The sequence below is a fragment of the Trematomus bernacchii genome, unplaced genomic scaffold, assembly GCF_902827165.1.
Source record: "Trematomus bernacchii unplaced genomic scaffold, fTreBer1.1, whole genome shotgun sequence".
NCBI classification, from domain to species: Eukaryota; Metazoa; Chordata; class Actinopteri; order Perciformes; family Nototheniidae; genus Trematomus; species Trematomus bernacchii.
In genome coordinates, this window is record NW_022987513.1 from 3,260,405 (window position 1) to 3,332,493 (window position 72,089).

The 72,089-nt window shown below is 39.4% G+C and overlaps 2 protein-coding genes across 13 annotated transcripts; both read right to left on the minus strand.

The window, feature by feature from the left end:
- Nucleotides 1-5,275: 5,275 nt before the first annotated feature.
- acaca (acetyl-CoA carboxylase alpha) lies at nucleotides 5,276-49,587 on the minus strand. 12 transcript variants are annotated; one of them, XM_034153115.1, is made up of 57 exons: nucleotides 49,412-49,587; nucleotides 47,615-47,873; nucleotides 47,221-47,322; nucleotides 45,509-45,641; nucleotides 45,156-45,294; nucleotides 44,425-44,534; nucleotides 44,250-44,331; nucleotides 44,055-44,153; nucleotides 43,781-43,887; nucleotides 43,453-43,563; nucleotides 43,106-43,315; nucleotides 42,598-42,768; nucleotides 41,029-41,190; nucleotides 40,360-40,523; nucleotides 40,083-40,233; nucleotides 39,040-39,143; nucleotides 38,731-38,958; nucleotides 38,424-38,574; nucleotides 37,803-37,937; nucleotides 37,213-37,359; nucleotides 36,932-37,120; nucleotides 35,861-35,961; nucleotides 35,655-35,743; nucleotides 34,636-34,760; nucleotides 34,438-34,551; nucleotides 33,071-33,184; nucleotides 32,901-32,990; nucleotides 32,683-32,801; nucleotides 30,516-30,539; nucleotides 29,619-29,768; nucleotides 29,014-29,157; nucleotides 28,302-28,404; nucleotides 28,110-28,217; nucleotides 27,758-27,814; nucleotides 27,442-27,486; nucleotides 25,660-25,701; nucleotides 24,753-24,968; nucleotides 24,499-24,654; nucleotides 23,193-23,417; nucleotides 22,181-22,285; nucleotides 21,852-22,007; nucleotides 21,591-21,737; nucleotides 20,725-20,994; nucleotides 20,012-20,109; nucleotides 19,703-19,823; nucleotides 19,432-19,542; nucleotides 15,746-15,889; nucleotides 15,520-15,640; nucleotides 13,973-14,069; nucleotides 13,788-13,884; nucleotides 12,132-12,267; nucleotides 11,885-12,062; nucleotides 11,689-11,801; nucleotides 10,354-10,508; nucleotides 9,448-9,618; nucleotides 6,927-7,063; nucleotides 5,276-6,845 (listed from the first exon to the last, which is right to left on the minus strand). In XM_034153115.1, exons 2-57 carry the CDS (start codon nucleotides 47,842-47,844, stop codon nucleotides 6,719-6,721), a joined length of 7,431 nt encoding a protein of 2,476 aa, XP_034009006.1. In that variant the 5' UTR covers nucleotides 47,845-47,873; nucleotides 49,412-49,587; the 3' UTR covers nucleotides 5,276-6,718. The 12 variants fall into 12 exon arrangements, with proteins under 12 accessions (XP_034009006.1, XP_034009024.1, XP_034009041.1 ...); XM_034153133.1 differs by lacking the exon at nucleotides 47,221-47,322; XM_034153150.1 differs by lacking the exon at nucleotides 29,619-29,768.
- Nucleotides 49,588-56,873: 7,286 nt separating this feature from the next.
- LOC117499419 (T-box transcription factor TBX2b-like) lies at nucleotides 56,874-62,271 on the minus strand. Its single transcript, XM_034151791.1, has 7 exons — nucleotides 61,907-62,271; nucleotides 61,231-61,498; nucleotides 60,987-61,133; nucleotides 60,690-60,766; nucleotides 60,448-60,611; nucleotides 58,951-59,402; nucleotides 56,874-57,233 (listed from the first exon to the last, which is right to left on the minus strand). The coding sequence occupies exons 1-7, from the start codon at nucleotides 62,269-62,271 to the stop codon at nucleotides 56,874-56,876; spliced, it is 1,833 nt and encodes a 610-aa protein (XP_034007682.1).
- Nucleotides 62,272-72,089: the final 9,818 nt, after the last annotated feature.

The following is a 72,089-nucleotide window of genomic DNA, read 5'->3' on the forward strand; positions in this document are numbered from 1 at the left end:
ATTTTGACATATATAAAACAAATTTAGATTAGATTACATTTTAAGTGACTGCATTTCAAAGTAGTCTGACAACAATAATAACGAGTTGTGATGTGGGAGGCGTGTGGCGCAGTGGTTTAGTGCGTTGGTGTTCGGATCAGGGGAGCACAGGTTCAAACCCCACTGAAGATGGCATGTCGTTGTTTCCCTGGGCAAGACACTTCACCCCAAATTGCTCCAGTGGGGATTGCCCACAGTATTGAGTATGCAAGTCGCTTTGGATAAAAGCGTCTAACAAGTGATATGTAATGTATTGTAATGTAATGATGTGTGTGTGTAGCAGACTGCATGCTTTTCAGTATCATCTTTTCCAATTGCCAATCTGTGACTTTATCCTGACATGTGACTTGGATAAGATGTAAAACTACAGTGTCCCACTACCTTAAAGTGCATGCAATGTTTGTATGTGAAGTAAACACACATGTATTTGCTGTATTTCAAACTCAACTAGCAACATCAAGTGCTATTGCAACATTATTTTATCTTTCATAAGAAGATAGTATGATGAGGTCAACAGAACATACAATTATGATTCACAGAAATATAATTATGTGTATGCCAAGTAAATTATAGGTAGACATTTCTGCTAGCCTTAATGACTGTGGACTAACATTTGTACACTTTTTATACATTTACAATACAGTACAGATGAGTCGAACAGTTGTCGCAGCAGTAACACAAATGGTGCTTGTATTTTAGTTTCAGCCCTAAAATACCACAATTAACTTTCATGAAGTGAAACCACACTGTGAAAGGGTTACATTTTTACAAGACAATATTACGGACATCACCCAACAACACAATGCAGAAGTGACCAATCAGAAGAAAGCTACGCCAAAAGCACATTCTGCTTTATCATATTTTTTACTCTAGATGAGACAAGAATGTACTAAATAAACATCATTCTTTAGTAAAAAATAGTTAAAACTAGCAAATTGAAACCTTAAACTCATTAGGAAAATGTTAACTAAGAAATTAAACCAAGTGAGATGTAAAAACTATTTTTCATAGACTTCTACAGTATAGAATCTGACAGTGTTTTACAACCAGCGGAGTCACTGCTGGCTAGTAGAACATCAAGTTTAAGCTATTGCAGTTTATGTTAGACTGAACAACTGAAACATGAAATGGTGATAGGTTAGTAAGCAATAATATTAGTTTTAGTTCATATTAATCCACTCAATATTATTGCTTTCAACTAACCTAATTCAGTAAGGCAAGGCAAGGCAAGTTTATTTATATAGCACCTTTCAACACAAGGCAATTCAAAGTGCTTTACAAAAAATGAAAGACATTAAGAAAATGGCATTTAAAATCAGTCATTAAAAAAAAAGTAAGGTGAAATGTGGTACATTTAAGTAAAGTCAACATTTCAGTTTTTTTCAGTGTAGATGGTATAATGTTTACCATGATCAACATCTGAGTTTAGCATGCTAGCATTTGTTCAAAAGCAGCAGTATGTACAGCTAAGGCTTCAAACCCCAACGCTACACCTCTAGCTTGGCTGACAATTGTTTTTTGACTGAAATATGGGCTCTCAGTTGTCGGTGACTTCCTGCCGGCCCGGCCTTGCCCGCTCCTCCAGAATGCCATGCGGACCTGTCACTGCTCCTCTAATCTCCATACCAGCCAATGACCTCGAGTCATAATTGTGATATATGGCCAAAGACGTAGCACCTTGGTTGCTGACCTTTCCCACAATCCTATACCCGGCAACCTTCATCACCTCTACCCCTCCCCTTCCTCAAACAGCCTTATATTCTTGTAGGGGGGGGGGGGGACTCCATCCTCCACCCTCCACCCTCCCTCTCCCCCATCATCCCTGCATCTCGTCGTTGGCTCGATGAACGCGGCTCGCCACACTCCACTGGCTCTATGAATGTTAATGTAGGGAAGGGGGGGGGGGAGGAGGGGAGGGGAGTGTGGCTGCATGGTACAGGGAGCAGCTTCACCTGGTCTGCAATGCACAGCTATAAGGAGCTTTTTGTTCATATTAGGGGAGCTATTTTGCTTTTATGTTGCAGTAATATCATGGTATGAGCAGCAGAATTAGGACACAAAGCAAACCAAACAAACCGAGTTATTGTGTACAGCATATTCAATTCCTCCAGAAAATGAAAACAGACATTGGATACAGGATTTTTGCTGGTTTATTATTAGATACAATTTATTTTGTAGAGAAGTTGGTGATGAGATTTTGAAGGCGTCCGTCTTGCAGCACGTTTGTCTGAATTTGAATTAGCCCTCCTCTCTGTGGCCCCGTGTTCAGTTAGTCAGCCAGTGTTTACCAAGCTCTGACAGAATGAGAATGTATGCATTATGTGGCGATGATCGCAGGGTGGTGTAATCTTTGACCCCCGTGGCACGTTCCAAACGCAGATTGAAGATTAAGCTCCTCATGCTGCTGGCTGACAGGCTGCCTCTCTGGAGAAATGCACTGCCTGACTGGAACACTGGCCTCTCTGCAGTGTGGGAGATACACTGCGTCATTCATTTTAATTTTTCATCTATGCATGAAAATTGCTTTCCTGAAATGCGTCTTCATCATTTAAGTCTGTCATTATAAACTCTACACAGCTTTGGAATGCATAGGGACATCTCATTCAGAATCACTACCATTATGAAACTGTATGCAAACAAAGCCAGTCGTGTGACATTACTGTTTTACTTCCTGTTGGAGTTTCAGCTTTCACTCGGCTAGACTGCGACTGTTTGCCCAAAATGTATGGCAGCGTGTTCTGGGTACTACAGTTAATGGAAATGGACTTATTTGATTACTTATCCCTTTTTTTTGCTCCGCCACAGAACATGCACATGCATAGTCATTGGATTAGTGGATTTACATATGCATTTTGATGAAAATCATGCGTGTATATTTACCTATTCTAACCCCTACTTCATTCATGAAATCTGAATTCTTGATTTATTGGCTTTGATTAAATACAGAATGGACATACATTTACTTTACAAAAGCAAAGGCATTATAGGACTTAAGCACAATGACATATCTTTTTAAAATATGTGTATATTTACTAGGTGTACTAAAATACAACTGAAGTTAAATACAAATTGAGAGGAGGCAAAACAGGTGAATGTAATGGATGTCACCCTGTAAGTATCATCTTTTACATTAAGATATTTGTACACTTAAAATGTCAGAATATGTTTTCTTTTCCCCACTAGTCTGAAATTCCAAAATCTCAAAATGATCATTGCATATAAAGAATGTTTTTAACTGTAGTGTCTTGCATTAAATGATGCTCGCTGTTAATGCTCTAAAATACTTCATTTTCCATATTGATGATTCTTTAAAGGTACTTTTAGAAAAGTAAAGCAAACTTAACTTTATAAGAGCATTCTCAAACTCAAAGGAAATGTGTTTACAGTAGGCAAGCTTCTCAATATATTTCATTGTGATGCACTTTTCATATATATATAAATGTACAAGTAAAATTATATTATTATGGTAATATACTTTGTAAAATGATATAAACACACTAAATAATTGTTAAATTAAAAGGTGATTTTAATGTGTGAATACATATATTCACACAACCTAATGAAACATTTACACGCTTTATATTGTATCAGTATGATATACTGTATGTATGGAAATGTTATTTTTTAAGAAACTTGGGACAGTATACTGAACAATTGATCAGTTTTGCTTCATTTGAAGATGAAAAATGCTGGGACAACTTGGTTAACAACGTATCGTCCCATGTCAGATTTTTTGTTTTTCTCAAATCTTTGATTATTTCGCAAAGGGAACATATTTGAGGCATCTATGCCCATGTAAAACACCAGGCATTTTGTATATGAGGTCTCTCTGAGGTGACAGATGCAGACTTTTGACCCAGAGGTCACCAGTTTCAGGAATGATCTACCAACAGCTACTCACATGTGTCTCAGAGTGGCTGGTCTGAAATACCCTATCCAGCATGGTTAAAATGTAAAAAGGCAGGCAGGCAGGCGGAGATGAGATGAGCTCTTCAGAGTCCTCAGCCTGGAGAGAAATAGAACAGCTGGGGCCCGGCGCTCCCTCTGTGTCGCTCCACTCTTTGTCACGGGCAAAAGACTCTTGTTTTCAGGCAGTAATCAGACAGCCCTGGGGCTCTGTAAAGACCCTGTTCTCTTTTCATCTCAACTGTTGCATACACCCTGCTAATTGGAATCCTGCAACTGGGTCACAGGCATTGTCTCAAGTGCTGTCAAGTCATTGAGACGCGTGAATGTGGAATTATGGCTGCCTCAGATGCATGATTGAGTCTCCCCCCTGCGCTATCTTAATGCCTCCATTTCAATCTCATCGCAGACACTGATTTTCTCATTTTTTCAACATTAATATTTCTTGCTGCCTGGTCCGTTTTCTGTCACAGTTTAGACTGAACCCAGCCAGCTTGGAAATGGGAAAGTAAAAGAAAAAAAAATCTATAAATATCGCCTTGGCACCTCACATGAAAGCTTATTTAACATAAGCCTTTTTTAGACTGAGTAACTACATATTTTTTATTATAACTTTTTGGATCCTCAATCTTAAAAGAGAAAGGATAACAAAAAAAAACGTTTTCTGCATTTTCACCAAACAGTCAAGAGTTTTAGGAGGAACTCTATTCCGCAGTTTGTCGGTGATTAAAAGAAGAATTAGCCAGCCTAGCATGGCGCCACAAATGAGCAAAACCCTGTGGGAGACCGGAGAGACCAAGCAAGGCACATTTCCAATTATACAACCAAATGACTCATTTTCTTATTGGGCCTCCTATAATTGTGGTGGGTATTGGGTGCATGCAACTCAATTTGTCTCACATATTTGTTGGTGGGACGGGGAAAGAGTTGACAGAGCCAAGGGATGATGTGAAAGAATGAAACAAAAAAAATAAAAAGAGGGGCTGAGATAGATCCCTCAATATTTGTTTGATCTGCTTCATCCTCCTTAATACTGTTGAAGTTTAAAAGCCAGGAAGAAAATGCCACTTTAATCATCTGTGGATTGAGGAATGGGAAGACTATCATTTTCGAGTAATCAGAAAATGTCTCTCCAGAGTAATAGACTTTGTTCTGACTGCTGGAATTAATGAGGCTTCCAGTGATGTGATTATCTGTCCCGGGGATCATCAATATATAAAAAAAATAATTGACAAATTAAATTACTGCAATTTCTTGGAAACTTGAGTTTGGTTACTTAGATTTAAAGCAACAACATTTTTTTTAAATAAATAAACTTTTGACTTCAAACTGAGTTGGGTAGGCTTTATTAAATTTGCAGACAGTTAGAGCTCATCACTGTAAATTGTTCTCCATGTTTGTACAGGAAGCAACCAGTTACTTATAAAGCAACTACATGTCAATACAGGCAAATCAAAGGCACAGCACTGACCACAAAGCCATTTCACATTGCTGACGTTGCATTTTTTCTGCAGAGAATATGAGATCCATAGACATTTATTTCAGCATTATGGTGCAGTTTGTACTCTCGTACAGTTGCCACAATGTGCTTGTCCGTAAGTAACAAATCAAGCAGATACTGTAAGTAACAATCAAACATGTTTCTCAAAAATGTATATTAAAAATAAGTAACATTTCATACACATACACTTTAAATAGAACAGTAAGTTTGGATTACAGTGAATGAAACACTGTTCGATGTGTAACATGTAAATCCAGTGAACAGTACTCTTTCACACGCTGACATTAATGAGTTGAATTAGTGCAAATTCAAAAATATTAATTTGTTCAAAGAAAACAAAAAAAGAAACCCTTTCCACTGACAGTAATTGGTTTTAAGTAGTCATAAAAAGGGGTACAGGCTATTTCTAAACAAACACTATTAGTATCGTTGTCAATACTCATTAAAACCATCATCACCTCTGTCTATATTACCGTTGGTACCGATGTGTTTGTATGCGAGATGCGTCCTACACTCTGATTCTGGGTGAGGTAACAGTAAACAGTAAAGTGCGTCCGCAGCAGCATGTGTGTGAACCGTGTGAGTGAGAACAGAAGGGGCAGCTGTGGGTTTTGTTGCGAGGAGCGCGGCCCGTGGCGGGCTCTCCACAGGGTAACTGTGAAGCAGTGGGGGTCTAAAAGGGACCCCGTGCCCGCTCCCCGCTGGGCTCTCCTGTCCGGATCTGTTGTAGTGTTCCCCCCGCCTTTGTTCAGTAACTAAGTGTTCCCTGCTTAGGAAAGTAAAACCCCCTTCTTTCTCACTAATGCCCCCTCCCAAGCAATGTGTTGTCTGTTGGTCATCAAAACACTTGTGGTTTTTAACAAGCATATGTCACAAACCATTGTAATATGACAACAACATAAAAATGTATAGTCGTGTTGAGGCCCCTGGTAGACTTGGGCATATTATTAGAGACTAGTTTTTGTTGTTGTTTTAAAAAAAAAATTAAATTGCACTTGAATTAAAAAACACACATATATCGAGCGTACGTGCGATACGTTAGTGTGAGATATTTGGACAACATTTTCAGTATTTATGTTAGTTGTCCGAGCTATTGCTTATTGAGAATCATAGCCAACGGTTCATCTGGGGTCCCGGCAGCTGCCAGGGGCCCCTCGCGTTGGCTCCTCCAGACTCGGGGTCCCCGCCCAGGAGCGGGGTCTGGCTGTGGAGGCGGCCCGAGAAGAGCATCAGCCAGGCGGAGGAAGGAGAGGCCGGGCCCCCCCCCCCCCCTCAAGAGGAGGCCGACGTCTCCATGGTGGACAGGATGCGGACCACCTCGGCTCTCTGCGTGGGCGAAATGTGCTGAGTCATGTACACGATGGAATCCATGGCAACCTCCGGATTGGCTTGAACGAGGCTGGAAATAAAAGTAAAAAGGAGATCAAGGGAGGGAAATCATTTGTTGACATTTTGAATCTAAATTGTTGCGGGCTATCACCTGCGGATCTGCTTGAGGATGTGGTCTCGGCGGATGCACTTGATGTTCTCGTCGACCACAGACCTGGCCCCCTCCTCTTCAGCCAGCTGCCTCTCCAGCCAGGACACCACCTCTTCGTTATTATCCCACAGATAGGCCTGTGTGAGGCAGGGGACAGGAGTCATTGTGAGGTTTCACAAAGAATTCAAATTAATATATGATCTTATTTAGAGTTGGGCGTTCCCATTTGTCACAGCTAGCCACTACTTTTCAGCCATTTTTAAAGTATGAGTTAAAAAAAATGGTTCTAACTCTACATGCACAAATGACATCCTAATATAGCTTGTACCAATTATTTATCCCTTTCAAATAATGGTGAATCTGGAGGAGATCCCATCGTAGTGGGACTTCCTCCAATTGTGTTAACTGGAACACATTTATTTCAACTTGTACATCCATTTTATTTTCCAATATCCAAAGATATAATTATACACAAAGTTGAAAGTGTTTTAAGTTTTGATAACCCTATATACATTAACAAAATGAGTCTACTACCAGTATTTGAATTACTCGAAACTTGGCATAGTAATATTTCTGTATCTTTTGGTTGACACTGTATGTGCACGTAACAAGATAAGTCTATTTCTTAAGGATTGTCTCTTTAAGTCTTCTTAAACTGAACAGCTTCCCTCCTCTTACTGTGCTGCATAGAACAGTTATTCCTTTATCTGTGCAATCCCTTCAATTAAATATATAATTTACAAGGAGTGAAGTCTTTGTTATATGGGTAATATTTCTTCAATTTATTAAATGTATTTCTAGATGAAGAAGACTTTTCTTTTAACTAATTTCAACATGAAGCTTAAAAATAGTCCCATCAAATGTAAACATGTGTCTAGAGTCTAGACTCTACAATATCATGCATCAACCCATACTGTAATATCAACTATAACACAGGAGATGGACAGGCTCAAAGGGGGCCGGATGTCTTGTTGACTGGACCTGATAGAGAGAAATTAATATTCATGAGTGTCGCCATCTCTGATCCCAAACAAAGCCTGCAGGCTGGAGGGCTTAGCAAAGATTTGGGGGCTGAGGGCTTTAATGGGCTCTTGCCTTTTTTATGAACAGTCCTGCTTGAGGTCCACAAGAACATTTAATGCCCTTATTAATCATTTTTAATCTGTTTGCTTTTAATTAAGAAACAGCGTGTTGCTCTGCTATCTGCACGTGCCAGGGCTGTGATTAATTGTGGCTTAAGACAGGCCGTCCTGATTGGGATAATATATGAGAGAACAAGAGGGCCACTTCTGAGGAGATCTCAGACGCAGGGTCGGCTCCTCTGAGCCCCCAAACTGGCCATGATGGAGCGGCATTTATGGATCTCTGAGGGGTGTATATTTTCATTAACTACCGGTTATCAGTCCATCTGTATTTCATCGCAATGATTCGATAGGAATGGTTACTACTTCTTTATCTAGTGCACCTCCAGGAGAAGAAATGTGCTAGAAACAACCATTCTAATCATTCCCAGGGGGGTTAACTTGAGAATAGGCACTTTCCCTGACTTTATTTCAGAATGAGCCATTTAAAAAGGCAGAGAAAAGACTCTCTATCATTCTTCCACATATGTGCTGCTTATGCTTTATCAGTCTTCTGTCTTTTTTGGTGTGCTTTAGGGCATTGAAAAAAACAAAAAAACCTTTCCTGACTTCCATGGTTATTAGGGCTTTGTATGTCGGAAAAGAGGAAACGGATACTGTGGTATTCTATGCATTCTTTTTGTTCCTACATTCAATCATTGCAAAATCTATTTTAATTAGAAAAATGTAAGCTGCAAAGAACCAAAATGTGACCAGTCAAATAAAGCTTGACTGGCAAAATGTTGTTCGTCAAACTCATACCAAGTACCCTTTCTGACGTGCTGTTAATCACAATAGTTTGTTAAAATGTTAGAAAATGTGTGCCAGCTGAATCAATTCTACCATCATCGATGTAACATTCATTTATGTATGTGGCTTTAAATAACTTCATGTCAATATTAAAAAACAACTACAGCTAAAATCAACACAATCATGACTCCATCACACACATACACAAACACTTCATGCCTCTAAATGTTTCTGTTTCATATGGTTGTTGAGGTTCTGTCTCAATCATTTGTAGTCTCTCCATACCCGGGATGATATGGTATTTTTAATTCTAATGCACAACTGTTATCACATTCTTTTTTAAATCAATGTATAGGATTGTACAAGCTACTAGAGACCTGCATTTCGCCAAGGGGACAAACAAAAGAATATTCTATATCTATTGCCTATTTCCTGCCCAGACACTACAAATGTAAATTAGCCCATAGCTAACTCTGGTATAGCTAACAAGCCCTGCAACTGTCAAACCAACAAATATACAAACAGATACAAATCTAAGTCCATTTCACATACAAGCAAATCTATAAGACATTAACTATGGTATTCTACATTTCCTCCCAAACTCTCTGGATATATAAAACAAAGGTCATGAGTACACGGTGGGGTTTTACCTTGACGGCCCCCTCGGCCTCCACGAACCAGCGGCGCAGCATGGCCTGGATCTGTCCGTCTGTCAGCTCGCTGTTGGCCGCTGAGATCTTACTCTTCACCGTGTCCTCCAGCAGCAAACGCCGCAGGCGCCAGTAGAAGAACTGACGGGATGTTTGCCAATCAAGGATATCCTGAGACAAAAAAACACATACTAATGTCATTGCAGCTTCTGTTATGAGGAGCTATTATCACCTTTGTTTTACAATTTATTAAATGTCAGTGTCTGTTGTGAATTGTCTGCAGTGATGTCACAAAGACATAGAACTCATTAAGGAGACAGACTACCTGGCAGAAAGGACTGTTGTACGTTTGATTTGGTTTAAAAAAAAAAAACGCCTTTTATTTTTGACATAGTCCCAGGCTGTAGAAGTGTGGATTGATGTAACAAAAATATGAAACCATGTGCTTTAACACACATCTTAAAAAGGCTTATTCACATTTATAAAATTAGATTTGGGAATCTTTATTTTGTTGTGGATTTACAAGTGAGACACTGTTAATTAGGGTTGGTTCAAATGCAGTTGTCCTTCAAGCGCATACTGTGTGTACCAAACAGACCGCTCACATGACCAGAAGGGTCTTCACAGATGGATGGCAGTCAAACGGAGTGTGTGTATGTTGTGTGTGAAAAATGGGAGTGTGAGGGCACAGGATGAGATTGCGCCTGCCCGAGGCTGCTCTGCGGTTTCTAAGGTGATTGACCGGGGTCATCGCAAGATAATTATGAGGACGAGTCTCACAGACCAAACATTATTCACACAGGCAGGTGCAGCAGCAGCTACACTTAGACTCCCCTGTGGGCTTTTCTGGTTAGTCACATACTGCAGTTCACACTTTAACGGTACATGCATGTAAGAAGTGCTCACCGTTATTACACCCTTCTCTTGCATGCGACCCGGGGTGTCATGGAGGTCTGCAAACTGCACGGCCACCTGGTGGTAGATGGGCAGGAGGAACTCCTCTCGCTCCTTCAGCTTGGTCTCCAGCTCTTTACATTCAGAGGGATTCAGCTCTGGGGTTCCTGTTGGAAAATGGTACCATAAAACTATTTTGTTAAACCAAATGCCTGTAGGTTTCGATTACAAGCTGTGCATATAGACAAGGAATCACAGGTCATCCTAAAAGCAGTATTACAGTATTATAAAACACTTTTGAAGGTTGTAACTAATCTTCCATAACTTGAATCTTAAGTGTTATTGGTTTACTTGGACCCCAATTCCTGGTATAACAAATACTTGTGATGCAGGTGTGGTCATGTACCATAGCAACCATTACTGCATTCACCTGTTTTTCTGAATATAAAAATACTAAGAATTCGGAATTCTTGGATAGCTGTCTTATTATTTCTCACAAACTAGGCAGTTTGAATAAAATGTGCACAAAATAACACTGTAAACTTAAAAAAATGTTTTACACAATAATGGTTTGAAATAACTTTGACTTGGGTGTGTAAGATCACTGTTCATCAGAAGCAATTTGTAGGTTCTACTATCCTAAAGTATGTTCAGGGCTTTTGGCCAAAGTTGCTTATCACATAGCGAGTGTCACATAGTTACAGTTCCAGACTCTTTTTTTCTCACGAAAAGCGAAGCATCATCTGCAAAAACATCTGTTTAAATCACACAAATATCCCGTTGCATGCTTGTTCTGAACCTATTAACCGTAAACCGCCAAACCACTGGGGATTTCCCACCGCGGTAAGAAAATAAATCCATACAGTCACATCCCTAGTCCCATTACCATCAAATGAGCTTTCTTCATGAGCATGAAGCGGTGAATTAACTCCTTTTGTTTCGGAGCTACCCCCCAAAACCCCTGGCTGTTGTCACCAAAGACTGATTTCTGTCAATTCCAATCTGTGAGCTCTGAAACCACTCCCCAGTAGCCCCTCCATTCCTCCGATCGGCCCTCAGCGTACGGCCCACATGGAATTGGAGCACCGTTTCTCTGAGCCTGGAGGAAAATCAATACGCTGTGCTGGAGAGACAGAGAGCTGGGGATTGATCTGAGCAGGCTGTGATTGACACGTCTCCCGGGGGAGTGCGGTGAAGATGATACTATCAACACCAAATAAAGAACGACTGTGAACGCACACATGCTCCGACCTGATGGATTGCTCCTGGCCAAAAGATGAGGACAAGGCCGAGGGGGGACGCCAGCAAAGGGCTATAATTAGAATGCAAGAAAACCGGAGGACTCACCAAGTCTTTCAGCCAAGCTCATGTAGATCGGATCCACTCGTCTCATCGTCTTCACCAGGTCCTTCTTCCGGAATTTGATCTCCACCGTTCCTTCAGGCTCCAAAACTCCACCTCTGGAGACAAGAGTGATTTAAGTGAGCTTCGACGGGTTTGATAAGATGAGACTTCTTTTGTGCGCCTTTTCTTTCCAACTCACCGGCTGTCCTTGTCAGCGTACATCTCCATGTGACGAGGGTTGATGGTGGGATCTATAACCACCCAGGATCCCCCCCTCAGCTCAGCCTGGGGGGGGATATAAACCAGGACCGGCTGCCTGTACTCCCGCAGCCCGTCCACGATGTAGGCCCCGAACTTCAACACCTGGTCGTACATATCTAAGAGGGGAGAATTTCATGAGAATGGGTTTGATCCTGCATTGATGATAACCACGGAAGTAGAAGTACCTTTCATTCCTCCAGAAAAGCCCCTCCAGTTGGCAAACACCATCAGAGGGAGCCCCTCTCTGTTCAGGTCCTTAATGGCCTGCGCTGTCTTGAAAGCAGAATCTGGGAACCACACCTGTCCGGCCTGCTGGATGATCTAAATATACAAATCAGAAAATCTTCATCAGCACAAGGGTTTCTGTAAATATCAGAACACTGGAGTTTGGGGTGAGGAAAGTGAGATTAAATATAATCTATTGTGGGTTGTTCTGAGTGGAATTCACCAAAGATAACAATTAATTATATTTTTTATAAAAGGGGCCGCCATTAGACACCCCTTGGTTTAGGCCCAATCCCAAACCACTCCCTCAACCCTACCCCTCCGTGACGGAGTGAACTCCGTCTGTAGCCACACTCGCAGCTGAATGAAGTTCCCTAAGGGTATAAATACAGCACACCGCATTGGGACGGCCTCCCCTCTCTCCGGCAGAAACAGGAAATGCCGCAACTGTATGTAACAACGGTTTCAAATCAGCATCTCTTAGACCAAACATTTAAATTAAGAACTCAAATAAAACTCCAAACATCTTTAATTGTGTTACTTTTTTTGTAAAGCTCTTTTAGTTTTAAACCTGATTTTTATAAGCTTCTTAGTTTTTGCAACAATCTGTAAATATACACAACTTTATAATAAAATGCACACATTTACCTTTTTCTAGACTAAACACAGGTATGACCCTAAGTTAAAAAAATATGAGGTTATCATGAGGTTGTTAACATCGCAGTTTATCAGTGGATGTTTGCTGGAACTACTTGTAAACAGCGTGTTTCCCGACGGACACACACAGCGTGACTCCGGTCAGGTAGAGACCGGTCTCCAGTCAGCACCGCTGCAGACTCGCTGTTTGAGGGCTTGATAACCCACTCCCCCTCCACACCTCTCCACACTCGTTGGTTTGGAACAGCACTTAATGTGGCGGACCCTCCGCGCGAACGAGCAAACGGAGGGGTAGTGTGTAGGGGTAGGGTGTAGGGGGCGGTTTGGGATTGGGCCTTAGTCTCCCAAACAAACGCCCAAGTGTGTGTCGTGTATGAGCATGGATGAGCGTTTAAGGTGTGTATTGGAGGGAAGCTGTGAACAGGGAAAGGCTCTAAAGAGAGATAAAGAAGTGAAGCACCAAAGCGAGTTTATGTGTTTTAAGGTCAGAAAAGTTAATTACTTTATCATTAAAGTATATCATTATTATTATAATTATTATGTTTAAGAGCATGTAGGAACTGACAAAAAAAGAAAACGCATTTTGGTGAACATGACAGGCAATTTACATTCACTCAATAAGACAGTCAGACAATCCATGCCAAAAATGATAAATGAATAAATACAAAAGTGGAAGCAATAAACAATATTATTTAATTTAACATAATAATTTAGAAGAATATTCTAATTTTGAAAATACATGTAAATTGTATTTCATTTCATTCATTTCATTAAACTTAACAATAAGGAATACATTTCCAAGTGATAGCATGATCTTGCAGATATGATCATACGCATCAAATGGGTAAAATCAAACAGTTTTGTTATTTAAGAAAAATATGTGAAATGTATGGCAGACATTATTTTAAAGTTATATAACCAGACTCCTTCTTGAATACATGCATTGAGCGACCCCTTACCTTCGCATCGGAGTCCAAATTGGCTGGATCGGCTGGGATTGACAGCTCGACTGACCTGGTTTCCACGGCAACCACCCCAGTAGGTATCCCACCCAGCCTGTAGAGAGAAGACATTCAGACATGTACAAATGACCTTGACTACGTTAACAGTGATTATTGCCAGTGTGTTTTGCCGGGACACTCACCTGGCTCTGCCGACCACCACGCTCTGAGCCCATGGCTGCATGATCTCCATGAAGGAGCCCTGGTCAAAGAAGCCACTCTGCCAGGAACCCTTTGGAGCTGTGAAAAAGGAATGAGAGTCGTGTGAGTGCAACATGAATGAAAGGGGAGTTTCTTATTGCAAATTGGAAATGCAACTGAATCAATTTCCTGGACATATTCCCTCTCTTTCTATGGTGTTTTTTTCAAAAACTGCAGCTTTATTCCTCCTGCGGTCCCAAGTTGTGTATTTCTCCTCCCTCAGAATGTGTACTCTTGGCAGCAAACCATGATGGATGACTGCAGAAGGAGGGCTTATTCAGCTGTTTTTCTGCCCGCGCACCCAGAGAAACATGCCCAGTCTGTGAGGTTACCATTCAATTAAGCCTCGCCACTCATGACTACCAGAGATGTTGACTGGCTACCCTCGCAGCCCCCCCACCCCCAATCTCTTTCCTGTCCCAAGCCGTAATTACACTGATGTGGAACCTGCTAAGTCCTGACCTGCAGTGTAAAACACGCCGAATCCATTTCGGCGCTATCTTGATCTAGCTGTTAGACGTATGATCTTATACCTCATTGTTTCTCTATTAGTTTCTTAACAGGCTCTCTAGTGATGAATTATGTTCACCTTTAACCCTGGGAGTATAAGGATTAAATGATGAAATATATATGTTATAAATAACACAAAATAAATAGGAGTGTGGCTCTTTACAACTGCTGATAAAGCACTTTGAATAGAAATTATTAGTGGAGGAAATGAGCAAATGTTGAAGTATATAAATGACCACACAACCATAATAATGTATGAGGCGATAGAACTTTCAGTGCAGTGTTTGATGAGGCCGCTGAGAGAACGGCTGCAACCAAGGCTGAATTACTTGGACAAATTATAATAACAAATGTTTTTGCCCGATTTATTTTTTTTGCATCGTTATTCTCTCTTTAATCAAAAGATCTAAAGGAGCCTCCGTTGGTTTCCTTTGTTTACTTACGTAACATAGTGACATCACTACGTGACACTCCAACACATTGTGATAAGCTATGGGGTGGGACATCTCTAATTAAGAAAAATAAAGATCTTTTTGAACATTAAAGCATGTACTCCCAGAAGAAGCACACAATACAACTATGAACCTCACAATGAGCATAATAGGGCCCTTTAAGTCCATTGCATATGAGTTTAGGCCAGGGTATCTCAGCAGTAGCACACTATGTAATCCAGAATGGTATTTGGACACATATTTAGCATTTAACAAAATACAGCTTCTGCTTCCATTGGGACAGTGCACTAGTCTATATAACAATTTTAATAGGATTCGGATAAGTTGTTCAGCCTAGCTGTAACTTGCGATTGTTTTTATGTCAATAAATCTGTTATTAAGACAGAATATTTAGTCTATAAATAGTCAAAATAGTGAAAAACGCTGGTCAAAGTTCAATATAGCCCAATTTATTTTCTGAACATGTGTATTTTTTTGTTCAAAACTAGCAACAGAAAAGGAACACGTTTCCATTAAAAGAGACTCACTCTGGCTGGGACGTCCTGCCAACATCCAGCGAGGGTCGTACGGAGCCTTTGTAGGGATAAACTCCACCAGCCGATCTATGGGATCCTTCGCATCAAGGATTGGCCCTGGACTCGAATTAGTCTGAAAAAAGGAAATTGCTTAATTTTAGAGCAGCAAACAACATCCCACTCTTAACATTTTGACACGTTTATTCTCACACTGATAGAAGATGCATCTAAACATTACCATGGGCATGTAGGAAAGCCACTCCAGCAGCGTGTACACTCCCTCAAAGTCATCACACACGGCACAGTGGGTAACACCGTTGTTGTGCATGATTTGGATGCCACCAAGTTGATTGTTTGATGTGTACACTTCTCTGCCCAGCACCTGGAGTGGGGAAAAGATAAGTGTGCATTTAACAATAGGAAAAATATAGTTTTCTGTTGTGATCCAAGATGCCGTTTGTTTTTTTGTTTGGTCAAATGTCGCAAAATGGTGAAAAATGATACTTTGATATTACTAAAGAAACATTTTGCTGTAATTTAAAGGATGCCAAAAACACTGCAAGTTTGAATTCATGCCCTGACAGGTTTGTCTGCAGTACAACAAGAAGACAACTTTTAATATGCTCGCTTCATGAATACCTTTTGGACATTCTAACATTGTAGCTGCTGTATCAACACTCAAAACGTCATCATGGAATACGTTAGGGATTTATACAATTGACAGTCCATTTGTACAGGTATATTTATACACAGAAAATGTCACCTGGTCTCTGTGATGACAATTTTGGAGCAAAGAACAGGAACTCAAGAAATACACTGGAGAGCTTTGAACTGATGTCAGACACTGAAGATTTATTGGAAGTTACGGCCGGAGAATTGACAAAGACATTTGCTGAGAGGCCGTAGAGACACAGCCTCCGCCCAAACCTACTCTGAAGTCATATTACCCTGTCCCGGACACTTAACCACTCCTAAGAGCCTAATCTACATTAAAAGACGCTGCAAATCCTGTCCCTCGCAGGGTCACACTGACTTAAAAGTAAAGATTGTTTTATAGTCATATCTAAGACGCGCGCAAAGAAAGAGCGTGCCTTATCTTACCCGTAGAAACAGCTCTCCCAAGGCTGTTTGCCTGCCTAGGACAGAGGAATGAGAAGTACAATTAAGGGCCCTATGAATAATTCCCTATCAGTCTCTGTTCCAATTAAAGGTTGAGCCACAGCTGCCCAGAGATGGCTGTTTTCCCTCCATTTCTTATTCAACAACACCAGGACGTCAGTGAGACAGGAGGATAGTTTCATCAACACTTTTGAGAAACAGCGTCTCACAAATATATTCTCATACTGTATTATATATTTTTGCCTTGAATGCAGAAAGAAAATGCTGTTCATGGAGGTGTTGTCTCCAGGCTTCTGGTGTGGGGGAGGGGGGGGATTTGGATCAATGAGATCGCACACAGGCATGCCAGGTAACAGCAGGGGGCCTGCATACAGAGTCTATACAAGTGATCAGCAAATAGAAATCTCTCAACCACAGCGATCTGAGGTGGGAGGGTGCACACGACTCTCTTCCTGGGGGATTATCTGATTGTCACATGCACTTTCTCGTAAAAAGAAAATTGAATTAATTCAACAATGTTAAACCCCTTTTTATCATTTACATTATGTTTCAATTAGCTAATGATTTATCCAAAGCAACTTGTAATATGTGCAATCAATGAGGAAGATACAAAGTTCAAATATCAATAATTCTGCAAGTGTATTAGTTTTGAATAAGACACACTATTTAAGTTGAAATAAGCCAAACATGCTTCTAATAAATATTTGATCTGTTTTTGTTGGCCAAGGTGGGTTTTTAGTATGCAAGGGAATTTGTGTAGGTTTTTTGCTGTCCTGATATTAATGGGGAGCTTGTTTCACCATATATTCTGCACATTTCTATATCTCCATCCAGCAGTTGTGAAAGAGGCTGTTGTATAAGAGTGAGCTGGAAGCCACCAAACCCATTTTACCTTCAGAAATGCCCCTGTGCCAACCGGAAGCCATAAAATCCTCCCACAGCCCACCCTATTTTCATAAGCAGCCTAGAACAGGTGGCAGGGCCCTGACATGGTTCCATAAAAATCAGAGAGGAGCTCAATCCCTACCCTCCGCTCTCACCTTTTCAGCCATCATTTACTTTCTTTATTACCATTAATGGTTATGTATCCGGCTACAAATCTAGGGCGCCCTCCTAAAGCTGTCAGGAGAGCCCACGGCCCCGAGAAACATTGCAGTCACCTTGACATACACAAAACCCCGGAGCCTCCGGCCATCGCCCGGGCTTCATTAAGATTCCGCAGCAGAGAGGAGGAGGAGGAGGAGGAGGAACAGAGGGAGGAAGAAAATGAAGGGGAGAACTGGATGTAACAGCTCACTGGGGTATTTATGCTAGTAGTTACTATCCACTGCCCATGAAAATATGAGAGATTTCCAGCAGCTAATGGAATGATGATCTCTGGGTTGCAGCCTCCTGCTCTCCATTACGTTTCAGTTAATAGCTAGGAAGCCACATGATAAACAGGCAGAAGAAAAAACTGCCCTATTTATGCCTGTATAGCTGGTGGAATTAGTGCCGTTTTAAAGTAAACACCGTTAATTGTACACAAAGGATATATTGGAATACATCACCTAGACCATGTTGACACTCGTCAGTAAAAATGAACATGAGTCTACTCCCACAAATAGAGCTAAACACTGGGGCTATCTAAATAACAATTGAGCTCCCAGCAAATAGGTGTGCCATCATGGGACCATTTGCATGATTTGTCATGTTGCGATCTGTCATCTAATTTGAAATGGAGTTATCTTAATGCACTGACAAGGACAGAGAATGGAAAGCAAGACAAAAGGAAGTAGTGAAGCGTAACACACACATGCATGCATACACACACAGCAATCAACTGCTTGCAAGAAAACAATCTGCCTCAGCAAAACTTTTTCTTTTTGATTAAAAACAAATGATATGGTTGTCCTGCACTGCAGCCTCCGGCATGTCACTCTATTTCTATGCAAATACAACTTCATGGTTCACTTTCAATTATTCCGCCGTGAGTGGCAGGCAGGCCCGTGGCTGGGATCGGAGAGGGGAACCTGGTAGAACAGAGCGAGGCAGGAGGAGGCCTGATCGCCCGGTTGGAACAGCACCAAAATCATAGCACACACTATTCTAATTTACTTTCTTTGAAATATAGGCATTCATCTACCCTGTGTCATTTAATATTTCAAAATCTGCAGTTTATGTTAATTTATCACTGAAAAATAACAATGATACAGCACAGAAGGGATGTGGCGATTTAGTTTTTTATAGCAGGTTGCAATGAAAAATCCCCACAATTTGGGTGATTTTTTTTAATACAAGATTTATTATGTATGAAAGAAAAGACTCACAACGTTATCTGCAGGGGGATATTAGGATTTATGATTGCTTATTTTTCACTTTGAAACGATGTGCACCTACAAAGAATGAGCACTATCTGTGCAATAAAAAAACACCTTTCCTAAATAAATGTAGGGTAAAGTATGTTTTGGTGCAATTTTTTCTTAAGTAGGTGAAAAATGAAATCATTTTAATGTGCGATTTCCCCATTACAAAATGCACTTTTTCAATGCTGTCTAGCGCCATTTAAAAAAAGGTAACCACATTTTGATGATTATCAGTCAAATACTGTGAATAATTATGAAGACCAGGATAATTGCCATTAGATATTAGGTGAAAAATGTAATAGCCAATGAAAGACTATTTATAGTGGCGTCCTCATTAAAATGCAGATTGAGTGTATTTAGAGATAACACATTTAGTGCTTTTTCAGTGTATGTGATTACATTTTTATCAACAATTTTTGTGTTGTGCTAAAATGTGCTTGTATATGGTGGATGATGTTACCTTGTTGAGGGCTCCGGCTCCAGTCAGGATAATGTGAGAGTTGTCCACTTGAATGGTTCTCTGTCCGAGCCTCACCAGATAGGCCCCGATCCCGATGGCTCTGCATGTGACCTGCAGGTCAACACAATCACGTTAAGGCTTGCAAGCTAATCAGCTCTTTGTACACAGGTAGTCTTTGTTCCTCCAAAGATCACACAAGGGGAGAGCTCAATGCTAAGGCGATGTGTATGCATGGGTTTGTTGTACACAAGTGCGTCCACTTCACTCTTACCAGGTTCATGGTGATGATCTCATCGTAAGCCAGGGAGGATTCTCCGGCAATCATTCCAGACCCTTTCAGATTCTCCACACCGAGCCCTTCATCTTTTCCAATGATGTCAGTGATCTTGTACCTGCATGGGAACACATATATTCAGCCAAAGCCAGACGTGACCCTCCCATAGCTTTCCCCTTCATTGTCACCTCTGTTGTAATCTCATTGGCTTTGAAAGCATGGAGTCATGCATTCTTGACTGATAAAATACAACATCCCACGGATTAATTTCCTCAAAGTGTAAATGTGTAATACAATAAGATGTACCTGGATTCTCCCTCATCCTCCACATGTTCGCAATGCACAGAGTTCAGGGCTGATACTTTCTTGTAATCCTGCGGTGTTAGGTAGAGGTACTTGAAACCCTGCAGGGGAAAGAGATAATTTGTTATGTTTTAATCACAAGAAGAGAAAACTAAAAGTATATTTTTTGATGAAAAGAAAGAAAAAAAAGGTGGTCAAAAGTATTAGATAATCAGATACTTTAATTAACACACTAATACGTACAGTATATACAAATAAATAAAATAGGTGGAGGTACTTGAAACCCTGCAGGAGAAATAGGTCTAATGTTGAAATTCTATTTTTTGAAAGAAAAAAACGAAGGATTATATAATCTGATAGAATGACAATAAAATACATTTATACTACAGTATATTTAAAATATATAAAGAAATAAAATAGGAAAAAAAAAATCACAAAAGCATATTTTTGCAACACACAAATAGGTATAAAAAAGGGTTAGATTCTAAAATACCATAATAAAGAAATACAATCAAACGTACAGAACATTACAAAAGAAAACGGCAGGCAGCGGACTGAAGTAATGAAATCCATGATGGGAAAATTAACTTCACTAGTAAAAATGAAGAGAATTCATATTTTTTTGTGATAATTGTGTTATATTGAGTTGGTGTATTTTTAGAATCATGTAAGAGAAGCACACAAATAAAACTCTTTGTGACTCTTTGCTGGCTGACCTTATAAGGGTCAGCTGGGTCCTGCCAGGCCACGTGGAACATGTGTCTGATCTCCTCTGCCAGCCCGATGCGGGCGCCACTGTTGGCTGCGATGTAGATCCGAGGGATGCCGCTCTCTCGTGCCATCTCGGAGGCCCTCAGGAACAACACGTCCTCCTGGGGCCCGAACGAACCTATCTTGTTCGTGATGTCGTTGCTTATGACGATGATCTCGCGTCCCGCTGGATATTCTGGCGTCCGCAGGGTCATCCGCCATGCCACCATACCAATCTGTACAGACAGGACAGAGGCATGTTTAAACAATAAGGAAATATAAATCTATACATCATATGCCATAAATACATCACAGCAACTCCTAAATATCTGTACACCATGGACCATAAATATGTCTCAGTAAATATCAGATTATGCATTATGTACTATACATTTATCAAAGTAAATACTACAAATCTATACATATAGTAATTTACCATAATTATATCCCAATTATTGCCTGATATCTATACATAAAATACCATGAATAAAACACAACAATGTCTAACTATATATAGTGTGCCATAAATATATAATAGGGGATATGAGATATCTTTACATATGTAAACCACTGTATATAATGTATTTGTATTCAATTAATTGATACATATCAGATCTCAGCATTTTATCCTTGGCATACATAGAATATCTACACATAAAGTTCTTAAAAAGTACTCAAGAACACAGCCAAAGAAACACAGAGACACCTAGAGAGTGAAAAGGAAATTGCACATTTAAAAAAAGAAGTGGATAGACAAAAAAAGATATCATGTCAAATATATCATGTATAAAGTAAATGTCTGTATTCAGTATCAAACTAACAAAGAACTGACCTCGTTGCCCCCCGGCAGCCGGTTCATCTGCACCAGCAGACCTTGGTCATCTAGAACCAGCTCTGTGAAGGTGAGCAGCTCAGAAGGCAGAGGGCATTTGGGTAAGTGGGCAAACGTTTGGTAAGAGTGCCACAGCTTTTTCAGAGCCTGGGGAAAAAACAGAGTAAAGTTATTTCATATGCAGTTTTGGGCCAGTCTGCATTATGAGCGGAACGTAAGCCCAATGGCTGAGATTATCGGTTTTAGATGCTGTCACTGTACCTGTCGGAACATTTCTGGAAAGTCGTAGACATAGGTTGTGCCCAGAGACTGCGCCTGGAAGCGTTTAGACTGCAGCAGGTCCTTGGTCACATAGGGGGTGTTGATGAGCATGCCATGCAGTGGACCCTGCTTGTCTCCATAGGCTTGGAACATGATCTGAACAAAGAGAGACAGAGAGTCACTTTATAGAGATACTGACCTTTTTCTGACACCTCTGCCAAGATATCATGAATTTGAAAATGATAATGAGCATCTGTCATACCCACTGCTACAGCAATTAACCAATACAAAGTGCATGATGTAACAATTTAGGGCTAGGTCCCCAATACCATTTTTTTGGCTCCGGAGCTTCGGTTGCAATCGACAGCGAAAGGTCGAAGCTTTGGCCGGGGGGGTGATGACTCAGCCAGACATTTCTCCGTTGCAACACGAGTCTTTTGATTTAATTAAAAACATTCATTTTTAAGGATTAGATTATTCTATAGTATTGTTCTTGGTATGAATGAAAGAAACATTTCCTAAAAAGGTTTGGTGTGTTTTTACACACATTTTGGGGTTTGGAAAAACAACTAAAATACATTATCAACAAAGGAATATTCAAATAGTGTAATATTTAGGTCCAACCCTACAATTTGCTATTTATATACTATAAAAAAACAGAATGAGAGATGTTAAAGGACAACAGGAAGTGGTAACAGCATAGAGATTACATCAGGCTATAACATTTATCATTGCCGTCAGACAGACACGACCAATCACTTGTGACCTTTCCTGTGATAAAAATGACATAATGTTATAAGTGCTGGTATGTTTGATGGTAGCACTTCCAATCACAGATGTCACATGTTGAATAAGGCCCACAAAAGCCTTAAAAAAAGCCCAGCAGGGCCCGGCAACAACCACATTATCTTGAAACTATTCTAAACTCAAGTTCAACCTATTTTATGAATCACAGGAGGAAAAGCAGGAGCGTTCTCTTTTTTTCACAACAGTTTTTAGAACCAAACTCAAGAACTCACATGTTCCCTTTACTGGATTTGTTGATTGACAGATGGATGAATGGCTGGATGAAGTGTAACTCACCTGATCAGCTGCGAGGTTAGGGGTTATTACTAATAGGATTGTCCACCAGGCTAAGGGCACAACACCATACTGGATCTTTCTCACTAAATAAACGACTCAATAAATCTTAAAGCCAGATTTTTTTATATTCTACTTTTATATTCTAAGACAAACTATATCTTTTCATTTTCAAGAGTTAATGTTGAACTTCCAGGATGGAGCTGAAGCCCTTGGCCTGGACAATAAGCGGATGAGATGGAAGATGTGCGAGTGCCCCACCTGTCGGTCTTTGGGCCCCACCTGTCCCGTTCGAGAATCAGTGACCTCCTTGTACAAGCTGATGTCCAGGTAGTAGCCTGACTCATTGGTGAGGAAGAGGCGGATTGGGATTTGCTTTCCTGTTGGAGTCAGGCGGATGTTGATCTTCAGCTCGGCCTGCAGGACGCGCAGCTTCCACAGGCGGCTGCCGTAACGCATCACCATGGAGCGCACAGACTCCTCGATCTGAGGTTAGAGAAGGCCTCTAATTAACCAGGGTTCATACACTTTTTCACCAATGATTTTCAATGACTTCTCCATGACCTTTACCTAATTTTCCATGACCAAAAAAATTACTCTTTCTCAGCAGTACCACTGAAAATGGTTTATTTTAACATGGAACAGGAAAATAAGGTCTGCATATGAAACATGTCGTGCCTATCTAAAACAAATCAAATAGGCTTACTAGCTCCTAGGAGCTAGTAAGCCTATTTGATTTGTGGCCACGCTAAAGCAACTAAAATCTCTCACCAGCAAAATACCTCAACAGTTTTGCCATTTTACGTTTCATTACTATACGATAAAGTATTTATTATCATTATAGTATTACTATTTCGGCGATTAGCTAAAATAGAAATTATATTTGATGCAACTTTAGTTACATTACCATGACTTTTCCAAAACTTTGGGAAAAATATTGTTTTCCATAACTTTTCCAGGGCCTGGAATTAGCATTTTGAATTTCCATGACTTTTCCAGGTTTTTAATGACGTAAGAACCCTGATTAACACACACTCACAACACAAGACTTTTGAAAAAGGATTTTCCATGCCCAATTACATCAAATACATGAGCACACAACAGTATCGTTTAAAACAGTTACAGTGCTAGGGATGGGTATTGTTAAGATTTTAAGGGTACTACTACTTTTATCAATTATCTTTGTTATTTTTAAGGAGACAACTAAACCAATTGGAAAAATAATTAACATTGCTTTATTCTATTATAGCAAATCACTTTTGGTAACATATCATTATTTGATTTTGTTTTGCTACGTATTCTTTTTCTGTGTCTTTGTATGCACCACATATACCAAAGCAAATTCCATGAATGTGTAAACCTACTTGGTAATAGAACCGAATCTGATTCTGATTATAGACGAATGTAATGATGGAAATGTGAAACAAATGAAATAAATACTTTTTTTGTGTAAAGGTAAAATAATTGTTACCTTTAACCATTAACACATGATTGTATAATTTAGTTATTACGGACGTGTAAGTAAGTCTCTTAGGATTAAATTAGTGTGTGTTTGAGTTTCTCAAACCTTTGATGGGTCCATGATGACCGTGGGGACAAAGTTGAGGAAGATATGGTTGCAGTCGGTTCGCACAGTCGTGTTGTTGAACGCCACCTCCAGCTCATCCATGGCTTCCAGCAGCAGACGCTCGGCCTCATTGTGAAGGTATTCAAAAGAGGCCTCCTAGTGAAGGAACGGAAAGAAAAGACAATGTTAATTGGGGCAGTATTGAAAAAGAAAATAGTGTCAGAGAAACAAAGGTTGTTCCTCCGTTGTCTCACCTTGGTGACCAGATCGGAGTGGCGGATGATGGCTCGCACAAAGAAACGGTAGTCCGTCACCTCTGCGCCCGCCTCCACCCGGGCGGCACCCAGGTACAGGTGCATCTTGTGGTTGGCACACGGGATGGCAGTGAGGGCAAAATTGCGCATGCGGTTGAGCTCCAACTGGAAAGCTAGCGCCGGCTCCAAATGACGATAGATCCTGTCCTCCTCAAACTATTGGAAAACAAGTAGTAAAAAACGTTTTTAAATGAAAACTTTCCTTAGGAACTTTTTTCTTTTACAAGTTAGGCTTTCCTGCCCTCATCTCCATTAACAGCATCAGTTCAAATTGGCAATTTCAGGAGCACGCGTTGATGTAAGAGTAAAAAGATGCCTGTGAGCAACACACTGTATTAAGTAAATGAAATTATGGGCAATCTCAATCTCAGAAAGCTGCTAATGGGTGTCATTTCTCTTAAATGGGAGACATAATTAAAGAGTTCATTACTTTAATGAGTTTTGGCGGTGTCATTGTAGTGAAACTATCAGGGGTAACGGAGAGGAAGAGCCATCACTGAGTGTGATAGAGTGGAATTCAGCAGCTGCCCCGGGGGGTGAAAAGTTGTTTCCTATAACCACCACATTGTTTTGAATGGTATTCCAGCCTAAGGAAAGTCAATAAATATGTTTTATTTTGTAATGTGTGGGTTTTAACTTCAATATCCTAACAATGTGACGCAAGTATATATCCCTTAATCCTTTCCACAGTCATTTCTATCAGAGCGAACACGAATTTGGTCCACTCGGAAATAAAACTCAACAAAATTGATGGTTGTGTGTGTGTGTGTGTGTGTGTGTGTGTGTGTGTGTGTGTGTGTGTGTGTGTGTGTGTGTGTGTGTGTGTGTGTGACATGTAGAAACCCACCTTGTCTCTGGCACGGAATGTGAAAAACTTGGGGAATTCTCTCTGTAAGGAAGATATCAGGGCAGAGATAGAGAGAACAAAAATAAATCAACAATGTTTAATTATTAAAAAAACAACGGCTACAAGCACAGCGGTGTTAGCAATTTCAAATCAGTTAGAAAGGTACCAACTAGAAAGCTAATCACAGCAGGGGGCAATCAATTAAATTGGGATTTCAATTTAATCTAAGTTTTAGAAAAAGTTTATTCAGGAGCCAATTTCTGTTAGATAACATAATTGCTACAAGCCATTGCAAAAGAGCAAAACACAGCATGAAATGGAAAGAAATTAGCTCAAAGGAGAACACTGAATACGCTCTGCATGTCATGTGTATTTATGTTACGGTGTATCGGGACTGTTTACATAGTTATTTGAATTGCTTCGGGAATGCTTTAACATTTGTTTACTTTTCTTGCTTATTTTTCTTTTCCTTTAAAATGTTTTTTAGTTTTGTCATTTGTCTCTCAGTTTTCTTACATCGTTTTGTGTAGTTGTAATGTCATGTCATTACACTGTTGTGACATGTAATTTTCTGTCTGTGCCAAATAAAAATGATAATTATACATGTTTTACAAAAATGGCTACACCTATAAGTATAGAGCATTATGCAATGATGACCAGGACCTTGTTTAACATGCATTGCATCTTTACTACTGTCATTTACCTATCAGGAAATCACTGTGTATTCACTCAGACAGCAAGCTCACATAATAATGGTGTTATACATGTATTTATAGCACCACTGCCTATGCTAATGAATAAAACATTTATTTTTCCTAGAGACATTTGATCTCCTGAATAATGCTGGGGAGCCCTGTTTGACGTTATCAGATGAAGTGTCCCACTTGCCAAAACAATGCCAGACCGATTGGGGATGCTCTCATTGGCCAATACAGCCTTCAAAATATCAAGCTGCACGGATAGCACACACACTGGAAACTATCGACGCTGTGATTAGATGTCTTATATAGGAGGTGGGAAAAAATACATTTTAGGATGCGGAATACTGAAAAAGCCCTTTGTGTTACAAGGGCCACATAATGACGGTTACATGAGTTAGCATGATTAGCTCTCATCAAAGACTGTGGTGCCATCAAAAGAAAAATCAAAGACTATTGTCAAAAATGACAGCAGAGGCAAAAGGATGGGGGGATTTCTCTCAAATCTAATCCTGCTCTCAATCCCTCTCATTATCTTCCAAATGCTAGTGGGTGGGCTGCTGATAATGGGCCAAACATAGCCCTTATGTACTACAGCACAATAGATGGAGCACGTCTCAAAAACTGCCGTGATTGGGGGTTCAATTCCAACCTTGCTATCCGTGTAACAATGCGTTGTCACATAGCTTACAATTGACATGTTATGGGGGCAAATGACGTCATGGATTTGGAGTTTAAATGACAAAAAAAAGTGGCTAACCCAAACATGTATTGATTCCGCACAATAGTGGGACAGGTTTTCCTTCATTTACGTTGGTGCAACATAGTAAAAAGAAGCTTCCTCCTCAGAAGATCAGGGAGGTGCAGAACCCAGTGGGTTGTAACGGAAAACATTCACTGGTAGATACAATACGGTGTAGGAATTTTATATTTGTAGTATTTTAAAAACAGAAATGCTGCAACCGATTGCCTGAATATTAAATGTGCGCCTTCTTTTAACTGATCTTTATGGGATGAGATCAATACTTTTGGTGAAAAACTAAAAGCAACTCGTCCTCATTCCCATTTGTCTTCCTCTACTTACATGAAACCTTTGGTCCACCTCACAGTTGACTTGCTTCCTGAAATCCTGTCATCATAAACCCAGCAAAAGCAAGGCATGCAGAAAGAGATACGGAGACAAACGGGAGAGTTAAGCTAAATTGTCAAAATGCAAATTAATACCACACGGTGTCATTCCATGTAATCAAAGTATTAGAAATTGCAAAAACGAAAGATGCAGAGAAAATTCATTTGTAATTATTTGGAGACATGCTTTTTAGAACTGTTGAATTGGTGACATGCAGGGAAGCCGGGTGTTGAGACAGGAAGTTGATTTAGTTAATATTGATTAGGCTCACCTTCTGGGCCACGAGGAAAGTCAGGCGGCGGATGCCATGTTCAAACAGCTTAGATTTCTAGGAATGAGACAAAAAAAAGTCAAGATAAGATCGTCCTGAGCCGTCGGAAAAAAACGAATCATCGAAACAAAAGCCTTGTTGTTACATTACATGTCATTTGTTAGACGCTTTTATCCAAAGTGACTGACATGCATTCAATACTGTGGGCAATCCCCACAGGAACAATTTGGGGTGAAGTGTCTTGTCCAAGGACACAGCGGAATGTTGACTGCAGCGGGATTCGAACCATTGCCCCTGTGATCCGAAGATCAACACACTAACCACTAAGCCACAACCGCCCTGTTGTCCCCACCTTTGAATGAGTAAACTCTCGGAATACAGCTGCAAGGCCGTCATCGTCGATGTCGCTGTCCGTTTTTATAGCCACATTCAGGATGTGGATCGGCTCGTCCAGGATACTCTAGGACAACAAAGCAATTCCACATTTAATTCTAATCAGCTGCACGATCACACTGGTAAATGACAGACTTGGGAAAATCCTCACCTTGTTGTCCTCTTCACCGTACAGGACAGGGTTTCCTCCCTCTGGGAAGGTTGGACTTGTCGGAGGAGAGTCGGAGAAGCAGCTCAACACGTCGTTTATGTTCCTGTAGAGGAGGAAAAAGACACAATTAATCCCAATTGTGATATAAACGTCAACCGGTTGATGACATACGTCAAAAAGGGGAGTATATTTTACAAAGAAAGACCATAAATGTAAAGTCTGGCTACAAAATATTTGTATATATTTTCGTTCTATGAACCATTGGGTCTTCTTGTACTGGCTTTTCAATTGTACCTAAAAGTATTTATTTTATTCTTTTTTTTTTTTACAGTCCATCATTTTGGAACAGCCAGTTCATACTTTTAGGGGTACCATAAGACATTTTCACTTGTTATTAAATTGTATTTATTCTTGTCTTATTGAGTCCTTTGTTTATTGACTTCTGTCAGGACATAGAGTTTTATTAATCACAAAGGTATGTAACGCTCTGTCTATGGAAAAAGAGGGGGTTACTGTTGTTTTGATTTGGTTTTTGATGTGTGAAGCGAATGAAAGGTGCTGTATTTATTCCCATGTATATTCCATGTTTAATATCTGTGTTTCTACTTGTTCTGTTACTGCCATGACACATGAATTTCCCTATGGGGATAAATAAAGGTCCATCTTATCTTATCGTGAATAAAGTTGAATTGATTGATTGAAATGTACTGACCTGGTGAACTCCTGGAAGGAGCGGAAAGCGACCATGGCTCCCATGCGCTGACAGGGCGGTGTGAACGAAGTGTCGAGCAGAACGTCGCTGACGCTGCCGATGTGCACCATGCCGTAGTGGTTCAGGTTGGATGAGAAAGACATCCTAGGGTATTGACAGAGAGAAAACACAATGTGAATCTGCCATAGCGCTAGAATGACTCGGTGAAAAAGTCCCCATCCACCTTTAAGAACCTCGCAACAATTTTTGTTCCCTTATTTTTTGGGCAATTCCATATGCTGTGAATTATAAGTATTAAAGCACAAAACCATTATGCGTTAGGGGATTATTTAGTGTAAAAACTGAATGAGGTTCAGATTAGAAAAAGCAAGTCAAAATGACATGTGAACACATTGAAAGCTATACAGGATTTTTGACAGACCATGTGTTAGTCAAATTAAAACCAGAAAAACATTCCTTTCAAAGGAACAAGGAAACATTAAACCAACAGGAATTAAATATCCATGGTCCAACGTGTTGTTGGGTGTTAGTCCTTTTGATTGTAAGAAGCTGTCCCAGTAGTTACACCCGTTGAAAGCACTAAAGAGGGTTTTTGTGTGTCAAACCTGTCCACAGATTCCGAATCCGCAGCATTTCTCTTCTCTGCGTTTTCATCCTCAGATATACTATCGTGTGCTTTAAGATCCTGCGGTTTACTGTCCTGTAATCTAGAGTCTGCCACTTTGGAAATGTTCAGGATCGGAGTAGACATTTTCCTGGCAGGACAGTCACAGGTTTCAGGTTCAGAAACTGCACTTTCGGCTAACATGTAATTGTCTCAAAAGCACTTTACATCCCAAGTTATATTGCAAATGTTACACACACACACACACACACACACACACACACACACACACACACACACACACACACACACACACACACACACACACACACACACACACACACACACACACACACACACACACACACACACACACACACACACACACACACACACACACACACACACACACACACACACACACACACACACACACACACACACACACACACACACACACACACACACACACACACACACACACACACACACACACACACACACACACACACACACACACACACACACCACACACCCACACACACACACACACACACACACACACACACACACACACACACCACACACACACACACACACACACACACACACACACACACACACACACACACACACACACACACACACACACACACACACACACACACACACACACACACACACAATGCTGTTGTTGTAAAATTAGGAAATATTTTCATATACATTCCAGTTGAGAAACCTGCTTTATTTTGGGAAATATGACCCACTAAACAGTGTCATAACCAAACAATTTGTTGACCTTATCACCAGATGAATATTTACAACAGGAATGACTGCTTTGACCATGCTGCTAGCTAGTCACAATTAGTCTATGCAATGAAAAGAATGTTTACAATACCTGTTTAGTGTGGGGATGTTCCCTCTGCAATCAAACAACATTGATTACTAAGTGGTTAGTGGCAGGCATCAGGAGAGGGAGACAGTCAAGGTGTAGCCGTGTGTGTGTGTGTGTGTGCGCCCTTTACCGTGATGAATTTATATTTTGCTGCGATCGATATCTAAATGAATGCAATTATAAAGAATGGAGGATCAAGTAAATTGAAAATGGCTTTCTAGCTCGTAAACACACATTTCACTCCCGGACTGCTCCCTTTTTACGACATGCATTATATATCCTGAACAGAGAAATCATTTCACACTCTCATGCCATCTTTAGGTCACAGTGATGAGACAAAGATGAGAGTTAATTCACACACACATATTTTGATTGCATGCTTGTGATTGTATATGTCATGGTGTTAAAAAATGTCTAATTGCATAAACAAGCCAAACACACAGAAAAAAGCAGTACAACTGCGAAGGGATGACAGGAAACACACCTGAACATACACATACATTCAAACACAAGGACACAGGTGGGATGCAGAAGTGCGACAGAAACGCTGCAGTATTTTGTCTGTACTTCACCTATTTTAAATGTACAAGGCAAATCCAGAGTTTCTCTCAAATTCTCAGGTTTCTACATGGAATAAGAGCGCCCAGAGTTTTTTTCCCCAGAACATACAAGGAAGGGGAACTGACATGGTTAGACGAACCAAAAAAAAAGTGTTTCAGTCTTGCATAATACCCTCTTTTGCACATGAGGAACATTAACACGAAGAACAACGATGAACACATAGCTGGGAAAGTGAAAGAGGAAATATGGCACCATGGACTATTTTTATCACCAGCGCCTTAGATATTTATTTTTATAATAATAATTATAGGCAAGTGTTTTGTGTAAGTACATCACACTTCCACCTATGCTAAAAAAAAATCTGGATGAATTTGAAAAACACAGAGAGCTGTGACACAAAACGAAATACCTACTATATATAGGAGGGGGGGAACTGAGTGATACTGAAGAATGCAATGAGTAGGAACAATAACAGGTGCTGCTGCTAGGATATATACTTAATAAACATTAAGCAATGACAAATATTTTTACCCAGGGTTCCTACATGTACAGCTTAATTTATGTGTTTCTGCCATCCAGATTAGCATGATGTGATTATAAAAAACATGTTTACATTTATATTGAGATTTTATAATGTATTTAAGGTAGGGTAGGTAAGAATGGAGAAACCAGCTCGAGTGCGCTAGAATTTGAAAGTACACAACCGAAAAAAAATGTGCCCCTTCCTTTAGACTTCCTTACAGAGCCCCTCCTCCTCCAACACACACGAACGCGCACATGACCAATGAGGGCACGAGATAAGTTTGTGCACGAGATGGAAGGCTGACAGGCAGGAAGGCCATCCAATTATCTGCCCCAGATAATTGGATGTGCTTTTTACAGCGCCACGGCTTCCACAGATGAAATATTTGTATATATTTATTGTCAAAGCATTTAATGTATTCATTGCTATCGGGATGTTAAGAGCATTCCATGGAATATAACAAAAAGTGTTTCTGGAGTGAATTACCTACCCTACCTTTAAATACAAAAAACGTGTCTTACATTTTTAGGAGTTTTAAAACATTGATTTATGGCGTTTTAATAGCATTTTTGGATTATTTATTTTAATGGCTTTTAAATATATGTTTAGGCATGCGTAAGAAACCTGTTTATTAGTATTTAATATTTGTGCACAGTCATCATGCTACTAGTTTTTTTAAATGTTCATTTATAATACATTTTTGTTCCTTTTATTATTATTACTATTATGCATGGTCATTACAGTACTTATTTTCTATTATTTATTTATTTTTATAATTATTACGTTTCATTACACTACTCCTTTTATTTTAATAAGCATTTGTATTAATCTAATCATTAGTACCGATAAATATGCGCGAATACAACGCAACTCAGCTATTTAATCTAATTTTTTTAAATGACAGTAAGGAAATGTTATTCTACATGCCGGGGCTGTCAAATTACCAGAATCACTGCCACTAATTTAAAATTCTATAACAATCCCTGTTGTTCATTTGGATCCCTGTCCATAGTGCCGTTTGATAGGAGAGCAAAGGGGAGAGAGGTGATGCACTTTGGGCTTGCGGGCAGTTTGTGAGCGTGGTACCTGTTGGGGTGCGAGGTGGGGAGCATGAACTGGAACTCCACTATACATGTGTTGTCCCTCAGCTGTCGATGCTGAACGCTGTTGAGCTCATAGGCGATGTATGCTCTGCGAACGTACACCTGGTATTCGAGATAAAGACAGAGGATATATTAGTTTGACATGTGCTGTATTTTTAGAGTTGATCAAATAAAGTCAAAGTTGAATTAAGATCCTCTTACCTCCAGCGCAGCCATCCTGACTACCTGATTACTGTGGTAGAAGAAGTTGGGCAGAACATCAAAGATGGATGTTTCTGAAAGGATCAATTTCTAGAAAGAAAGAAAAAAACATATTTAATAACACTTTCACTTTTCAAAGCATTACACGTAGCAAATCATTAATGACCTACCTGGAGGTTCTCGATGCAGAATTGGTGTCCATACATATCGATGGCAGAGAGGAAGATGGACTCCACCTGGTTGTGACGTAGCTCGTAAGAAGGGAGGTGGGAAGCTATCAACACCTGGGCAAAGGAGATCATTATGGTCAACTCATTTATTATCAAATGATTCGTTAAAGCTGACTTTTCTCTTCTACTTGTCTTTGAACAAGCTTAAATGGTTTAGAACTGTTCTGTAATTCATATTTTTCTATTGTTTCTTTCTTCACCAATAAAACGAAACAAAAAAAGAGTAGATAGTGACATCTTGTGGCGGGCCCTTGTACTTTGGTACTTGTCTTTTTCCTTTCCCACAACATAATCTCGGCTGAATGTCACAGTTCCCATGAGTTGATTGCAGGTTATTCAGAACACCTGTTGGCTCTTAATTAGGAAATTGAGAGCAGCTTGGTGCAATTCCCCTCTCGGCCAATCAGAGTGCAAGACGACATGATTCAGGGCCTAAGGAAGGTGGAGAACTGAACACCAAGGACATTATGATTGGTCCTTTACTTAGTGTATCAGTAAGTATGTCAGACAGATTATCTAGTCGTCAGGCCTTTTTGAGACTCTGCTGTCTTAACTGATCCGTAATGGGGTGTAATTTTCAACTACAACCAATTTCCTTATTATCAGGAAGACATTTGATTGTTTTTAAAGAGGCACTGAGTTGTGATTAAGAAGGCTTTCTTTATAAGTATTGAGAAAAAGAAGAAGACATGCTTTATTAATACCTCAGGGGAAATGTTACATTTTATTTAACAATACATCACACACATTGGCATAAAATGCCCTCGTGCACATAAAGGACCTAGACATTAATGGAGAGACTGCATGTCTTACCTAGACATATTAATGGAAAGGTGTCAGGGCAAGGAGTAAGACGCCCTCAGCAGTAGGGGGGTTTTGGTGTCTTGCTCAGGAACAGTTTTGAACTGACACTTCCCGAGCTAACAAGGCAACAATCAAAACTCTCTACTTGCTCTAATTGGGGCTTGAACAGACGACGTGCAGTTCCCCACAGACTGAGCTACTGACGCCCCAGAAAATGAGGAAGAGATCATTTTTCGTTGTGAAGGTACTTGTAAAAATGTGTGTTTCCAGCTAAATACATATTTTTTTATGTGGTTGGGAACTGGTTCTACCGAAATCGGTACTGACACAATGTGGTCAAAATCTTACGGGAGATCATAGTAAACTGCTAAAATGTGATTTAATAGGAATGAGACGTGTTAATCTTATGGTAGTCCACTTTGAAATGACAGACCTACATAAGATAAATCCATAATTAATCAAAGATGAAGCTAAAACAACCTCTGACAGAATTCACATCTCACCTGTCGAGCCCGCAGCGCCACCTTGGCGTTGGTCGTCTTGCTGAGCTGGGTGAGTTCAGTCAGGATTGCCATCAGCTCGTCTGTCAGAGTGGGATCACGGCCGCACAGCTGATCCTAAACACAGGAGTGGACAACATCACATTACAAGCTAGACTTATTAATGCTCTTTCTTCTGACTCAGCGAGGAAGCACACTTACGATGAGCATAGTAACCAGCAGGTTCTTCTTGGTGACCTGAGCGTGGGAGAAGATGTAGTTGAGCACGTTGATCATGTCACTTTTGTTTTCCTCGCGCAGTGCGAACACACATTTGTCATAGTGTCCTGTTAAGAAGCAGACATAGAAGAGCTTTGGTTAATGCTGCACTGGGAACTCAAAAAATGACATATACCGAGTTGCTTTATTTGTTAAAGAGCTCCACCAAGTGGAAGAATGTGGAAGTGCAATGTTTCTGAAAAAAGTTAGTTTCTGGAGCTATTTCTTTTTATTTTAAATGTTTGAAAGGTGATCTGCACAGTGGTACATGTGTAGGCCTAACAAGTTAATGCATTAAAGGGGACCTATCATGCAAAATGCACTTTTGTACGTCTTTTATACATGAATGTGTCCCCGGTGTTTCAGGGAACTCACCAAGTGTCAGAAAACACAACCCTCTCTATTTTCCTCCATACCCAAATCTCTAAAAAAGGGGCTGCAACGGATCTGATAAAAACTGATCCAGATTTGAACACTTTCCTGACGTCAGGACATATGCCAGGCCTGTAGATGGTGCTGTTCTCACAGAATCAACCCTTGCAAAAACAGAGCTATAAATTGTCAAATTGAGCAAAATGAGGCATGGCTAAAATGCATGATCTGTTTGGTATTTTGAAAAAAAAAAAGTATAAATATGCCTTATATAGGTATGGTCCTACACTATATTATTCAAATATAGCATGATAGGTCCACTTTATGTAAAGTATCCTAGGCTATCTTAAGCTAGAAGCAGCCTTGTAACTGCATATGAAAAGTACAACTTTGTGTCTCTACAGACTGAAGTATCAAACTCGACCTTTTTTTTATTTTACAGGAAATATAATAATACTGCCGATTGAATATGTGCTCTTCTGTTTATGCCACATGTCTTTGAATTGGTCGAGTAATATGCTAAAGCGTTCTTGTGTAAGGAGATCGTATTAGTATGGATGCATGTTAAATGTGTTGCTGTTGTCCCTCACCATTCTGAAACTGGATCTCCACTTTCAGGTACTGTCTGAGCAGGTCCATCACCACCGCCTTCATGTGACCTCTGATGCCACTGCGATACCTGTTGGAGACAAACACAGTGTGCTATGACAAAAAGAAGAATGCAGTGTTGTACTTAATGGGACAATGAGATTAAGTGACTTTAAAAAATATATATATATACATGTGTGGTACTCACTTCTGCACCAGCTGGACGATGCTCTGTGTGTTCATAAAGAAGACTTCTCTCTCTGACTTCTTGTTAAGGGTAGCAGCGTGGCTGTCCAGGATGTTTGCGATCTGGAAAGATAAACAACATCAGAATTGAATTACAACAGCAGTGAAGACGCAAACATGTTTTGTTCCATTGGCACTGTTGAACGTTAGCTGGTTCTCTTTATATCCAGACTGGGATCCTAACTGGCAGTGAAATATTTGATTGAAATTCAGAGATTAATCTATTTAGAGGCCCTTCATTACAACACCGCTTTTCTTTCGATTTATAAATACATATATATGGAAGTGTATGTATTATTTTAGCACATGTAATGCTATGGGTGGTTTCAATTATTCAGCAAATTATTGGAAGCTAAGCATCTTTTCTTATAACGGTTAATTAGTTGGTTTACTTCAGTTAATTATTAGGAATACATATTAAAAACTCCCAGATAACCTAGATGCTTCTGTATGTGTAATACCAATAATTCCTTATGCACACACAGAGTACTTGCATCCTGCTAACCATCTTACTAGCCATTCAGGTTTCTTAAAATTGGTAAGAACAAGAACATTTAGGAAAAATGAAGGGGAGGTGAAGAAAGTATTTTAATAGCCGACTGGAAAATTAGACGTTACAATTAAGAAATACTATAACCGAACCAAAAAAACGTTAGAAGCAATAAATCACTCCTATTCAAGTCTACCCATTTTTAAGTAAATTCTTTAACCGCAGTTTTGTCTTTGAAGTTTATCATGGTATTGAAATATTTAGCATTATTCCGAAACAACCTGTGATTCTCTGCAGGACACACTGGCACAGCATTCAGTTTACAACGACAATGAGATTCATCATCACCAGAATACATGGATAACAATTTTCTGATTAAAGTACATGTCATAAATCTGATGTGAACTTTTCCAGATATAAGTGAATGATTGTATTATTCATTATTTTTAATAGCTCTGAAACAAGACTAATAAGGGGTTTTGCGGTTATCTACGAGAATAATTCTGTAGGGGTAGTTAGCATGGTGTTTGTGTGTTGCTGCACCTGCTGGCTGGGAAACTGGCAGAGCACGGAGGTGATGTTGCTAGCATACTGAGCCATCTCCTTCTTGATGCACTTCTCCACAGCAGGGGGGATGCGACCTGACACACTGGTCATGATGTCCTGGAGCTCCAGCAGCGGCAGAGAGGGATCGCGCATCGTTTTCATCAACCTTTCCACCCACTCTTTCAACTAGGACACAAGCAAGAGGAATATATGAACGAACCCGCTTACAGTGAGAAGTGCTGATGCTGCCGTTATTCCAGGTGTGTGAGATTGCTCACCTTAATGCTGAAGAAAGGCTCAGGAAGACAGTAGCCGTTCATTATGTGAGCGAGATGATCCAGTGTAGTGTGGAAGACTCTGTGGAGTTTCTCCCCTCGCAGAGCCACTGCCTGGATAGCGGGCAGGGGCCCTGTGTTAAGCTCTGCCTGCAACATAAATACTTATTTTTACAACAATGTTATCCATATACTGATTGTCACACTTCTGGTTCATTTACCGGGAATGGGCTCCTATTCCATTAATAAATCTGCATTTTGACATCACATTGTTTTAGATGTTTTGTTCCTTTCAGATATTAAAGTCTCTGTATTTGTTGGCAGCTCAACTTCCTGCCACACGGACATTTTGATTTTATAAAGTTACTCCTACACAAAGATGCACACAGAAATAACTCGTAAACAGGCTACGATTAAGTAGAGAGCATGTCTTGTCACACCTCTCATTCTGAAGCTTGTAACAGACGGAGCTGAAAGCTCAAATGTAAAGCCCAACTCGGAAAGGAACAAAACAAAGGAATACGGCATGTCATTTTTTAGCAGACATATGAATATAACATATCTGTGTAGATTGCAAGTCAGACAATCAGTACCTGTTGCACTCTGCTTGGGTCATCCAGCTGCAGCTTGGCAATGACACAGCCAGGATCCAGGGCTGCTCCAGCCCTCTTCACATAGTGAATACAGCCAGACTCTGCAGCTGTTAGAGTCATCACCATCTTCATCACCTGGAATTAAGCATAAAGTTGTGTAGATTTAATTAAATCCTATTTGTGTTGAGTGGAGAACATGCACATAACTACAGAAGCCCTGAGCCCTGATTTCAAAACAGGTGGAGAACATTTCTTTGTGTTTTTATAAATCTCAAAATAAACAGAAATAAAAATGTGTTTTTTTGCTGTAATACTAATTTCAGCACTAGAGGCTGAAGTGCATAATTCCCCCATGTTCTAAATAAGACTAAAAGCATCCATGTTTTCTATGAGGGTGAGTACATGCACTGTAAACACAAGGTTCATCTGATGAGGTTCAAACCAATTATAATACTTTTTAAGTCTTGGACAAAATATATTGTCTTGCAAAAATGTTTCCAACTTTTCTTTAGTCATGAACATAGCAGAGAAAAGTGTTTGAATCAGAAGTAGAATAGGGATCACCCTTTCTTTCTCAGTTGCGTTTTTAGGCTTCCGTACATAATCCTTAACATACTGTACCTCAATTTCAGCGTAGCACTGTCCAGAAAACACGTGCCCGCCGTCCTCCACTGTGTACTGGATGAGTTTTCCTGCTGAAGGAGATCGCAACAGGGAGGGATCATTCTCCCTTTCGAAAACACAAGTCTTGTTCCCAATTGTGATGCGATACCTGTAGGGGAAGAATCCATACTTAGAACCAAAATCAGAAGACTTAAGTGTAAATAATTTCATGTGAAGTTTTTAACTGAATCAAAATGTTTTCAAGCCATAAATACATATGTATCATTTTATCCTACTTCATTCTAACATTTTGTTTTCCTTTTACCTATCCACCTCTTCCTTCATGTAGGTGGTGTAGCTGCTTCCATCATAAGACAGCAAAAGGCCTCCGTCACTGAGCCGATGGACGTCCACCTCCGCAGAGGTGTGGTTCATGATGACCACGTAGGAGTTGGGAGACTGCCGTGTCACTGTTAGAGTGTATTTAGTGCCTTCGTAGATCAGCTCCACGTCCACAGTGTTGAGCAGTGTGTGTGCTGGCAGCACCTGGCCCCTGAGGACAAAGCATCTCATGTGATATGTTCTTTTTAACTACTGCTTGAAATGGATTCATTTGACATGCGGTGGGTTTTACCTTTCCAGAGAATGCAGAAAGTTGGACACACTGTTTCTTAGATTGACATCTGCCACATGAAGAGCCCCGCTCACAATTCCCAGCATGGTATCTGGACGCTCCGCCTGCACACATTACAATATACTTCTTAGCCAGACCTTAAAACGTGCAGTCAGGATGAAGCTAAAAGTCCTTTAAGCTCTTTTTTGATCACATCAATAATTCACTATTGAATCACAATTCAAGAAATGAGGACTCATTTCAGCACTTCCGTTTAGCTTATTTTGAAGTTAATGGGTTTTTGTTTATGTGTTTTTGGTTAGATGCCTGAAATAAGGTATTTGCTTAACATAAGTTTAAGATATTTTCATGTTTTTCCTCTACAACATAAAACACATCAGCAAATACTCCAAACGTCTGAAGCGTCTATGTGTCATTAAAACCTACAGAATCATAATCAGTTGTTTGCCACCAAGCTTAATAATTGCAATATTCCAAATCCAAGAGTATCTTTTAAAAGAGCCCTTGCGATGCTAACTTCCAACTTCCGGGTCGGACTATGAAAATATGCGATTGCTTCATCATAGTATTGTGCATCAATATAAAACAGTTAAAGAAAATATAAAAAATATAAAAGTAATGTTGTATATTATTTGAAATCCAATCCTTGTTTTCCCCGTAAAACTAAATATGTTTGCTTACGTAAACTCCTCCCTAACAATTTTGACCAATAATTACATGACATACAAGGGAGGTGTGTGTGGAGCAAGTCGTCTGTAACTCAACAATGCAAGCCTCCCCATTTTTTAGCACTTCAATGCAAAGGATTTAAATCGCTTCTGTACCTGTACACTGATCAAATATTCTGTTTTACTGGGACTTTACATTTAAACTGCCGACTGGCCGACGGGGTCTGACTATTATTCAAACTAAATGTATTGTGGTTTCAGCACTAAAATAATGATATGGGTCTGTGTGCCAAATATATTTTCTCGTTACGGTTTGAAGTGTGGTTTAATTTCCTTCCCATTATAGTTTTCCACTTCGGCAACATGTCTGCATACCTGCATCTTCTCTGAGATGAGCCTGTCCAGCCAGCCTGTGTCGATGGTGTTGTGCTGAAAGCTTTCAGTCTCCAGCAGCTTAATGAGGTATTCCACTGTCGTCCTGAAGTCTCCTCTGATAGACAACTCCTTCAGAGCCACCACCATGTTCCTAGAGAAAGAAAAAGACAAAATGACATAAGCCAACGATAAAAACCTCTGATTACAGAATTGCAAAAGAGATACCTCACATTGTAAATATGTGATGTAACGATCTAATGATCCTGGGTGTACTCACGAGATGGCTTCTTCCCGATTCTCTCCCCAAGAGAAACAATGTCCAAACTGGGAGTCGGCAAACTCATGCAGCCCCCCGGCCGCTGCAACGCTGAAGTAGCCCCACACGTTCTTATTGCTGCGGAAATTCAGCTCTTGTACTGTTCCGGAGCTCGGTTTGAAACCCTGCAAATCACACAACATGTCATCTGGTCATTCAATTGCACAGGATCAGTAGCTTGGTATCCTAAGAGCCTTTTAAAAGGATATTGTTATCACATTTAATTTCCTGACGTGTATTTTTTCTGTTCTTTTTTTCCTAAGTATTTATTCTCATTCATTTCACAATTTTTACCGGGTTGTTTTCTACTGATTGGTCAGCTTATTTTATGTGCTTCTTGTTGTGATTTCTTTTGGAGTAATTATATTATGTTAGCCTAGTGTTCTTTTCTTTCCCTTTATTTAGGTATTTTATGTGTATTTTCTCCCTAAGTTGTAAAAGTACGTGACTTCTTGACATTTCTTATGTTTTCACTATGTAGACGTTATGCAGCCTTATGTACAACAAATAAAAACATATTAAAAGTCAAAAAGGATCATAAACTGAACTTAAAAACAGCAAATTTGACACTAAGAGAACCGTTGTGTTGGTTGCAATTATTCTGTCTACTCGTAGAAAAGAGAGACTTACCTCATCAGGGTTTTCACTGGTGATTCTTGCTGCAATGACATGGCCCCGTGGGGAGGGGGCAGTGGACAGACCCTCAAAGTCAATGGGAGAGTCCCCCCAGGGCTGCACCCCATAAAGCATCCTGATGTCTTTGATCCTTTGCAGAGGAATACCCATAGCAATCTGACAGGAAATAGTGGTATATTAGTACAACACAAGAATATGCACTGAAACAGACTTAAATCCAACTTTATTACAATTACTAAAAATCGCAATTGTATTCGCCCACTTATCAGCTATAACAAATGTAGATCGTTTAATATTATTGGCAATCAGTTAAGGTCAGGATAGATTTTTAAGATCGTTTTTTAATCACTTATTAACCGCATGGCCTTACTTAAATTTCACAGTTAGAAGAACCCTTACCCTGCTTGGCATCCACTTACTGTAGGTCATCAAACTTAAACCTGTTGGCCTAACTGTGTTCCAAATGTGTTGCCAAAGGCTCAGAGAACCCTGTGTTACCCTGAACAAACAGGTAAGGTAGCTTTGAAAGAACCACATATGGTTTTTTTCTGCATGCTTTCTGACATTTGTCAACAACATCCATAACATACCATTTTCCTGATGGACTGTTGTCTAGACAAAAAGACCATCATCCTTTGTGCCAGAGATTGTCTGAGCTACTAAACCTTGACACCACTGATTGTGCACTTGCGTCATCAAACCAAAATCTGTTGGCTACCCGAGGGGACTGCTCTTTGGCTGCCAAAAAATGTGGAACAATCTGCCCACTATCAAGTAATCGGCTTTTGATCGTTTGAAAAAGCATCTATTAACTTATTTTAGTCAGCTTTTCCATCTGAAAAGGTTGTTGATGTAACCCACTGTGTAAGTTTAACTACGAAATATTAAGGAGAAGGCTCTCAGGCACTAACAAACAGGTACACAATGCATTAAAGCACAATTATGATTGAATTTCTTCTAAAACAGAACAGTTTTTCTAGACTATCAAAAATACAATCTTCCTGAAAGATAGTGAGTCCTGTAATTGCCTTGATAAAAAGACCCTCATCCTTTGTGCCAGAGAGTGGGTCACTCCCACAGTAACATCCAATCAGATTTATCATCAACACTGCCCTTCACCCTGACTGCCACTGACCTATTTACACACAATCCTGAACACTGCAGAACAGACCACGTGACCGAGTGCCTCTACAACCACTGGATCTACCACGCCGCTTTTGTGTATAACCTTCTTCCTTTGCGTTCTGTCGCCATAGAGATAGGGGGGCCCCTTGTAGTGCAAAGCGGTGAAGCGTGCTAACTTTGTCTGCTCCAGGACTGACTGTATGCAATGTAAAGTGTGTACACTGCAAAATCAGCCAAATATTCTTTAATGGAGTCAGATTTTCAAGCAAGCAAAATAATCTGCCAATAAATGTACACTGTTAGGTATTAATGCAAAACGTTTTAGCTTGTTACAGGATTGCTTGTCTATTAGACCAGAAATATGACTTATTTCCCAGAAACAAGGTTTTCTTTTCTTGAATTTCTTTTTTTTGCACTGTGACTCTGGGTGGCACTGACCTGCAGTTGGGCAGCTAGCAGGTTGACGTCAGCCACCATCTCAGTACAGGGATGCTCCACCTGCAGACGAGGGTTGAGCTCCAGGAAGTAGAAGCTTCCATCCTGGCTGTAGAGGTACTCCACTGTACCTGCACTGACGTAGCCCACCATCTTAGCCAGCTTCACCGCACACTGAGGAGAGAAAACCACTCAATCGAAGGTTCAAATGATCCATCTTAGATTGAAATTAAATAAAAGATAAAATAAAATAAATAAAATGGAATACAAATATTATATAAAACACAAGAAGTAAAAGAATGCAGTAAAAGATTAAATACATATATGTATTTAAATAGACCTTGGAAGTTATAGTAAGAGCAATACAAATATTAAATTAAATAGATATTTCTTTGAACATAATAAGTTAAATAAGTTAAATAAGCCCAATAAGAGATAAAATAAAATGTAACTAAAATATGATATAAACATAAGAAGTTAAAGTAAAAAAGTAAAAAAAGATGCTAGTTACCCTTTCCATATCCTCAAACACATCTGAAGGGGCGATGGTAGCTGGAGCCTCCTCTATAATTTTCTGGTGCCGTCGCTGCACAGAACAGTCCCTACCGAACAGGGAAATGGCATTGCCGTATTGATCCGCCAAGATCTGGACCTCGAGGTGGCGGGCGTGCTTGGCTAGCTGCATGACGAAAATAGGCGATCCTGGAACTTCTGCCTGGACCTGGAAAACAGAAGACAAAATCCTTATTCTGATTCTCTTTTGTCCCCCGATTTTCGGACATTCAAACTCTATTTATAATGCATTACATACTGCATGATGTTTCTAACTAAATGTTTGTAATCTCATTATCTACGTACCTGTCTGAAGAGGTTCGGGAAATCATCAGCACAGTTGACTTTACGGATGCCTTTCCCTCCGCCTCCCTCTGAGGCCTTCACCATCACGGGGTAGCCAACCTTCTCTGAGGCCTGGCAACAGAAACATACATCTTTTCATTGTATACTCAAGCCCATGCAACATTTATTTGGCACTATGAATGACACTATATTGTCTTGACGTCAAATGCTTTTTTTTGTATTTGAGCAGTATATAAAAAGAAAAGCAGGAATGTGGAAGAGAGTACACAGTAATATTGTTCATATACTGTATGCGATATGGCTACCGTCAGTTAAATAACACGCTTACCTTCAGGCCATCCTCAACATCCAGGATGCAGCCGAGCTCGTACACGTCAGTAGGAACATTGATAACTTTATTCTTTTGATCGCTCTCCGTCCACTCTACCGTCAGACCTGAGAAAGACAAACAGATTATTCAGCATCATTCAAACAAACGCCTTTTAAATTAAGTTTAAATCTATGGCAGTTGAAGAATCATTGATTGTTTTTGATACATTTCTCAAAGCTGGTCATAAGAGGCCTTTATAAATGACTTGTTTTAGACTCCAACTGTGAGCTACCTTCGCCACTCCAGGGCAAGGTGGGAATGCCAGCAGTTTGAGCCACGATGGACGAGGCGATCTTGTCTCCTAGAGCCCACATAGCCTGACTGGGAGGACCTGAGGAAGGAGTAAGCGTTAAAAATAGGCATTTTCATTGTGTGAACTCATATTGTAAGCGTCATTTGAAAAAGTAAAAGCAACAGCTTCCCTTACCCATGAAAGCAATGCCATTCTTATGAAGCAGCTCTGGCAGTTTGGGGTTCTCCGAGGCATGACCCCATCCAGCCCACACTGCCTGTAGGGACCAATTAAAACATGTATATTAATCAATGATACAAATTGTAATTACTGTTGAAAAACTACAGATATATTGATTGTGTGGTGGTACCTGAACAGGTATGCGTTTAGCTATGTCCAGGATGAGCTCCACATTGGCATAGTTGTTGTTATTTGTCCCTCCTGGCACAGGCACGTAATGATCGGCCATCTTGATGTACTCTGTGAAAGACAGAGTGACAGAAAGCCTTATTTTTCTCGTAATCTTCTTGCAGCAGTCACATTTACTGAGGGGTATGAATCTTTCCAAAACCCCAAAAAGTATAATAGGGCCACTTTAATTCAGAATACATTGGAATTTAAGGAGCTACACCAGCATGCTTATATTATATATTAGAAAAGTTGATTGCAATAATGTAAACACACAGGCAAAAATAAGATCACTTATTTATGCTAAAAACATTTACTAAAATGTTTTTAGTATTTCGTAATTGTCAGTGATAAAGAATAAAAGGTATAAAACCTTATTTCTCAGAAACGTACTGATTTTCCAGAACAAGTCGTACACAAATGAACATGCAGAGGCTGGTTTTTATTAGAAATATCTAGTTTAAAAAAATATTATGAAGTAGTTTTTTATCTTAGTCGAATAATTTATTTCCTGATTTTTCCCCCCACACCCCTACTCTTCGCTGTCTTTTAATTCCCCTGTTTGGATGCACTGCCAGAGCCAAGAGCTGAAAGGCAAAAACTGTTGAGTAATTCCACATATGGCATCTTGCCATGTCACTGGCTGTGACCGCTGGTGCACTTCCTCAGATGTTTTAGAAAACCAAATCTCACCTGCGTTGGCCTTCAGGTCCTCGGGGGTCACCATAACAACAAAGCGGATCGCCCTTTCATTGCGAAACATCTCATAGGACCAGCGGCGGATGGAGCGCATGCATTTCACCGCTGCAATGCCATTGTTAGCGATAAGCACCTGGAGGAGCAAAATAGATGCTTATGCTGTTAATTTAAAAGACTTCATTAATAGTTGCTATCTATCTATTCTGCCTTGTCAAACTGCCTTTATATATTCACTCATTAAACGACATAAAACACACAATTTGTTTTCTTCACTGGTTTCTATTCACCATCAAAAGGAGTTGAACATAGTGGGCTAAACAAAAGAAAAAAAGGAAGGAAATCATTACCTTCTCGATAACCTTGTTGCCACCAAAGCGGGTGACAAATTCAGCAGGAGAAGCCACGGTGAAGTCTCTCTGGAGATCAATGCGCCGGCGGTCTCTGCCCTGCTTCACCAGGTGCAGCCCTGACATGCTTGGCCTGTTTTAAGAATGCATGAAGGAAGGAGCAAGGCATTAGGTAGCTGTGCTGATAACAAGCAGATAACTAGACAATACTCTCTGACGATCGGCAAAAGAAACAAACAGCTTTTCATGCATGCACAAACAGTACGCACATTATACTTGAAAACACCACGACAGACAGAAATGTTCACTATGAAATATAATGTTTGTATTAAAGTTGCTTTTAAATTTGTATATACTTGTTTCTTTTTTTGTAGACTCTTTTGTGTGTATGTATGCACCATATACAACCGGAAAATGTATTTTATGGGTAAGCTTACTTGGCAATAAACCAGATGATTTTGATTCGAGTTAGTAGAAAAAGAACATTTGTAGAATTTGCTATTTGAAATAATTCTAATTTAATTAATTTACCAAATGTATTGGTGACTTCTTGTGTTGATAACAAATTTACAACAAGTAAATGATGTTGTATTTAATTTGATGTTGTCATTTTAGCACTGTTTTTAAAAAATATATATTTTGCACAAAAAAAACATTATCTTTCTCTAATTTAGTTAATAATAAACAGATACGTTGTAAACTGCCGGTAGCGAACTGTTCCTGTTTATAGCCCAGGAGATAAAGAGATACTGATATCACGTCGTGTTGATAAGAGACAGACTGGGCGAAGGAAGGAGCCGAGGATGTGACTACTGTTTCTTGTGTTTAACTTTATAGCTCAGGGTGAGATACAGGTAATCAGTAAAGGTGATAAGGGAAAGTGTTAGAAAGTAATGTCATCCAACTGTTGTGTTTGTTAAGTGTATTTTTGCCTGTTCTAATACAAATAAAAACCTGTGTAAGATAAATAAAAGGGTGACTTTATCTTAAGAACAAAACTATCAGCTTATCCAGTATAGCCACTGACAGAGCAGGACCAGACACTTTACAGTCATATTGCCTTGTGCTCAGATTTCTTTGAATCAAGCTCCACCCAAAAGGGGATCCATAGGGTGGAGTGGGAAGCCCAGGGGGAGGGATATGATAATCAGCTGGGAGGTGTGGCAGTGACTGGGGGTTACTTGGATGGCTGCTTTCTGTGGCCTGATTTTTATTTGTTGCATCGCTATAGGGGTTGCTCACAAGAGGAAAATGAGTCCCTACTGACCGAGGCCCTGACTTCCATGCAGCTGTGGAGCCGTTAGAGCTTCTGTGCTTTGTAAGTTAGAAACCAGGCAAAAATAACAACACTATTCCCGTTGCTGTCAGCATATGATAACAATATTGAGAAACCATATGTGCACGTGTATCTAATGTGAATCTCAATTCTGTGAGGCTTTAGGGAAAATTCAATTTACAAGCCTCCATCTGTGAGGTTTAGGGGCTGGCAGAGATACTAAAGCTTTATACACAGTTCTCCGTCAGTACTGAAAAGCCCCTTTTGACCGTCGCATTGGGACTTTCTGAGTGTGAACATTGTCCCAACTTTCCCAAACCAACATTATGAAGCCTATTCCAGAACTGTTGCCACACAGACTCGGTTCACAAAGAAACCCCTTCAGCAGAAGACCTGGAGAAACCACATTTTTCACATATGCTGTAAGAATGTTTACCCAGATAGTTTGAACAGAGTGTTCGTTTTGAACTTAAGGCCTGCTGCGATAGGACTCGTCTCATAGGCAGCTTTTGAATTGCAGTTGTTGTTTTTTTTATAGCTGGAAATACATGAACAAAATAACAGAAAGCAAAGCATGACAAACAAGGAAAAACCATGTACAGTCTGTTAAGTAAAATTCATGAAGTTATACATACAATCATTACAATTTGATAGACAGTAGTGTCTAATAGATTTTAGAAAATATTCCTAAAAATAAAATCCCAACGGACTGCTTATCTTAAACCCTAAAGATACAGTTATACACACAGTATCCGAGAAAAATCTGCACATTTAAAAAGCAGAAACATTGTAAATTGACGTTGAGAGTCTGGAGGTGATAGTGTTTTAACCTGAGATTTTGATTGGGGCCTTCAATGTTGTCGAATCCCATTTCGAAGGTGCTGCTCGAGCTATCAGAGGACGGCGACAAGGAGCGAGTCTCCTTTTCCTCAAGCTGCAAGTCTGGCCTCCCTAGGACTTCATCCTCCGAGTTCTCCTCCGACACTGACCCCACGATGAAATGAGAGTGCAGCGCTGCAACAGCAGGGTTCTTCTTGGCAGCACTGTCCTTCTCTGCCATGGCTGGGCCCCACTGACAGGCTGCGAATACTGGCAGGAAACACCACAGTGGCAGCAACAGTTATAAAGGAGATACAGAGTCCAAATATCAGGGTAAGATTGCCTTTGGCTGGCATGGGAATGCTGTTTGTCATTATTGCAAAAGTGGGTTATACAAAGTTCAGTATCTTGCAACTCCGATTGCAACACTTGAACTTAAAATGGGAGTAAAATGCGTGCAGAAAAAAAGTGCGTAAACAGAATGCAAGACAAATTCAATAATGACATTGTTTAGATGTGATAGGACCAGAACATTCAGCATTGTTTCAGCCCTAAATAATTGAAATAATTATCAAATAAAATGTATGAATCCTGTATGCACACAAGTGAGTGCACATTAAAAAATAAACATGTTTAGCCTTTGTAATTGTCGAAAAATAGTATGACTAAAACTTTATGTTTCATAATTTGACTTCAAGGCACAATTTACTGTAAAACAACAAATAGTACATACCCAAGTTTTTTTACTTCTCCTTCGCTTTCTTGTTCAATAGCTAAGTAACTAGAATTCAGTGGAGATAGTGTACTTTTACTCCACTACAATAATATAAAACATGTAGTTAATTTGCAAAGTGATGTGAAATATAACCAACTCTTAAAATCAGACTTTAGTTACACCTGGAGTAAATGCACAAGCTACCCTGCAGTATACAACATAAGTCAAACTAGTTGCACCTTTACCATATTTGATAACACTTTAATGCATCAATAATTAAAATCTAAACATATAATATATATTATTCTGTAATGGGCCAATCTGCAAAATGAAGACTTTTGCTTTTAAGTATATTTTGATGCTAATACTTTTGATACTTTTTTTTTAAATTTTACTTGAGTAACATATCAAATGCAGGACTTTTACTTGTAACAGAGTATTCCTACACTCTGGTAATACTACTTTTACTTAAGTACAATATGTGAGTACTTGCTACTTAGTTACTTTACACAACTGATGTTAATTTATACCAGTCTTATGAAACGTTTGCATGTCAATAAACAGTTTCTGTTCAACCTGCCTTTACGTTGCTACAACTGAAGCGCACGCTCTCAGGTGAGGCACACCTTACCTTTCGAAATGTGCTCGCAGGACCAGAAAAACAAGCCGAGCACTGCAGCCACACACACAGCAACTATGAGCGGGGGGAACATGACAAAGGATACCGAGATCTGCATTTAAAAAGGACCGAAACTCCGTACTAAAACCATATTGTTTATTAGCATGGCTGGCTAACTGAATTCTAGCAAGCCAATGTTAGCGTTTACCGACTGATACCTGTCAAAGCTAGCTTCCTACTCAGATACTACTCTGCAGCCGCAGATAAACTCACGCGCAGATGCTAATAACGTAGTTGTACTGTAAGCTAGCTTACCGGCCGGCAGTAACGTTTGCTAATACAATTATACTGGCACTACAGTATTGCTGACTGTCTGCAGGTGTACAGTACTGCAGCGTGGCCGAAAGCTTCAAAACGCAGCGTTAAACGAAATATATCAATACTCTTAGATAAACATATCGTCTGGCAACTCACCAGTGGAGATGCACCGAAACGTAATCCTGGAAAAGTTGAGTTCAACAGATCAATAAATTAGTTGTGTCTGCCAGACATCTCTGTCTCTAGTGATGGTTCAACAAAATCACATCATGGTGAGGTAACTAACAGACGCTTTAACAGCAGAGAGTGGGGTGATGTGATGATGCGCAGACGGGTTACTCCTGGACGTTGACCTCTGACAGCTACTTCCGCTATAGAAATAGACTGGGTAGAAAAGACTTCATACACCATATCATAGAAGACGTTTAGTCCTAAAATTGCTTCAGCAAATTGTAGTACACTGAATATAAAATATAATGTAATGTAATGTATGTATGATGAGGTAATACAAATTAATTATTAATTTTTTTTTAAATATATTGTTCCTTATAGATTATTCAAATATTTGACAAGCGAAATATCCTAACATACATTTAACATTGCTCTTAATACAATTATTTGAACACAATAAAATTAAGATGAATATATAATTGTAGTTTATGACAAAACAAGGCTATTGTTTAATCTGTTTGATTTCACTGAAGAAAAGTGTTACTGCGCATTTCCACTACAGCGCGGAGCTCGCTTTAAGCGTGCCGTGCCCGGCCAGTTTTTGGTTGCGTTTCCACTTGGCGTAGTTCCGGCTCGTGGGTACTATTTCACAGTTTTTCTGGCCCCATAAAATCGAGGTTCTTTCCGGGCCAACAACCAGGCTGAGTCGGGCTGAGTATGCTAAACTAGAGAGAGAATCGCTGGCAAGGGGGCTACAACTACAACAAAATGAACATATTTGACCGTGATTTAATTGTAATACACGTTTCAAAATGATGCCGAAGTAACAACATACTGATACCGGTTAGTAAAAAACATGAATTAATGCTTTGACAAGTCTGCAGACAGACGGCAGGTAAAAAACCTTTTAAAATGCGTGTTTTCTAAATGGAGATCGGCTAAGCTAACGCAGTATATGCTCCGACCGTCCACACTCACAACAACGGCCTATACAGACATAAATAAAACAGCGACTGTATTCGCCATGACACAGACAGTCTGTGGTTTGTACTTGTTTAACTTTTGTCTAGTTTCTGAACAGATATGAGGAGCTGTGAGCTTGAGTGCTAACAGCTAACGGCTGATGTTGTTTTTCTGTGGTTCTTCATTGAAGATGACGTCACGGCTCCGCCTACACTGCGTTACTATAGCTATTGCCCCAGCTACTAAACTGTAATGGAAACGCAGCATAAAGTGAGCCAGTCCTAACAAGGCCTAACGAGGCCTAGCCATACCGAGCGAGGCCGAGCGAGGCCCTGTAGTGGAAATGCGCTATAACATAATCCTTATACAGTACACTCCTAGGATTTCATAGAATCACTTTAATAACATGTATTCAGTTGGTGATAGCATAGTCGTTGTCCTCAAAATTCTCAGTTTTAAAGATGATTGTTTACAATTATCAGAGGTGGGAAGTAACTAAACATTTACTCCTACTGTACTTAAGTACAATCTTGAGATACGTGTACTTTACTTGAGTATTTCCATGTTGTGCTACTTTGTACTTCTACCCCACTACAATTCAGATATAAATTGTGTACTTCTACTTCACTGCATTTATTTTGTACCTTTAGTTACTTTGCAGATTTTGATTAATGATGTGAAATATAATCAAGTCTTAAATCAGACTTTAGTTACACCTGGAGTAAATTCACATGCTACCCTGCAGTATACAAAGTCATACGCTGCACCAGCTTTGATAACACTTAAATTATCAATAATTATAAAACATATCATATATATTATTCTGAAATGGACCAATCTACAGAATGAGTACTTTTACTTTTGGTACTTCAAGTATATTTTGATGCTAATACTTTTTTAGTTTTACTTGAGTCACATTTTGATTGCAGTACTTTTACTTGTACCAGAGTATTCCTACACTCTGGTATTTCTACTTTTAGTACAATATCTGATTACGTCTTCCACCTCTGACAATTAATTATCTGTTTTAGTTTTTATTATCTGCATGTTTTTTGTGATATTTATAACATTTAAATAATTGTAATAATGCCATCATGGCAACACATGTTATGATTATATGTATGGCCTGTAGCTTACTGGCCCAAACATATTCACAGTACTACATTAAACAGTTCCTATCTATTTCACCTACTTCTAGAACGGTGTAGTCTGCAGAGAACCAATCAGATTTCTGAGCGATTTTGTGGGCGGTTTTTAAAGAGGTTCAGCTTTATAGTAGGGGTGTGTCCCGGAAAAGGTTGTCGCGCTTTGAGCAGTGTGTACTGCATGTGCTGTTTCTGTGCCGACATGTACAGTTAGTAGAAGCAACATTACGATCCCCAGAACAGGGCCGACACTTCACGTGTAATGCTTCCTCATGGAACATTATACAGTTCCATGGCTTTGTCATCGCTTGTTTTTGAAGCCATGTAAGAAACCTGTCATGTTCACGATATTTAACACCAAGACTACAGGCGCTGTTAGAACTACACACTCACTTTGTCATGCAACAATAACTCAGTTGGACAGAAATGCATCTGCGTATGAACTTGCTTCCTCCAAAAACGACCCCCTGCACTGCCTTCAATCAGATTAATGCAGTGAGAAAAATGTCTGACCATCACGTAAGTTTACACAATACATTTTTATACTTAAGGACTTTTATTATTTCCTCTTTTTTGTCATGGTTTCTTTGTGTTTGAAGTGCATTTTCGGCTGCACGGGTTCTATAATTAAATTACATCTCAATGCCATCAGGTCAGATGTGGGAAGTAACTAAATACATTTACTGAAGTACTGTAGGCTACTTAAGTACAATGTGGAGGTACTTCTACTTTGCTTGAGTATTTCTATGTTATGCTACTATGTACTTCTACTCCACTACAATTCAGAGTTAAATAGTGTATTTTTACTCCACTGCGTTTATTTAATACCTTAAATTACTTTGCAGATTTTGATTAATTATGGGAAATATGATCAACTCTTAAATCAGACTTTAGTTTACACCTGCAGTAAATTCACAAGCTACCCTGCAGTATACAAAGTCATTAAAACTAGCTGCACCTTTACCAGCTTTGATAACACTTTAATGATCAATAATTATAAAACATATCATATATATTATTCTGAAATGGACCAATCTGCAGAATGGCAACTTGTACTTTTGGTAGGTATACTTTAAGTATATTTTGATGCTAATACTTTTGTACTTTTACTTGAGTAACATTTTGAATGCAGGACTTTTACTTGTAACTGAGTATTCATACACTGTGATTTACTTTTACAAGATCTGAGTACTTCTCCCACCTCTGCATCAGGTATGTTCTATCAAGTCTTTTAGTGTCTGAACAAAAATGTATTGTTACTTCGTTTTTGATCCGTGCACTAGATGGCGTAAGAGGCCATTCTATCTGTAAGTAGTAAGCCAATTAGGCAGAGATATCCACTCGTCTGCTAAATCTTTTTTTAATTAAGCCTAATTGATTATATAGATCCACATTGCGTTAGAAATACAATACAATAGAAAATACAGTTTTAACAGTACATATTTGAGTACATATTTGACCTTATTATTCTTGTTTCTATTTTCTTATCATATATATTTAAATGATATAAGATACATTGATGTAAAACATTTACAAGTACAAATGAAATGGGAGAATAAAGATCAGTAGGGAGGTTTGAATGATTACATTTATCTTATATGTAATTTATTTGTAGGTGAACTGAAACTTTATCCATTTTTGGCACAATAATACAAAACATACAGATACAAAGTACACACATGTAAATACATTATAAATGAAAGGAGCCAAAAACGGTATAACTGAAGTCCCTTATTTAAAATGCATTTTGAGAAAATGTCAACAAATGTTCTCACCTTCAACCTTCCCCTTCACAAGCCTTTACACAAAATAATTTCCACTCCTTTTTTTATTCATAAATTAAGCATCTCACCTTTCTGTATCCTCACTCCGACAAAGCCCCGCAGGACGAACTCTAGTACTTTATTCATGATTACACAGGCTTTTTTGACACACCCCTGTTAAAAGCATTATTCATATTGTATGCTAGATTACTTTCTAGTCTCTTTAAGCCATCTGTGTTGACATTTATTTCATCCCAGCACTTACATTCAGAGGAAATTTAGAGCACCAATATGCTCAGTATTCTTCCAGGAATATGTGAGTCTAGAAGCACGATGTTGCTTTGACACCGTGTCATGCAAAGGATAATGATTAATTTAGAAATCCCAGACCTGAGATGGCGAATTGCTTCTCTTCTTGACACATTGCAGATCACTTATAACAGGCAGCACCATGTTTTTGAAATATTAACCTCCTTGTGCGTTATTGTAATAGTCTTTCAGTTAGTTTTCTGCACACTATGCAATGTGAGATAACTGCCCTGCATGTATAGTATTGCACCCCCACCCCCAGAACTCTGCAGGGAGATATTTTCTGCTGTCTGCAAAACTTTGCAGTTGACCTTCCCGCTACCTTTTTGAGCCAGTGGAGATTTATTTTTCGTTATAAATCTACGTTCAGTGAAGAAGAAAATGCACACAATAGAGGTTTGAGAGGAGCCCAGCACAGGGGGAGAGTTTTCAGATCAAATCTTTTGCCCGGAGATCCCCAGACCTTTTTCAACCAGCAGCTACAGTGAATAGGGAACAGTTTTACTATGGAGGGTCATGTTTTAAAAGGGCCTTATTATGCTATGTTTGGGGTTACATAGGCTTGTGTGCATGTAAATGGTCTGCAAAAGCTAAATCTCCGAAGTTCCCTCCAGAAGGAGTTTCTCTCCCACCAAACGCCTCCATTGGACTCCTTTGTTTACTTCCGTGACATAGTGACATCATTACGTGGCACGCGTGCTTCTACCAGTTAGGCTAAGGGGCGGGACATCTCTAAGCGGTTGACCAATCACAACAACCACTCAGCTCTTTTTTGTGTGCCCTACGTTAACATAATAAATAATCATGATCTTACACTGTGTGGAAAGGGCAACCACTTCTAAATACCCAAGAAATATTTCAAAACACCCCGCATCGACTACACTAGTCAATAAGTAATTGATGTATTCAGAATAAAGTATTTTTCGGAGCAGCTTGAGCAGATGTACGAGTGGAGGGATTAGCAACTCAAGTGTAGCTTTGCTGTCACAGGCAGAGATGTTTGGGGAATTGCCCTCACAAGCAGTGAGCTGCACTCATGCATATGGAATGAAGTGCACAGGACCGCAGACGTGCTCATTCACTCTTATTGCTCAGCCACCACTGCTGTGGCCAAGGGCATGGCATGCAGCAGGTGATGCACAGAACCACCATGAGCCCGCAGTGAAGCTTTACAAACAATACAATGAAGCAGTGATTCCAGAATAAAATGACATATCAGAATCAAGTTTTCTTGCCAGGTTCGTTAACACAAATGCTTTGGTGTATGGTGGTGCAAACATAAACAACATAGGAAAATAAGTTGTAAGAGAAGGTCAAAAATATAACCATTATAAAAACAAAGCTATACCAAAAAAATACGATTTAACATTAAAACTAATAAAGTAGTATTTACACAAAATGTAAATATACTAAATAAACAAAAAAACTTTAAGTGAATATATGACAAACTGCTGTGTATTATAATTTAAAGTGGAGGCTGTGCGGAAATGTGCCAATAAATGTGTTGTCAAAATGAGACATAAACATGAACATGGCTCACAGTATAAAAAAAGAACAATATGTTGTTCACATGATGTGCATTAATGTAATGCATAATGTCTGTGGGGTGGGTAGGAATCGGTGTTAGCGGGGGTCCCGGACATTGTTAATGAGGCCGGTAGCAGAAGGGAAGAAGCTGTTACATCGTGTCACTTAGAAATAGAATCCTTAAAATTCAGCTTATTTTGATTTTTGATTTATGTTAAAGTTTTTTTATATATTCATCAATATCTAAAATACAATACATGGTAAAGTATTTAAATGTGGCACACAGGTGGCGATAATATATTAAAACATGTATTTAAAAGTGCCGCCGCGGTTTTGTCTAATAACTCATGAACTATGAGGCATATCAGAACAATTGTTGAACACTGTGTTCCTTTGATGTCACAATTTGTGTTACCATAATTAGATAACAACAAACACAACTTATGAGTTATTTTTGGGTAGCACTTACCATTTGTCTGTAATTGGTAACCTTTTGATGGCATGGCTTGATGCAATTAACAGGCCATGACGACCAGACCTGGACATGTTGTACATACAGACGGATAAAGTATGTAACATGTCACATTATTTTACTCCCAGTATGCACTACAGTAACAAAACAGGATATTTATAAAATGAAACTCTTAGTTCTAAATGTGCGGAACATTGATACAAATTACACCAATAGCCCCACCTTTTGGTTATTAGTAAAACCCAACCATATCTCTTCAACGTAATATGTCATTTTCACACAGATTTTGAAAAACATGTTCAGATGGAAATTGCTAACACTTTTAACTGGGACTCTTGCAAACTGGTAACAAACGTGTTACCGTTTCTGGAGTTCAGAGCAGCGTTGAACACAGCGGGATGTTTTGGGGCATATATTTGAATGCAATGTGCCGCAGGTTTACAAAAAGCTGAAAAATAACACACACTATCTAAATGCCGTATAAACATACAACACAACTGCAAGAAATGTGATCAACATTTTTATTTCAATTGTGAAAAACACATGCAAAAACAATTCACCTGAATCATTTGGTAAGGAAAAACAATAATCCTGAGTCTTCCCTCCCAGTCCACGATGCAGCTTTGGTACATCAACAGAATATGAAACTGTGAACAGGTGGTATAAGATGTTCTCATATCTCAATGGCAGCTTTAACAGTGATCATCAGTATACAGTCTCACAAGGCTTTGATTAGTCTTGATCTTTACCAAATGTGAAAACTCAAATGACAACAAAAAACTATAAACACCATCATACAGAATAAAGATATATATAAAGCAAATGATTGTCCAAGAGCACTCCACTTTGGCCATTGAGTATTGCATAGCTCATTTTTCCCAAAAGAATTCCTATGATCATGATTTTATCTTTTTTTATAACATAGAACTTTCCAATAAGAATTGATTTGATGTTTAAATATCAAGACACCCCAATGTTTATTGGTAAATAAATTGATATATTTGAATAAGGAATAAATGTCATTTGGATATCTACCATTATTTCAAAAGCAGGTCGATTATGATATATAAATTCTAATATCACAAAAACACCAGTCAATATAATGAAGCCTCATGGTAACATATGTGGGTGTCTTAAATCACCAAATCAGTGTTTATTAGAAAGGTCTATTGTAGTTTCTCCTACAACATTTTTATTTTAGGTGATAATTATGTGTATTGTAATAAAGTTGTCCGTGTTCCTCACCCGCTAACAACATATAGGAGAGTCTATTGTGGAGGAAGTGGTTTTTGAAGTCCTTTAAGTGAGTTTTGGGGTTCAGTATTAGAACCCTTAATGTTTTTCGGTGGAGCAGCCATCTGATTGGCCTTGGTTTTGTGAGACACTGGACTTGACTCTCTGCTCCCTGATTTGGACAGCTCACGTTGGGTGTTGGAGCTTGAGGCGAGGCCTGAGGTGGCAGGGGTGGTGGGGATCTGATAAGGGTTGAATCGCAACCAAGGCCGAGAGCTGCGAAAACACTGGTTCCTGGCCAGTGTGGAGGTCGCAGAGCAGGAGGGGAGAGCTGGGGCTGCCATGTAGCCGTAGGGATAGGAGAAGAGTCCTCCAAAGGGTGACAGTGAGAGTCCCTGCAGTAAAGAATACAACTGTTAATTCCTCTCCTAAAACCCAAAAGATGTTCTGATACTTTATCACATACAGTCTTGTACAATGGGCACAGTGTACTGTCACAAAACCGCTTGTGTCCATAGAGACAATTCTGTTTGTGTCCCTGCATCACAGGTTGTATGGCTTCTAATCAATGAGTCGTCAACTATTAAATTAATCCCTTACTATTTTGACTTTTTAAGCAAAAAGAGTGAACGTTGTATAAGTCAAGATTCTTAAATGTGAATATTTTCTGTTTTATTTTATCTTCTGTCAAATGAATATATTTGGGTTGTGGACAAAACATGACTTTTTAAGATGACATCTAGGGCTTTGGAAAACCCTAAAGGAATATTATTTGACCATTTTCTGACATTTAATTCAAACAACTTATCGATTATTTAAAAATATTTTTGATGGATTATTAGACATTATAAAAAGTTGTCACAGCCCTACTGCGAGTGCAGCTGAGAGTGGCTTTAAAGAAAAAAGTATTTTTGTATGTTGGAGTTATTTTACCCCATTATTTCCTAGCCTTGCACCCCCTCAAATTCATCTTTTGACCCATTGTAGGTTGGAAACCACTGGCTAAATTAGTTTGACTTGGTGGTGTTTGAGGCTTGCATTGCAGGAACACATTGTCTCTACAGATTAGCATGCTGCAAGATCTATTTCCAAGTTCAGTTTTGATCCTAAACTGAGATTTACTGTTTTACACGCTTCCAACCCACTTCCATACTGCCCAACACTTTAAGACACATACTTTATGCTTTTTCTCCTCCTGTTTACAGTCCAGCAGTTATATCAGTTTTTGGCTTTTATGAAATGTATTCATAATATTTGAGTACTTTTCCATGAAAACATTTGTCATTGGCGGAACGTTAAATGGAAGGTCACTAAGACCCCATTGCACTTACTGTGTAATGGTCAATTTGGTGATCAAGAACTGTATTAATCATAATGTATCATCTATGTTGTCATGGTATAATCATAGATATATAAAAATAGATTTTTAATAATTTTGAACATGTTGCCTTGAAGTAGAAGGGTCAGTTTACCTTAATACATTTGTTTGAAGGGCTGGATATATCACCCTGGAGTAGTGGAAGACGATAAGATGTGCTCTTGTATATAAAATGTTTGTTGACTCAATTTTTTGTTTTGGCCGTCGCTTATTAGTTTTTTTGGAGCTAGAAATGACACATAGGGTGGAGCGAAGTACAACTTAACGTGAACAAGACCTTTTGAGGAAACCAAAATGTTGCAGTTAACTTTAATACTGTGAAGTATTTATAGTATAAGTATAAAGTTGGTGATGACATCACAGAGATAACCCATGCTGGACAATGTCTCGGAAGTGTCAATCACAAGTTAGCCACGCCCTCACGTCCTGCTTTATTATGTCATTTTACTCTTAATTGGATCATAATTTACATAAAGAACATATTGTTGTAGACTTTAAGTTAGCAATTGAGACCTTAAAAATAAATGGAAAATGAATTTCAAGGTAATTAATCAAGTGAGAAGTAGAGACATTTTCTCTTAGACTTCTATACAATCAAACGTCATTTTGCAAATGAGTTGCCCGCTGCTGGGTATTAGAAAGAAGGCAAATGTATCGCTTGGCTCTTAAATAATGATGTTAATGGAATATAAAAATGTGTGATATTAGAGTAGCACACTTCTGTTAAAGCGTACCTGAGATGCAAGCATCTGCTGTGACAGGTGAAACAAGAAGGGCGATGAAGATGCGATGCTTTGAGATGTCAGTCCTCCATTTTCTACTCCAGGCAGAGCTGACAACACACCCTCTGGTTTCCCCGACAACTGTCCCGGATGAAACAACAAAGGTGACCCGAACTTAAGAAACTGTTGGCTCTGCGCACTTGAGTAATCCAAAGTCTGAAGGTAATCGCCGTTGAGGGATGATAATCTCTGCGGCAGCACCCCATCTTTGATTCCGCTTGCGTGCTTTTTCAAAGAATCAATCTCCAAAGAGTTAATCTTATCTGATGATGGAAACGTTGTCCTCTCTGTTGTTAAGTCCAGATTGTCGTCGCTGAAAGTATGTTCAATCCTCGAACGACTGGCTTCTGCACTGTCCTCATCTTGGAGATCAATTTCTGAGTCACTTCCAATATTATTGCCATCTGTGGGAACAACACACTATGTTCAGTTAAAAGTAAGAAGAGCAAGATTCTGCCTTGTTAGTATATTTTTAGAACACAGGGGACAGAGATGACAAACGTCTTGAGCCATGAGGAGGCAGTGTTCATGCATGACAAACTCCAAGGCGCCCAAACAGTTCATTCATTGTAGCAAAGCTCTTTTTTTTCTTTCCAAATTCAGTAAAATTATGTAGAGATCTAAATCAGAAAAACCTTCCTTCATTCCCCTCCAACTCTTACTGTATAATGATTTTTTTTGACCAGCTCGTTTGTGAAAGTTTACACTTTTTTTACGTCAGCTTTGTCATACACCTTGTTGTTATTCCTAGTATACTTGCTTTCCCATATGGTATTTCTGTGACAATTTAATCATATAAATTGACTTCAAGGGGAACTTCACCCATTTTCATTATCTTTATACAGACTGTCTTGAGTAGATCTACTGCTGGCAAACAGTTGGATGAAAACACCTTTTGTGGTTTGAAGACTGCAAATTGAAAACAAATATCTGGGGTTTAATTAGAAATAAGTAAATTCATGAAACCTCATAGCCCACTTTTCCTCTAAAAGCAACACACACTGAAAAAACTGAAACGTTGACTTAAATTAAATGTATTATGTCATCAAATTAGGCATAATTGTATTAGTTAAGTTGAAAGCAATAATATTAAGTTGAACTGACTTGATTATTTATTTAAACGTAGTATATGCTTTCAATAACCTTATACAATTATGTGTAATTTGTTGACATAATACGTTTAATTAAAGTCAACGGTTTAGTATTTTCAGTGTACTGGCCCGGTTGTATTTTGGGGAAAGAAGGCAAAAATACCGTGTTTTTATAACATTCTTCTTTCTTGTATACGAGGAATGTAAGAGAAACATGGTATCTCAGGGTTCTGCAGTATTCATTTTGATGCTTTTTTTCATTATTAGTTTTCTGCTTAAAGGATACTTGTTTGTAAAGCATAATTGGGTTCATCAACACAACCATAAAGTCTGCTTTAACATTAAAACTGTAACCCACCTGGACAGGTTGGTGTGGACATCAGGGGGCTTCTGACCAGCTCGCGAGGGGAATACAAGGGATCTCTGGTACTGGGGTGTTCGCACGAGTCATCAGAATCAGCATAGTCCTGGTCCACTTTGCCTTGGCTCTCGTGCAGCGAAGAAATGGTAAACGGCTTATTTCTGTAAACCATAGATTGAGATTAGATCTACCCTTACGTCCTTTAATATCATGATGAATCAAAATGGTCAAACAAATACCTCTTTTCTCGTCTCCCATTCCCTGTGTCTCGGAATCCTTTGGCAAAGGGATTGTTGTCTATTTTCAGCTGTGTAATCTTGAGGAGAAAATGAATAAATCAGAAAGTAAGTACAGCTCGACACGTTTTTTAAATCTTTTAGGGCCCTAACCCTAAAAAGACCACTCAGTTGCAATTCCAACTGCCATGTTTTTCTCTAATTTCCTTACATTAAATACACAGTCAGGTGAAACCTTTGTAATACATGCAGGAATAGATTACATTTGCTGTGAGTCTCTGTGGGGAGGCTGAGGGTTACCTTTTCATTCTGATACGCAGTGACAGCTATGAACTCGGTCTCAGGGAAGACATAAGTCCGAAAGGTGCTGTACGGAAGCTTCATGATGTCGTTGGCCCTCACAACATGAAACCTGGGCTGGTATTTATGCATGGAATTCAAAATTGTCTGGAAAAAGACAAACAAAAATGACATGTGATTTTTTTTTTTTATCACCCCTTGTCAATTTACAAAATCCTACAATCATTACATTTAAATTACTTACATATCCATGCTTATCCGAAATGTTATTGGTGAGTTTGAGTTTATGGAAAGCGACGGGCTTGCTCATCCACTGCTCCCCTTTGGACGGGCTGTCCGGGTGGATGTACATGCGCTTTGGCATCTCCGGGTCAGCTTTTCCAGCCACCACCCAGCGGGAGTTGTGGAACTTGTAGCGGCAGTCATCAACAGCGACGATGTCCATCAGCAGAATATACTTTGCTGTTTCAACCAGACCATCTACTCGCACTTTATAAGCCGGAAACATCCTCCTGTAGCAGGTAAATAAACGAATCATCCATTAAAAGTTTATATTTTGACTTTTTGCGAGCAAGCACATCCCATTGTGTCTTTTCGGACAATTTTGTGTTACTTTTAAACCTTATATTGGACGATTTAAACATCTTATCAGAGTGGGAATTGTTTTTTGTCAAAGAAAAATCAAATAACGGTGCAATAATTTAAAAGGAACCCTAGAAATAAGTGATGGGGCCTGATCTGAAACGGATTTAGCTTTTTTTATTATATTTAAAAATAAACACCATAAATAAACAGCCTAATTGCATAGTAAAAAACACAAACAAATGAAATTATTATAGCCTACTTTAAATAACAACGTTCCATAAAGACACTTTCAAGGACTTCATTACAAAACATTATGCTCATTTTCGTCCACGTACCTTCCCGATTTTGTGATAACCATCTCAGTTCCCATTTTGTGGAATTCAGTCCATAAGTGATTTGCATCCAGTGTGACTTTCGGGTCATCCTCCAGCTCTTCCTCTGTCTGCAGGCTCTTCAGTGTCCGCGGGAGAGTTACCGGCTGATGCTGGCGTCCCAGAGCTGCGCGCATCAGCCCCGCGTCGGAGGCAGGGTGCTCCGGGAGAGGCACGGACAGCGACGCCACGTCTGGGAAAGCAAGCCCGGGGAAAAAGGAGGGCTGAGCGGCGTTAAGGAAGGCTGATAAGGGCAAGGCACCTGGTCGATGAGCTTGGAAAGGATGGTAAGACGCCATGGTAGCCGCTGCGTCAACTGGATATCTCATCGGGGCGCGCTGACGGGCGTCTACATCCACATTTCAACAACCTTTTTTGAGAGTGTGTGAGTTTTGCTGCATGACCGAGAGATAAAAGGAGGGAATGCACATTTCCTGGATTCTCCAGGTACTGGGGCAAAAGCAAGGGTGGTCCTTAATGTTGCTCCACCAGGCTGAACGTGCACGTTGGGACCATGCGCAGCGAAGTGAGGACAGAGAAAGTCAAGAGTACTTTCACACGTCTGTCCTCCACCACACGCTTCTCTAATGAGTCAGATAACTCAGACAGCGCCACACTATCCGGACCAATTACAGATTCAGGGCGTGGCTACAGGGAGTTATCCGGATTTGTTTGGTTTAGACAGAATCCATTAACAGCTTTAATTAGCAGTGGCACAGGCTGTGCCACTGCTAATTAAAGCTGAAGGACATTTAAAGTACTTCAAATTATTCTGGTTTTTATTACGTTTTAGTGGGCTATTAAGAATTAGATTATATGTGTATGTATTCTTATGATCATTGGGATGAATATGATTATTGTTGCCTTTATTTTAAATGACTTATGCCAGATAATAACCTTTAGACTCAAGACTCTTTAGAAGCCCACCTTTTTCTTTAGTTTTTTGTGAAATATCCATACTGAAATGCCTATTATTATTATTATTATTATTATTATTATTATTATTATTATTATTATTATTATTACATATCGACAGGTGATGGTCGTCTACTGTTTTTCCAATATAATAATACGTAAACGATTTTACCGGTAGTAAAACAAAAATAAATACCAAGGCAAGATACTGAATTTATAAGCGCGTGCAGGGAGGGTCTTCAAAGTGCAATGCAGGAAAAATATACAAGATATGAATCATTTACAATAATGGTCTGCTACTGGTTATAATACAAAATAGGTTTCGATTAATGTGCTTTTGAACAATTCTGTTGGTTATTTTTGGTGTAAAACATTAGATATCTGTACTCGTACAGTGCTACACAAAATTGCCTTGCATATTAATGGTCTCCTACTGGTAATACTGTAAAATGCTTTGATTTTTTTTGAAAATGTTAAATAACTCCACTGTTATACTGCGAAGTGCTACCAAAAACCCTTCACACATGCATTGTCTACTGTTGGTTATACTACACTAACAAATTACGAAAAACCTAACCAGTAGGAGACTGTTAAAGGTCCCATGTCATGGCCATTTCTATACTGATCATAATTCCATTGTTGAGGTCTATAGAATAGATTTACATTGTGCAATTTTCCAAACTCACATTGGTTTGTCATACAGCATCTCTGTATAGTATGTGTATTCACTCTCTGTCCTAAACGGCTTGTTGGAGCTCCTGCCCCCCCCTCCCTGTGAGCCCAGTGTGCTCTGATGTGTGTTTATGTGTTACAATGGCGTTTATTAGCAACCAGAAAATGACACCAGTAATGACAAACAGATGAGAATGCTGCGTGGGGTCTGGGTGCCTTGTTGGCGGGACGTTGCGAGGCTCGCTGCTGCGAGGAGCGGACAGTGTGAGCTGGCTTACTGGTGTGGTTTCCTGGTCGGCGAGACAAAGCTAAACCCAGCCCGAAACCAGCCCGAGCACACACCCACAGCCTGACTGTGAGTCTGTGTGTGTGCTCACACACAGACTCACAGCCTCGCCGCGTCCCGCCGTCTCAGGCTGAGAAATCCGCGGAGCTGCAGCTGAGAAAAGATTGAGTGTGTGTGTGTGTGAGGAAGTCCGGGATTGGTCCATTTGGACCAATTGGTCCATTTGGGTATGGTCACGTCACTGTACCCAGGAGATCTCCAACGAGGCGTTCTGGGGCAGCACAGACAGGTCTTTTCTGTGTTAGAGTTTTACTCACTACAGGGTGTACTTTGAGTATTTTTGACTCTGCAGACCGTTCACATGCAGAAAAGCTACATAACACACAAGGGGACGGGTAATAACCGGAAAAGCATGCCATGGGACCTTTAAGTGATTTTGTTAGCGCTTTACTGTATGACTGTATTTTTCAAATTTCTCCGTGGTTGGTTCCGTTATGTTGGCTCTACAATAACAGTGGAGTTATTGAATATTTTCCTCAAAAAATTTGGTAAGAAATCACCTAAAGCATTTGTTATACGTTCATGCTCATACTAATTGTCAAATTAAGGATTACTTTGATCATTCTCTTACTCCTAACTCATTTACTTATTCTTCCTTGGAAAATAGCCAAGGATCTTGATGAAGAGTTAATACTTAATCTGGTCATTAAAACGAGTTGGGTGTCAGTTAGCTGGCATCCCACAGAGCTCTCCTGTCACTTCACATCTGCGCAATGTCACTGCACCAAATCCTCAAGTCGCCTGTTCCAGTTTTTGCTCTAGTGCAGCCTACAGGCTATAGCTACTGCTTTAGCTTTGTGAGCACGAGAAAAAACAGAGTTAAGAGTGAACACAACTATTTCAATGAAATCAATGGAAGCATAATTTGTCTGATGAAAAGGTTTTGAGACAAAATGGCAGTGATGACAAGGCAAAAGCTTATTCTCTACTGATGGTATTTAATCGTTGTATCTTCCTTGTTGCTTTCGTTCAATTTTAGAAAAGTAGGTCAAATGAATACATTTGGTGTGTCGTTTTTCGATAATGTGTGACAAGGTGCAGGAAAGGTGGGTTTTTCAGTCTGTGATGGAAAATGTGTAGAGTTTTTGCTCTCTTGATATCAATAAGGAGCACGATCCACCATTTTGAAGCCAGGATAGCGTGTTGGAGTGTATGGTTTAACCATAGGTGTAGCAAGGAATGTATGTCTTGACCTAGTCTTGAAGTAGATTTGGGCAGCCACTGGTAAACAGTGAATGGAGTTTAAGAGGGGTGTAGTGTAGGTGAACTACTGTAGGTTAAAAACCAGTTCAGCTGCTAGAGGGAGATGCAGTAGTCAAGACTTGAGATCACAAGAACCTGGACCAGTACAGTAATGCCTTCTGTGTCAGTTCACTTATAATTAGCCTATTTCATCCTCAAAATAATTTCCAAAAGCTGAAATGCAATGAGTGCAATGTGAAACAAAGTGCTGGCTGACAGTTACAAGGCAAAAAAGGCTTGGGATAGGAAGTGATCTCACAAAATGACCTGCGTGGCTCCTGAAATACTGAAGGGTAATAACTTGTAATCAAAGCCGAGGGGTTCAGAAAAGCATTATCGAGGGAGGACTGGTTTGGAAGGCATCACACTTTATTCCTTTCTGTGAATTGTCCCAGAAACAGCGTCCATGAGGCCTCGTGTCTAGCACAGGCAATGCGCTGAAAAGGTTTTGGGACTGGCGGCGGTTGGGTCTGCTTTTCCTCACTCTGCGCTACTGAGAGTGATGGTCTGATACGCCCCCATCTTTTTCCTCTGGTGCAGCTCCAGAGAAGCGCCAGAACAGGAAGAAGGCAATCAATCTGAGTGATGTTGCATGAATTTCACCTCTGTGGTCATAGTTCACACCTGGGACAAATCCGGAAGAATGTTAGGCCACTGAGGGTTCTTCGCAAGTCATCCAAAGGGCAAACCAGTAAAGAACGTATCACATCTGAAGGTTGGACTTTGATGACAAATGGGAGGAAGAGGACAGCAAGATAACTTAAGTTCAGGTCAGGTGTTGCCTTGGCTCTGTAATGCCTTCTTTTAATCATGACATCATTGTGGTAACATCATAGTCACAACACATGGGTCTGTTTAGCCTGACTGTGATCTAGACGATGGGATTAGTGGAGCTCCAAAAGCAGGGAGCCGCATTACCACAAAAAGGCTTATTAATGGATTCCGGAACAAGTATCTGTCCTGTAATACGCAGGAAAGACATTCTGCCTTCATTTATTTTGCATTACATATGAATCATATGTATATGTGTTGTTACATGAAACCCTCTGTCTATGCTTATCCGAAGTGATTCATGATGATATCACTTTTCAAAGCTCAGACTTTGGTATATTTGCGTGTGCCAGTAAGATGATGATCTCCATTAAAGAGCTTTGTTCTGTATCTTAGAGTACACACATGTGTGGGCACTGTACTGCCTGCAGGCTACATACACATTATCCATGAACGTTAGAAATGAGAGACAGTATTTATTCCAGATTGACACAGTCAATGCAAATGTTGCACTTTACTAACACTCAGTTTTTTTATATTTAAAGGGGCACAGCACATAACTTCCACAGTATACACATGGTAGGGGCATTGACTTTGCTATACTTTCCATATTGTACAATTTGTATGTTTTGAAAAATATCCCAAAAACATCTTTAGCGACATTCTTAACATTGAATACCCCAAGAGCAATTATTTAAATTGTACTTACAACCAATGTAAGAGGCATTTACATCACAGCATCTGTATGGCAAAAAACGATACAAATATGTATATTTATTCAATGTAATGGATTTGAAAGTATGCAACTTCAATGAGGTGCTTTAACACTTATTTTTATCCTTATGCCTGGGTGTGTTTTTCAGGGTTAAAATGCATGCAAATTAGATTAATCGTTGACTCTGAATTGCCTTTAAGTGTTAATGTGAGCATGAATGTGTTTCTATAGTGTATGTCAGACCTTTGATTAACTGGCAACTTCTTCAGGGTGAACGCTTTTCATCTTCCTTTCTGGACATTGCTGTCTTGTTTTTGGACTACAAGTGACAATAGAAGGTGGAACTAAGTACAACCAAACACTGAACAGGACATTTCCTTCTAGACAAAATGTCACAGATAATGTACCTGAAAAAACAAGGTGAAAGTGTTCTAAGATGAAACCACAGAGAGCGCCTAAACCGGAAAACACTTGACACATGGCAAAGGTAACCATAAACACATGCGGAGCATGTTTACTGAGGTAAAAAGAAAATTGTGAGAAGAGGTGTAATTTTCTTATAGACCTCTACACAATTATCCCTGTTGGCTATTAAAGAGAATGCAGATTTATGGTACTTTCACATTAGCATCGTCCATGACACTGTCCCTCTGCAACCCAGCACGAGAAATATTCTGCTTCAAGTTAGTGTTTATCAGGTAAAGAAGCCTTCTGTTTATAAAATTAGCCACTAACTTTCCTTATCAATATGGCGACACAACAAGGCTGCAGACCAGTTGCTGTTGATGCTTTAATGACGTCAATGAGAATGTGTTTGAACCTCCAGGAAACACTTTGTATCTTTACTGGTGACGCTCTGCCAGGCCTGTACAGCACCCATGTGTAATCCTCTCTGTCAGATACTTTATCAAGTAGATAGTACTCCATGCCATGCGGTACTCCAAGCTTGGATAATTCAGCTTCAAACACATCTACCCCGTTCACATGCACACATTATAATTTACAGCCATGTACACACACTTACCCTTTGTTCTGCACTGAAAGCCACCAGTCAGCTTGAAACATAGTTTTATCAGCGATTCTAAAGTCAATGACACAGATGAAGTATGGTTGATATTAATCTCGCTCGACCTCCATAACACAAGCGTCACTTGAGCCAGAGGCTAGCTATTTAGCTCTATGGCAGAGTGACAGAGGAGCTGAATGATACAACAAGAGAAGAATGGATGTATTGAAATAGGAAGGCGATGTTTCACTGCGTTACAAAGACATCTCCTTCCTTTTCTTTTCAGCTAGCCAAGCTAGCGGTGTAGCTTCATGGTTGCTAATGTTTTTTAATTCGTTATGGTCCTGAATTATCAAGATTGAATGGATTGCCATTCCTTTTTTTTTGGACAGACCTTCGTGTTCTTCACAGAATGAATGTATATTGTGATACTCTGTCTTTTTCATTGTCACCGTGTCACCACGGTTGACATTTGTAGAATTGTTCCACCAACTATTGCCAAAGACATTCATGTCCCACTCAGCATGAATTTGTCCAACAGTGTCCAATACTCAATACTACATTTTTAGTGATCCATGTTGGGTTGAATATAAACAATTGTATTCAAATAGTATCTACTGAAGTGAGTTCAATGGATGGTATGAAGTGAATATTACCTAGAGCAACTGTTCTTTATATAGACTTTTAAAACACGATTTAACTGGCAGCCAACTGAAAGCACCTCAATGGGAAAATAGGCGTTCAGTATCAGACATGCCATCATTGATTAAAAATATAGCATAGCACTTCGAGGTTGAAATACAGTTATTGAGAGAGAGAGAGACGGCTCTTATAGCATTTGTTGAGGCCAATTCTATGTGATTTAGTGTGAATGGTCGTGGGTGTATCCACTGACCTTTGAGAGAGAGAGAGACGCCTTGTCTACGAGATAAACCTAATGTTGTAGTAATGAATTTTGGGTTGCATTAACCCATTTGTGGTAGTGTTTCAAGCTCAGACTTTGAGCGTCTGGGATTCCAACCTAATCGAATGAAAGAGAGGCAGAGACACAACTAATTATAAAGAGAGGGCCATGTCATTGTTCTTACTGCAGGGACTATAAATATATAGCCCCAAATGTAATCAGGGCATAATAGACACACTGCAAGAGACGCCAGTCAATTCTAACCATGTTAAAGCCTTGTGAACTCGCAGTGCAAAGTGGCACTGGCTTCGAGACGTCCAATGGCTTTTTAAAACAAGCATCTTTTGTTCACTTAATGGAATCAGGGAATATGTTTGCTTCCTAAACAAGTTGAACATTGGACTCATTGGGATGGCAGACAGACGTCTTATTTTGGAAACAAGCACCGGGCTTAATAGAGTTGACTCCCTGTAGAGGCACTATAACTTTGTTTGTTTAGATTTATTGGAATTACAGCAAGACGTGTTTGCCTACAAATTCATTTAGCAGGCTTTCAGATGGACTAACTGATGACTGTATGTGTGGCTGACAGTTTTGGAAGCCCCTTGCATGCATGTTTTGTAATACTCTAGCATTCAAGAGGACAGAGCTTTCTCATTTTTTTGTAAAACGACATACATCAACATTGGAATTGCAAGTTTGAATACAGTAAAGTGATTTAGTGTTGATATTAGATCAGATAAAGACGTACTTATCATATTATGTGTAACCTTTCTATGATACAACCTGTTTAGGGTATTTATGCATGCACTACACAGACAGTTGGACATATAAAATATTGAAATATTGGCTTAGTCTTTGGATTAACTATTTATGAGAACTATTTTAGAGACATGGAACCACCATAGGATACTCAGTCAGACAAAAACATGTTAAAAGGAAGAGAGATTTCATTAAATTAAATATATAATCACAGCTGCAGGCATTTAACATGAGTTCAAAAGTGTAAAAAATGAAATAAAAATACAATAAAACATAAACAGTAAATGTGTACATGTCAAGAGTAGAAAATATGTATTTCAATAGAGAATACACAATATAAAATATACAGAATAAGTTACTCTAAAATAGAACAATCTATTACTAAAATGAAAATGTATAAACTCGAAAATTGTATTTAAAGAGCAGTGAGGTATAACATGTGCAAATTGTTCAGGGTAATGGAAAGGGAAAATAAATAAATACATACACTATAAAGCTTTAAACATGATAATAAGATAGTAAAACAGGTCATGACGGAGATAATACAACAGGTCATGTCTGAGTGAGGACAATACTTATAACAAAGGTTTACTGTAGGCCTATATCCTGTGGGATTTTTCAGCTCTTTGGTTGCTTTGGCGCATCAGATTTGCTGTTAAATTATTTACTCCATGTCTTTTCTAAGCCTGCTACTCCTGTGCATTTTATGGTATCCAAAAGCGTCAGAAATCCCATCAGAGCCGCAGAGACAGCCAGCAGAAGGCTTTTTGTTAGAGTTGCCTCTTAAGCTCTACCGTGCTTCACCTAAAACTCTTTTTGGGACAACATCTTTCAGTTCTTTGGGTACCCCCAGTAGCAGTATGATGGCCTTAAGTGTCTTCTGCGCATAATACTTTCAACACTTTGTGTGCTTTTCTTTCTGGAGCAGAAGGGACCCTTCATAGCCAAATAAGGCTGCCTCCATGCCTGAGGGCATCTGACAGTGGTGGATGGGACCTGGGAGGACATGAGGGCTCCACAGTACTCAATATTACATGACACGGCACGGCAGCTCACTTTACAGAGTAAAGCTACAATGTAAAATTCTCTGATTATGCTGAACATGAAATATCAATACACGTAGATGCAGTGTATTCTGAAAACGTCCTGGTGTCTTAAATAATATCTCTTTCCAATTAGGTGTTTTTGTTTGTTTGTCTGTCAGCAGGATTACGGAAAAACTACTTGCCCAATGTCTATGAAACTTGGTGTATGTGTGTAGCATAGGCAAGGAAGAGCGCCATTAATTCTGGAATGGATCCAAATCAGTGGGTAGATACAAAAATCATGTTTTACTTTAATTAGTTTTGCGAGATAGTGGCACATTGTATTTATAGTATCCTATTTATATATATTTTAGTAACAGGTTGGTCTATTACAGTGAATTCTAACTTATTTTGCATTTTTTAATGGTATTTCTTTAGATACTCTATAGAAATATATTTCTGTGGATGTGTATTTATTTTTATTTTATTGTATTTTATACTTATATCTAATTTAAATCTTATTGTATGTGCTTCATTTATGTGTTTTTAGAATAGGTTGGAATCCAAAAACGTTTTGACATTTCCCAAATGTTCCTAATTGCAACCATACAAAACACACATGCTTTCCTCTTTGCCAAATACTGTGTTTTTCGCCATCATAACATTGACTGAAGCTGATTGTAGAACTTTTCTTGCTGCATTATTGCTTCATAAGGTGGTCCCATAAAAAAAACATAAATCCATTATATAGTTAACCTCTTAAGTCCTGGGCCTGTTTTTCAGGTCTCAGGCTCGAAAATGACATTCCCAGAACAAATGACCATATCTTCCCTTCTAAAAGGGTTAAATTAATAATCTTTATTCTCAAAGTAATGATAAACCTGTGAGTTGGATGTAGAAAAGTCAGAATCAATATAGATGTTTTTTATTTGAAAGAAAATTCAGATTTTACATAGTAAAAAACTGTAAATTATAGTGTCCGTCCAAAGATTCTTTTTTACTTATAGTGAAAACTACCCTTGGATGATGGGTTAGTAGACTAAAAGCTGTAGGAATCCAAAGTACAACATATAATAAGTACCCTGTATCAAGATTGATGCAAAACAAGTGAAATTTGACCTTTTTAGAGAGATTTAGCCAAAAACCCCCACTTCTGGGGTCATTTGGGTGGATTTGACGTATCTCTGGCCCCCCTTGCTCAATTTTGATGAATGAAATCTCTTTATAACCGCTAGAGCCAATGGAATCGAGGGGAAGTTATATACACACCAACACGTTAACAAATAAGGAGTGAGAGTGACGCGTTACCAAAACCGGAAGCTGCATACACTCTGGTGGCTACCATTAGCAGCTAACTTTTCCGCTCCGATTGTTACATAAAAAATGTAATTATGGATTATAAATATTTTTTTCAAAGGCACAGGTACATTATCAACCTATGGATCAACAGTTGTAGCATTTTTTTTTTTCGTTTTAATGCCATTGAACACGTCTTTTGACCTAATTGACAGCTACGGTGAGACGATCTGCCGTAAATGCTCCGTAAAGGTACGTGTTGTGATGTCTGTGTTTGCTTCCCCTGTCGCAAGTTCGGATCGCTCAGTGATGATACTATAGCTAAATACTCTGTGGAGTCTCAGCTTTAATCGGCTATATTGTATGTGCAGCTACCATAAGTAATAAGGGTATCTTTATCTTGAATTGTGTGCCACAGTACGTTAGACTTTTTTCGCTCAGGGGTCATTTAGACGCTTCTTATGAGACTTGTGTTTTGTTTTGGTAAAAATGG

Coding starts and splice junctions, on each gene's coding strand:
- LOC117499419 (XM_034151791.1), bottom strand. CDS start 62,271: ATGAGATATCCAGTTGACGCAGCGGCTACCATGGCGTCTTACCATCCT. Junction 60,767..60,986: donor CTGCGTATCAGAATGAAAAG/GTAACCCTCAGC, acceptor TTTCTCCTCAAG/ATTACACAGCTGAAAATAGA. Junction 59,403..60,447: donor GTCCACACCAACCTGTCCAG/GTGGGTTACAGT, acceptor TTGTTCCCACAG/ATGGCAATAATATTGGAAGT.
- acaca (XM_034153115.1), bottom strand. CDS start 47,844: ATGGCAGAGAAGGACAGTGCTGCCAAGAAGAACCCTGCTGTTGCAGCG. Junction 44,154..44,249: donor GAATGGCATTGCTTTCATGG/GTAAGGGAAGCT, acceptor CTCCTTCCTCAG/GTCCTCCCAGTCAGGCTATG. Junction 38,575..38,730: donor ATGAAGGAAGAGGTGGATAG/GTAAAAGGAAAA, acceptor CTTCCCCTACAG/GTATCGCATCACAATTGGGA.